This window comes from Protomyctophum parallelum (genome assembly GCF_964188405.1).
Source record: "Protomyctophum parallelum genome assembly, chromosome: 1".
Classification (NCBI taxonomy): domain Eukaryota; kingdom Metazoa; phylum Chordata; class Actinopteri; order Myctophiformes; family Myctophidae; genus Protomyctophum; species Protomyctophum parallelum.
The window spans coordinates 23,214,095-23,286,183 of record NC_139697.1 but is presented as its reverse complement, the minus strand read 5'-3'; the positions used below and the strand labels follow the sequence as shown (position 1 = coordinate 23,286,183).

Below are 72,089 nucleotides of genomic sequence, written 5' to 3'. Positions count from 1 at the left end.
ACCCGTGCAGTTCCCATTAATGGGCCAGCAGATGTCGCTATTTCACCTCCTGCGGGCTCCATAAAGGGGCAGTGATTTAACAGGCCTAATAGTTCATTTTCAATGAGACCTGCGTGTTTGTTCTGTTAGATCTGCTATTTTCAAACATATTTTTATACATTTGAAAACTTGAAATGGGACATTCTGCATAGTGAGTACTTTTTACTCAAGTACATTTAGAAGTCCGGACTTTTACTTGTATAACGAAGTTCTATACATTGCAGTACTGGTACTTTTACTTAAGTAAGAATAATTGAGTACTTTGTGCACCACTGCTGCTCTCTGGTGGGTCAGTGGCTCTTCCTGTGGGAGGCTCAGTGGGCTCAGCGGACGAGGGAGGGCTGAAAGGTCAGAGGGGAACTTAGGTCCGTGGGGGGAAAAAAGACAATCAGCAGGATTTTACCGTTTACATAAAGTCTTTTTGGACTTTATGAATGAGATTCCATTGAATTTAAATGGGATTTTATTGTCATGGGAAACATTTATTTATATGAACTTTTACGTTTATATTACCTGAGCATGGTAAGTGTGAAATGAAAGTGGCAAATGTAATGTGACGATAGAATGAAGGACGTTGCAACGTCGCAATGATAGAAAGCAAAACCTTTACGACACTTTTTTGCTTTTACTGTTTTTCTTTTACTTAATGTTGTGCTCACGCACACGCGCATACACGCACACACACACACACACACACACACACACACACACACACACACACACACACACACACACACACACACACACACACACACACACACACACACACACACACACACACACACACACACACACACACACACACACACACACACACACACACACACACGCGCATACACACACACACACACACACACACACACACACACACACACACACACACACACACACACACACACACACACACACACACACACACACACACACACACACACACACACACACACACACACACACACACACACACCCACCCACCTCGTTCCCTCTTGCCTTGGTGTTAATCTACTCATTTACACTCTTCTGGAGATAACGGCATCATTAGCACACATTAACATGTCTGTGTTATCATTCCCTCCCTGCCTGTGTCTGTGTGTGTGTCTGTGTGTGTGTGTGTGTGTGTGTGTGTGTGTGTGTGTGTGTGTGTGTGTCTGTGTGTGTGTGTCTGTGTGTGTGTGTGTGTGCGCACACGTGCAAAACTGTGAATGAGATGAGGAGTGAATGTGTCTTCTCAACAATACCATAATATTGCTGCATAACGTTATCACCACTGTGACGTGTGTGTGTGTGTGTGTGTGTGTGTGTGTGTGTGTGTGTGTGTGTGTGTGTGTGTGTGTGTGTGTGTGTGTGTGTGTGTGTGTGTGTGTGTGTGTGTGTGTGTGTGTGCGAGCGTGTGCGTGCACGTGTGTGTTTGTTTGGGTGTGGGGCGTAAAATATTTGCTAGGCACTTTCTGTAGGCCTATACATTTTTGTATGGAGCCCAGAGGGTTCAATAATACACCATCAGCTTTAAAAAAAAAAAAAAAAAAAAAAAGGAAAGCATCCATGTCATTTTTAGATGTTAGCCGTGGCTATTCCAAAACAGCAAATATACAAGCTTGCATGTTATTTTGGAAAACCTTTTGGAAAACTTTGAGGACTCGGACCCTGCAGGTTCTGTGCGGGAACCCCTTTTGGGGTTAGCATTATGTTACGCTTTAGCTATTGAAAAATGGGTGGGTGAGGGGAGGACACATTTCACCTAGGCCTACAGCATGTGACTAATAGCATGGGTGAGGGGACATCAAGGAATGTTTAGGAACAACAACACCACATCAACTCCATGTTACAGTTTAGGCATTTATAGCAGACGCTCTTAATCCAGAGCGATTCACAGTGGAGCAGATGTGGCAGCTGTGCATCGTCCTGTCTGCAACAGGAACCACAACCCACCTATGTCAACACACACACGCTCGCACGTGCACACACACGACGACAACGACCCTAAATGACTCACACCTGAAAGAGCCGTCGAGTCAATAAACCCACAGATGAAAGGGTTAAAATGTCAAAGCCATACTTTAAATACTTTCCGGATCAGGAACAGGTGAAGACGTCACACCATCTGCTTGATAGTATAGGCTATATATGCGATGGCCTTTTATTATTTACAGCCATAGATATCTCTAGACACTGATGTAGGAATGTATTTATAGCCATAGATATCTGTAGACACTCGGAAACCCAGACGTTTTTATTTCCAGGGAGGAAAAAAAAGTCTGGGTCTGAGTCCACTTCAATTCGGCATAGAGTAGTGCAAACGTCAATCACTCTCTGCTGATTTCTGATCGTCTGCACCTTTGTTAAATTGACGCATGCACGCACACACGTACACACGTACACACACACACACACACACACACACACACACACACACACACACACACACACTCCTCTCTCTCTCTGTCGCTCTAATTAATTAGTCTCATGTCACGCAGGTGCGTCTAGATTCTCCCGACGGATCCTACGGGGGCTACCTATGCCAGTTAATAATAAATAAATACATAAAAAATAATAATAAAAAGTGCCCTGGCCGAAAAAAGGTTGGGAAACACTGACCTAGCTATGCCATAGAAAGCATAGGTGGACCCCAGGCTATAGACACTGATCTCTGTAGGTATGAAATGCACTGCAGCAGAGAGGTCTGCAATCCTGAACGCCCCAGTGGTGGTGGAAGAGTAACTGTAAGTACATTTACTCACCCCCCGAGTGGCAAACACTTCTGGGAACTCATGATGACTTGAGTACTAACCCCAACCCATTTTAGGGCAGTGCTTTTTAACCCTTTTCATATCAAGGCCCATTATTTATTCTGCATTTGAGCCACGTACGGACCACCATTTGGTGACATTTATAGCCTCCCAAAACTTTGAATATTTTATCGTTGGATAGGGTTTCGTGCCCACAATTCCATGCATGCTGTGTTGATGTTATTAAGAGAGATAACAGGCACATGTTGATCAAATGCTGCTACGTAAAACGTGGGGGGGGGGGGTAATATTCGAGAGTGAGAGTTGAGACTAGAGAGCAACTGCAGTTACTGCATGTACGGTAGGCTATATAGCCAGAATGGTCATTGAGCACCGAAGTCTGACGTCAATATTGGTAGAAGGCGCAAATCCACAGGGGCGACTGTGGCTCAGGAGGTAGAGCAGGTCGTCCAATGATCCATGGGTCGGCGGTTCGAATCCCGGCTCCTCCTGTCTACATGTCGAAGTGTCCTTGGGCAAGACACTGAACCCCAAATTGCTCCCGATGTGCTGGTTGGTACCTTGCATGGCTTCCGCCGCAATCGGTGTATGAATGGGTGAATGTAATGCACAATCTATGTAAAGCGCCTTGGATAAAGGCGCTATATAAATGCACCATTTACCATTTGTGTACTTTTTATTTGCATTGTAATCCCCATAGGGGGATTTTAGATCGCCTCATAAGATAACAAATCATCCAGAACGCTTCACTCATATCATGGATATGAAGAATCAACTGGCTGAGAGAAAACGCTATTGTTACCGCTACATTTTCACTAGAAACAGACCGTATCATATATGAGTGACTGACTGTTGCAAACGATACAGAGACACCTCCCTGACAATAATGCAGAGACATTAAGATCGCCCCATGTTATTCTCCATAGAGGAATTACTTCCGTGAACAAGGGGAATCGAGGGGATGAGCGAGTGACGCCAGGACTTCGGCGCTCTATTGCGTTGCGGCAAGCATGCGACGGCAGCCAATACACAGCGACGATTGCGCAACAAAATGGGTGCTAGAGAGACCACCAGCGCCGGCCGGGAAAAGTATATAAATCAATAGACCAGTCATTCCCCAATAGTGCGGTGAGTCACATTCAGACCCAAATGACCGCCTCTCCTGCGCCTATATGCCCCGGACAAGGGTATTTAGCTGATGGCTTTCACTCTGTTACATTTTAAATAGAAATATTGTACTTTTGACTCCACTACATTTCTAAGAAGGGACCCTTGGGCCAGAAATGTACAAAAAAGGAAAACATCTGACTATTTCTGACTATTTCGTACCATTTCTGAAAATGTATTTCGTAATCGGCACTTTTGAATGCTCGAGTATTTACTTGTGAAGATATACTTTGACCACCACTGCTGAGCGCAGCATTAGCAATATAGAGCCGCATGATTATAGGCCAAAATGATAATCCAGAGTATTTAAGATTAAAATTGTAATCACAATTACGAATCAAGCTTATTGATAGTGAGGCCTTTGGTAAATGGTGTGTAATTTATGCAAAACCTATGTGATATTATTGTGTGTGTGTGTGTGTGTGTGTGTGTGTGTGTGTGTGTGTGTGTGTGTGTGTGTGTGTGTGTGTGTGTGTGTGTGTGTGTGTGTGTGTGTGTGCGTGCGTGTGTGCGCGCACGTCTGGTAGGTGTGGAGATTGATACAATATCCTGGTTATTAACCCGTTGTGTAATGGTGAGGAGACGAGTTGAAGGCCAAGGTGCAACAGCTGAACCAATAACATGTTTTAATTAAATGTCAAGTTTCATGATTTACACGATTGTGGGACATGACATCATGATTTAAATGTTACAATCATTCAATTCATTGTGCAACCTTATTAGCAACATTTCAAAAAGGTTACAGTTGCATTTACGTGTTTCCAGATAATTCATGCCAAAGTAAACAATGGGGGATGTGTTGGGAGGCCTATCAGCTGTACATGTTGCTGTGTTCATAAGGTGTGAGACTTTTCTCCTGGTAAGTGAATGGATGTCTGTTGTAGAAGCTGCTCTCAAGGCGTGTGTGTGTGTGTGTGTGTGTGTGTGTGTGTGTGTGTGTGTGTGTGTGTGTGTGTGTGTGTGACTGTGTGTGTCTCACACTAAGAAGACTTAATTAATTGCCATCTGGAAAGTGGAAATGCAATCTTTGTGGTCTAATATTTGCATTTTATAATATAATTTGCACTTGGAGTGGCATGAAGGTTATAGCTACACTGCCACTATACTTATTTTGCCTCTTGTGTTTGCACTACAGTGGCACTATGAACTTAACACAATTATTCATATTGCACTCAACAATATTATGTTACACCAATTAAAGAGATTCAGAATAGGAGTCATTTTACATAATTTATTATGGTAACTTGTAATATGCAACACATGCATTAATGCAGCCTACATCTCCACCAAGGAGATTCAAGTCAACTTTAAGCAGATGGTTTTGTTTCATAACGACGCATGGGGCACCTGTTTTCAAGGCACAGCTGCACACAATCAGCACACAGCACACAACTAGAGCTACTCCGTTACAAGTAAAAGTACGGAATTGAAAATGTGCTTGAGTAAAAGTATCGGCATCAAAATGTATTTAAGTACTAAAAGTAAAAGTACTCATATTGCAGAATGTCCCATTTCACAAGTTCAAAATGTGTACAAAGTCTATTGAAAATGCCCAAAAAGCCATGCATTGCACCCCATCTTTAATTATTTTTCTGCCAGCTACGTATTATATTCGTATACCCCCCCGTTTGGCTAATGTTTCACCAGTGTATAAAATATATATTTTTTGGGGTTTTTTTTGGGGGGGGGGGGGGTATTTAAAAGGTCACATTGTCATTTCACTGTCATCTGGGACGCCCCCACAATCACGTGGGGCCCCCCTGGGGGTCCCAACCCACAGGTTGAGAACCACTGCTCTACTCCGTCCTTCTCAAGAGCTTCCGCGGTGCCTCACGTTGCTCACTTCAACAACCCTAGAAAGTAAAACATGCACATGCGAGTGGTCTGGTCGCCCACATTTACATAACCTCGTACATATGCAGGCCTAATTTTATTCTCTTCACTTGCATAATGGGGAGACTTTATAGTGACGTCATCTACAATAGTCCATCAGCCACGGTTATCACAACAACGTTCTCTTTGGACTGCTTCACCTACAGTAATCAACAGGTCACACAATGGACCATTGATATGCGCCCAGCCGGGGTCATTCCCATGTTAATTTGCGCCGTTGGCAGCTTTTGTAAGACGTGGAGTATGGTTGTTTTCGATCGATATGCGCACTCCCGCCGGATACGCACGTGCGAGGTATACATATGGCATAGGGTGAAGGAATGTGGAGTTGAACGAAGAGATTCTCAAAACAGCTGTATTCAAATCCCCATCCGTCTAATCCCTATTCCTGTCCATGATCCTTAAACGGTAAAAGAGAAAACCTTGAAGTGAGACTGTCTGGTCTCTGTCCCACTGCTGGGGGGGGGGGGGGTCCTGCCTGGAGCAAGCTGCCTCACCCTGCTTGACCTCGCCCCTCCCTCCCTCAGCAGGCAGGCCTTAATCCTGATCAGGCATGTCTAGACCACTCATTACAACATAATCAAGGCCCAGAAGGATGAGGAGAGGAGAGGAGAGGAGAGGAGAGGAGAGGAGAGGAGAGGAGAGGAGAGGAGAGGAGAGGAGAGGAGAGGAGAGGAGAGGAGAGGAGAGGAGAGGAGAGGAGAGGAGAGGATGTGTGACCCTTCACAATGACCTCCCTCACTCTCATTCCACTGTTTACTCCCTCTGCAAACTTGAGAGCAGAGTCACACACACAGAGAGAGAGAAAGAGAGAGCTGAGAGGAGAGACAGGCGGAAAACGCAGAGAGGGGGATAGAAGGCTGAATAGAGATATAGACACAAAACGAAACCGAAAAAGAGAGAGATAAATGTTTAGAGAGAAAGCAAAGGGGAAATCAGCAGGACAACGGAAGTGAGTGATGGAGACGGATGAAGAAGAAGGCACAGAGAGACATTATAGAAACGGACGAGAGGTTGTTATATATATACAGAAAGGACGTTAACAATGAACGGAGAAGAAGAAAGGGAGTGGGATATTGCCAGTAATGTGTTTGCAGTTCCCATAAATCCACCCACTCACCCACGCACCCGACCCTCCCCCACCTCCCCCTCTCTATCTATCTCCATAAGCTCAGTTCTGTCACGTTCCCAAACATGACCAGCCTCTCTCTCTCTCTCTCTCTCTGTTCCAGTCAGTCCACTGGAGTGTGACTGTGTGAGTTTGACTGGATGGACGCGAGGTGGTGGCGGCTACATCGCCCCAACAATGGGTCAGGAGTGGACCCGTGTTTGGGTCGCTGACCACATTTTATGGGTCACGAAACAAAACCAAAAGTTTTGTGTCGTCCATAAAAAATAGAAAAAAAAACACGTAACTTTTCATCTTCCAACATATAACAATAAGCAATAAAAATGAATCTAATAATTTTAGTTTGGGTCCCGGGGGGGGGGGGGGGGCGAACTTCTAATTCGTCTTTTGGGTCTTGAGCTAAAACGGGTTGGGAAACACTATGCTATATATATATATATACTGTATATACTGTATATATGTGTGATGCTTGGATGGATTGGATTTTTAGCTTGACTCACCAATTCCATCAAAACGGTGCGGGAGAAAATCTCTCTCAGCAGTCGGCCATATTATATAGGCTACATTCCGCAATCGCAGATGGGCAATGGGCATGTTTCAATAAATAACGCATGCTAGCACCCAGGGGGATAGAGACAGAGAAAGAGCTGTGTTGTGTGCGTGTGTGTGTGTGCGTGCGTGCGTGGTGGCATGTGTGTGTGCGTGCGTGTGCGTTGGTATGCGCTGAGGGACTTGGAGGCATCTCACAGACTCACACACGTGGTGCTTCTCTATGACAAGTCTTTCATGTGATCGAGCACAATAAAGTGATCCCATGCAAAATTCACCGCGCAGCACAATTCAATTCTATACACATCTATGCCAGTTAAAGCAAACAGCTCTACACATATACACCACCTGTAGTTAAACCCACCGCACAGCACAATACTACACACTGCAGTTAAACCCATCGCCCCCCCCCCCCCCCCAACTCCACATTGGGGGGGGGGGGGCACACATGCACACACATGTGCACACATACACACACACACGCACAACACATTCTATACTAGGCTATCATACACGATAAAAAAGATGGATTCCGGTACACACACACACACGGTATACCATAGTGTGTCACACTGATTATCTGCTACACGCTACATGCCCTATAAATACATGACGAGCTGTGTGTGCTCCATGTTTCATACTGCGAGCAGTATGAAACATTTATATGGGCCAGTGCTGCCATCTTAGCATGTATCTCACTCACGCGCATTCATCTCTCTCTCTCTCTCTCTCTCTCTCTCTCCCACATGTCAAATGGCCTTAGTCTTACTTTCTTGATCTTCCACCCCCTCGCCTCTCTCTCCCTCTCTCTCTATCTCTCTCTCTCTCTCATCATTGGTAAGTTCTCTCTCTTAAAAAAAAAAGGCCCATTCGCGTCAAATTATCATCTCTCTCTCTTCTCTCTCTCTTCTCTCATCATTGGTAAGTTCTCTCTCATTAAAAAAAAAGGCCCATCTGCGTCAAATTCTCATCTTTCTTTATTCAGTGTATAGCTTCCTGTCTTCTAATTATCTCCCATTGAATTTAAATTCCGACGCTTATTATTATTGGCGTCTTGTGCCAGAAAATCTCCTACAATTCAGTCTCCTCTTTGCATAAAGAGGAGTGTTAAGAGGTAGTCCCCCCCTAATTGGTTGTCTGGACTCTATTCAGGATTCTAATTGGTTGTTGGTATGAATGTGTATAAGTGCTTGAGCCTCGAAGCCCCATGGGAGGGATTCATCTCCTTGGCTGTCAATCATATAGACCAAAGACCACCCACATGGTCCCTGCCAAGGCAAACACTCCAGTGACAAAGGTCCTCCGTCCCAATTGGAATGACAATCCGAAGAACTGAATGGCCAAATACGGATACGGGGTAGATATGGACTTAGCCTTGAGACGAGGTGACCCCAACTTTCCCAACATTCAACAATAACACTACAACAAACAACTACAATTAACTGTTTGTTGCTGTTGGGCAGAAGCAATCATACTACAGTGTCACATGAAAGTATAGAGGTCAAAAGAGCTTGCGGATCTGATAGTTTTGCGTAAAGAATAACAGTTTTCACCTGACAGCAGTGATAATATGAACAGCAGACTTGAGGACAGGACACTGCAGAACATGCATTCAGACAGCAGACTCGAGACCCACAGCTTCAATTTGAGGTTATATTTGGTCAATTATACAGATCCCAAAATAATAATTACGCGGTCGTGACATGTAATGCCATTTACTTTGATGGGATTCTAAGGGTGGTCTGGGGGGGGGGGGGGGGGGGGGGAATGATGATGATGGGGTAATTTGGACAATAAAACCATGAGCGCTTAAATGACCATTTCGACCATTCCGTCCGTCCTCCTCCTCCACAAACAAGCGGAGCGAATCAGCCACTGGCCACAGCCCAACCCTAACTGTGTTCTACAGAGTGCCAGAATTCAAGGAATGTTTATCAGCGTGAATGCCACAACAGCCTCTCTCATTGTGTGCTCAATGCAGTGTGACAATGCGGCCGGACGGACGCTCCACCAGGCAGTCCCTCCTGTTGCCGTTGTGTTTATCTTCAGAGTGAAAATGGGGAAAAAAAGCCAGCCATTATAGCCACGGTGGTTCTGGTTCCCAAACTTCTAAAGCGCAAAGACTCACAGGAGAAATTAGAAGTTTGCCCGGGGGACCCAAACTATAGTTTCTTCATGAAATTATTTCATGAATTATTTTAAATTCATGGAATAAAAATGCTTTTTTTGGGGGGGATAGCTTCTTTGAAAATGTTTTGAAATAACAATAATTTGACAAAATGTAGGAAACAAAATAAAATAAAAGTACCCATAAAAAAAATTGTCCCCCACCCAGTGTTTGGGAACCAGTGCATTAGCATTCTCCTCAGAGCGGCGTGCTTCTCTCACACACACACACACACACACACACACACACACACACACACACACACACACACACACACACACACACACACACACACACACACACACACACACACACACACACACACACACACACACACACACACACACACACACACACACACACACACACACACACACACAGGGGGACGCGGCCGACGTGCTGCATCTCAATGGGCCTCTCATTGAGACAGTCGGGGAGTCAATTAGCTTATCTGGGCCCCGTTTGGTTGATGTCTGCCTTCAGGTCGTCTGCCTACGCAGGTGGGGTCGACCTGCTTCACATGAGCTCAATGGCAGTGGAGAGTCATAATGGGCCTGAAAAAGGCCCATTCACACCTAAGAAAAGGCCTATATTCACACTTCACAGTCCAGTTTTGTGTGAGCGGGGGCCACTGCGGCGTGACGTCATGTTGTAGTTTTTTTGGTGGTGACCCCACTCTCTTCACCAACGAAAACTGGACTATGAACAGGCCTTAAGGGCCAGCCCCGGGCACGAAAAACAGTGGCTATGCCTCACGCACGGGCGCCGCGCATGGATGCACAAGGTCTCTGGTCTCTCTCACGCATGCACGCACGGGAGAGAACGGACACACACGCACGCACGCACACACACACACACACACACACACACACACACACACACACACACACACACACACACACACACACACACACACACACACACACACACACACACACACACACACACACACACACACACACACACACACACACACACACACACACACACACACACACACACACACACACACAGGGCGGGTATGGGGGTACATGCACATACACATCCTCCTGGGCTGTAATTGAAGGCAGGATGTCCCCAGTAGATAAACGGGTCCTATTGATTCATTATAATTTGACTCAGAGGCCACCATAATGACATTATGGTGTGTGTGTGTGTGTGTGTGTGTGTGTGTGGGTGTGTGTGTTTGTGTGTGTGTGTGCGCATGCACATTGCATTTTTATGTGAAGGTACTTTTCCTGCTGTAGTGAATGATGACACATTACACAGTTCGCCTGAGGCACCGGGATTAGAAAGCTATATGAGAGGTGTGTGTGTGTGTGTGTGTGTGTGTGTGTGTGCGTGAGCGTGTGTGCGTAAGTGCGTATGTGTGTGTATATGTGTGTGTGCGTGCATGGATGGTTCATTGATGAGATAGTGGTCGGAAAGCGCTAGTGAACTGTGGCTTGTCTTACGGTGCGTTTTTTCCCCCGCGGGGGCCATTACTATATAAATACAATGTATATCTGTAGAGAGAGACCCCCAGTAGATCAATGAGGCCATCACAGTAATATTTGGCCTGATAATGACAACACAGGGCTGGACGGAGAGGGTGGTGTGGTGTGGTGTGGTGTGGTGTGGTGTGGTGTGGTGTGGTGGGCGGTGGTTGTCAGGAAATTAAAGAAAAGAACGTGAGAGAACAACAGACAAGAGAAAGAAAGACGCAGAGATGAAAAGAGACAGATTGAGGGAGAAAAGAGGCCGTGATAAGAGATGGAGTCTAGAGAGAGATCGCTCAAGCAGGTCGTCTAGGTCCATAAAGTCTCCAGTGAAATTCCAATCACTCCCCAAACACTGCAGAATGTAAACACAGATTTAAGATATGCTAATCGGCCATCTGCTTGACTATCTGGGGATCTGTTTTTGTCTTTTGGTTTTTTTTTTTGGGGGGGTTTTTGGGGGGGGGGGGGGGGGGGTCTGTGGTGCATTTCACAGTTGACAGACAGTCATTTGGAATAAGTGTGCAGTGTGTGTGTGTATGTGCGTGTGTGTGTGTGTGTGTGTGTGTGTGTGTGTGTGTGTGTGTGAGCGTGTGTGATGTCCTTGTGATGCGATAAACTGTCAAGACTTGGGCCTACTTTGGTGCAAGTTGTTCTCTCTCGCGCTCTCCCTCTCTCGCTCTCTCTCTCTCTACAATTCAATTCAATTCAATTCAATTCAAAAGAGCTTTATTGGCCTGAGAAAATGTACGTTTACAAAGCCAATGCAAATGCATATTGACATGAAGACGCATGCGTTGGAAGACTCTCTCTCTGAATGTCTCCGGTGAGAGTTCCATGGCCATGAAGGTGTACTGTACAGTGAAACGTTGCACATCAACATTCGGAGGTCAGGAAAAGTCGCGGTGCTGTCACTGTCACTCTGCGTCACTTTGCTCACTTCCACCTGGCTGAGTGTGACCGAAGCTAAGTGGTGTCACGCGGCATTCTGTCAAGCGGGAGGACAGGTAGCAGTGGTGGAGAGCGGCCGTGTAATTTTACTTGAGCACTAGCCGTACATAAGCAGTGGTGTAAAGTAGCCAAGTAAATTTACTTGGCTACTGTACTTAAGTACAATTTTTAGGTATTTGGACTTTACTTGAGTATTTCCAATACTTTTACTTCTACTCCACTACATCTCAGAGGCAAATATTGTACTCTTACTCTACTCGCTACATTTATTTGAAAACTTTAGTTATTAGTTACTTTGATTATTATTACAAAACATACATTAACCTCTTCAGCCCTATATACGTACATTTCGGCCATTTGAAAAGAACCGATCTACGATCTCACAATGCGTCGCATCGCGATGCATTATGAGATCGTAGATCGGCCATTTTCAAAATATTTGTATACATTTGATAACTTGATACTGCATAATGAGTACTTTCTACTTCTGATACTTTAGGTACATTTTAATGATGATACATTTGTACTTTTATTCAAGTACATTTTTTATTCCAGACTTTTACTTGTAACGAAGTAGTTCTACAATGCAGTATTGACACTTTTACTTTCCACCACTGCCGCTTAGGGCCCGCGGAGGCTTCCGTCATACAGTCTGGAGCAACGGAAGCTCCGAAGCTCTATCATAATTAAAATATAAAGCTGAAAGTGGAACCTCCTCCCGCTTCCGTTTCGTCTTTACAGTCACGCAAATTTACCGGGGGAAAAAAAAAACAACCGCAACTCCAAAAAACTCCGCAAAACCAAACAAGCCAACATTGGCGGGAAACAAGCGGACTTGGCAAACCTGCGTCACAGTTGTTTTGGGAGCCAGGTGGGAATGATGTCACTGGCTGTAGGTGTCGTCGGGTATTAATTAGCATCATAATAGCAGCGACCACTGTCCAGCTTGTGATGATCTTGGCGGAGGTATTGTTGTGGTGTGAAAGGAGTCTGAACTCTCCATACGGGTGTGTGATGTAAATGCACTGACCTGCCTTCCCTGACAGAAATAGCAGATCTACAAGCTAACAACGAGGTGCTCACAGTCACAATATACTGTAAATCTGTCTTTTAAAGTGACAGTATTGTCTGCTAAAACAACTACTACCAAAAATAGGAAGGGAGCAATAAAAAAGGGGGCACGGTGGCACAGTTGGTAGTGCTGTCGCCTCACAGCTAGAAGGTCCTGGGTTCGATTCCCGCTCGGGGCACTGTGGGTGCTGGCGGCGTGTTTCCTCCTCCGCGTCATCAGTGCCCATACCCGAAGGCGGGGTTGGCGAAAGGGCCTTTCTGTGTGGAGTTTGCATGTTCTCCCCGTGTCCCCTAGGGTAGGTACCCTCACAAAAACATGCAGTAATCCTGGTCTCTAAACTGCCTTCCCCTGGCCAGCCGGGACACTGATGGAGGGGAAAGAAACTGGTTGGAATAACGTGTTTCTTCCACGCGCTACGTCCAACCAGGGAAACTCCCCCCTGTCAGGTGTAAAGGAGCAACTTGGACACTCAAGCATGAAGGAAGCATGAGTTAAGTCCGTTGCTCTCCCTAGGTTGGCGGAGGGTGTGTAGAGCCCAGGATCACATCACAGGATGATTGACACAGGGGTGAAAAATGGGTTACAAAATCGTGGGACAAAAAATATTAAAAAAAAGAAAAAAGGAAGGGAGCAATAGTGAGATCGAAAAGGCGCACATGCGCGCGCGCACACACACACACACACACACACACACACACCTCAAGCAGTCTCAGGCATTAAAATATAGCGCTAACAATTCTGCCTACACGAGCAGCCATTTGTGTGGAATTAGGTCACACACCATCTCTCTCGGCTCCTGCATATTAGTCTGGGGGTCGAAGCTGATATTAAGACATTTTGCTAACACTTCTGGGTAGAAGCAAACAACCAGTATTAATCTTTAACCATAACAGGCACAAATCTGGAATTAGGCATTTATTCCAAAATCTTACAAGATGTTTTTGTGCCACAAACTGGCCAATAAAGGTCCCTGCACACTGCGTTTTTCAGACTTTTAACAGCGTTTCTCCATCGGTTTTCCGGAAGAAAAAAAACGTGTCCAGTGTGTAACCACCTTAAGTACATGAATCTTGCCTCCTCCAAACAGTAAAACACTGACTGCTACTTTGCAACTTGCCCACAACTTTTGTCCACAACAAACTATTACTAGTAGCCTACTAACTAATCAATATCACGATATTGGGAGGATGATACGATTACGTTCAGGAATACCAGTTGGTAAAAGGGCAACTTCATTGGTACCACTACAGAACACTGCCCCAGATGGTACATAACAAGTCTACAAAGGCAAAGCTGATGTCCACATGTTCCTCCACACCCAGCAGAACAGAAAGGCCATTGACACTTCAAAGCATCTCCAGTGGTCTAATTTAATTGTCAATTAAGACATTTAGAGACTTAATTAGGCCACCTGTTTAATACACATTTCTGCTAAATGCTACTTTCAGGGGCACTGCCTGTGTGACTGTGACCAGTGTTGCCATATCAGCTTTTTGTCCTCACAAGTATGTCCTCACTGTATATTACAATTTGAGAAATAGACATTGTGAGGACAATTTCCCTGGTCCACAACAAGTCCAATACAATGGTCGTTTTGTGGTTAAAACATTTTTGGGAAGTTACAATTGCTTATAGCTCGGCTATTTTTGGCTTCTAGGGTTACGGTAATCAATGGCAATATCTCTATGAAAATGGCATAAAAAAGTCTGGCATTGCATTGTGAATAGTTGATGTCCCTAAAAGTGTGTGTGTGTGTGTGTGTGTGTGTGTGTGTGTGTGTGTGTGTGTGTGTGTGTGTGTGTGTGTGTGTGTGTGTGTGTGTGTGTGTGTGTGTGTGTGAGGGTGTGTGTGTGTGTGTGTGTGTGTGTGTGTGTGTGAGAGAGACAGGAACAGAGAAATGAGTGCGGATGTGAAACAAACAGTACAAGTCCTCTAGACTTGTACTGTTCAGAGACCTCAGAGAGCTCAAAACCATGAACAGCATGCAGCCTCTGCATTTTAAACCACACAGCCAACCCTATACTGGACATATGTTATCTAAAACCATGAACAGCATGCAGCCTCTGCATTTTAAACCACACAGCCAACCCTATACTGGACATATGTTATCTAAGAGCCGAGAAGAATGTTTGGCAAAAATAAAAGTGAACACGTGTGTCGTGAGTTTGTAGATCGGCTATTTTAGCCAAAGTGATTTTGCGTAGAGGGAGAAAAGGGGGGACGTGGTTTTCAACCTTTTTAGTTCGAGACTCAAAAGAGAAATTTGATGTCTCTCCCGGGGCTCAAACTAGTGAAAATAGCGGGAGAAAAAGCACACTTCTTAATTTAACTATGATATTTGTTTGAAAAAATGTTTTAATTATAGTTTTCACTTTTGTTTGTTACAAACTATTTTGAAATAATGAAAACTAAGGAAAAATTTAGCCTACTCATAACCCATAAAAATAGGTCCGCGACCCACAAATGGGTCCCGACCCAGTGTTTGGGAGATATGGTGTTTAGGGTTTATGTGGTGTATACTGTAAAGGAAATGACAAAAGAGCATGGATGAGTAAATAGCCTTAACTTCTGTGTGTGTTTATGTTTAGCATACATTTTAAAATGGAAAGGAGAGGTTGCACAACTCGTAGTCCCGATGCCAAAACACGTTTTATTTACTAACGTTTCGACAAACGAGTTGCCTTCTTCAGGGTATAACAGGGGAGGTAGAGAAGCTCACATTTATAGAGGTTGGGACAAAGGTCCAATAATTAGGGAGTGTTGTTGTATGTTTAGCATACACACACTACTCCTGTGTTTGTTCTCATGTTGATTAGGTGATGTAATGGTGATGTAAAACAAACGGTGTGTGTGTGTGTGTGTGTGTGTGTGTGTGTGTGTGTGTGTGTGTGTGTGTGTGTGTGTGTGTGTGTGTGTGTGTGTGTGTGTGTGTGTGTGTGTAAGAGATGTATAAGAGACGAGTCTCCTACCTGACAGCGTCTTGTAGATTGTCTATTTTCAAAATGTTTGCCCCTGTCTTTTATTAGATGACAATTTGGTCAATGTTTGACTAGTTTTTATTATTTTATATAATATAGCCTATAATTTGTTGATTACTTTTGATGCAGTAATGGTCTTTTTATTTCTGTTAAGGTATTAAAGGTCTTAAATTAAATGTCACTGCACTGTCATCTGGACACACCCCCCAAAATCAGGTGGGGACCCCCGTGGGGGTACCGACCCACAGGTTGAGAACCACTGCTATAGATGGTCAGCCTACTACAGAGCCATGCTGTAAAAACGCCAATAACAGCCACAACACAAAAGGCACCATCACCTCAAATCAGCCAAAAACATTCATTATTCATAGTCATTGAAATGATTCATTGCCAATCTCCAGCCTTTGGACCCCAATACAGGAGAGCAACATCCTGAATTAGCCTGCAGCAGTGCACAGCATAAAGCCACATTTATGTGCTAGTCGTACAACGGTGTCATGTGCCCAAAATAGCATATTAATAATAATAACTATGTCACAGCGCGTCCATCAACACGTCCGTCATGACTCATGGGACGAAGTATAGACCAGGCTTAACAAAGACAGGCAGCAACAGACATAAACAAGGTGCTAACCTTTGTGTAGCGAGTCCGTCTCTTGACCTCTGCAGAAAAGTCAGTGGTCAGGTCAGTATAACACATTGGACATATCCACAGTCAGAGGACTTCAGATTAAAAACTATGCATGTCTGGTGATATTAATTTATACAGTAGGGAAAATTACACATGCTTCCTTGCAATTTTTCCTGTCAAGGACCATCCAATTGATATTTGTTTGGCCACTGCTGACCCTCGTTTGAAAGGACTTTGTGCCAGGGAGTGGACACAAAAGATTTTCAAAAAATGTAACGGCCAGTACAAAGTAGGATTAAAGTGATTTCGATGCAACATTAACTCATTTGGCTGGGTGCCCTGGAACTTCCCCCTGAATTAAGAGAAGCTAACCCGCCCCGCCATGGAAACAAGATTCTCAGATATTGGACGCATTAACCACATGTACACTAGTATCTATATTGATTAACTTTAATTAATTAGATTAATTCCTAATGTAGCCAAACCGAACACTGTCAGATTGAATCCAATTACCTCGATTCAATTATCCTCAATTTCTATTGACCTGTGTTTGATTTCATTTTGCTGCCTGCAACCCTGTCTGCAGTAATCACTGGACAGTTAGCAAAAGACACTGCATACAAGATGGGCCTCAGATTATATGCCGGTAATATTTGTCTCCACCAGGCTGAAGGCATGGGGAGAGAGTATGTTTTGCACTCTGTCTGTCTGTCTGTCTGTCCGTCCGTCCGTCCGTCCGTCCGTCTGTCCGTCCGTCCGTCCGTCTGTCTGTCTGTGTACAGCTAATCTCCGGCACCGTTAACCCGGTCGATACCAAACTTTGCACACACACTCCCTGGATGCCAACGATGAACCTCTGTCCCAGAATTTCCACCAGGAGGCCGACTTTTGTAAAACATTTTTTTTGATATTTCTCCTCCATATTTTGTCCAAAAATCCCGCTAATCGTTACACAGTATCTCTATAGTCATGTGCTCAAGACAGGTCTGTCCATTATTCATATTTCATCCTGATTGGCTAACATTGGCGTTCAAAGTTTGCAGGATTGGCCCGGTTTCAAATCATGAACGCAGCGTGCAATTTCCGTGAAATCTTTCACAGACGTTCCTACTAGGCTGAGGAATACCCACCCTTTTCACATTGGCCTGTTATAGCGCCACCAACAGGTGGATCTTTGCAATACACACTCTTGGAACAAAATGCCTCAAATCATTTTATATTGGGTAGGCCCAGACATCACAATGCCCATGATCACGGGGAATTTTGGCTAGACTTCCGGTTTGTGGTTCCCTGCCCAATGACTGCAAATCAGTGACTATACAATATGACGTTAGTTACCATACCGGATCATGAACCCGAAAAGGAATGCTTCCCATGAGGCTACACTCCATCAATATTATTGTTTCCAATATTCCATTTCCCACTCCCTCTATATAACCTGTATATGACCTCACTGTCACACTGCTGCATGCCAGCTACATGCCATTGCAATTCACTACACCTCGTTGCAAGAATGCTACGGATTCTCCACATTCTTAACAGTGACGTGACCTGCCTGTCGGTGGTCTGCATGCCACCCCCCCCAGGGCAAAGGGTTAATGACTAAGAGTTTACATAGCAGTGAGGTCGGAAAATGAAAGCTGTCCCTTTAATAGCGCGTAGATCCCTCAACAAAGCCTTATCTTAAGTAAGCAGTGTTGAAGGTTGCCAACCATATGGCCAACAGAGACTCTTTGTCACTTTTTATTCGTCCATTTTCACTGACTTTGATAGTGACTGCGAGGGGTTTATAGTGGAGAGTGTGGAGCTGACGCGCCACCAGGGCACATACCCACCCTTCACAGAATTCTCGCAACTGACCGACTAACACACTTGACTGTACACAAGGCAGGAGTTGTGTTTTACTTGTAGAGGTAGTCTGTATTGTTATTTAAAATAGTTGAAACTACTCACCACTCTGTCCACTCACAATTACCATTTAAAGCGCCCATGACACAGCTACATTCCAAATGCATGGTACAACAGGTACAACAGGGTTTAAAAAAATAAAGTAATTGAAACTTGTGTCACCTTGTGTAAGGAATATCAGTGAGGATCATGAGGTTTCAGCACTATCCCTATTCACTTGAATTAACACAACTGCTGCCAGTGGTATATGCACAAGACATTTGGTACTGATCGGTCCGGCGGTTTGTGAGATTATTTCCGGAAACACACAGACAAATAGACAGACGGATTTGTACCCGTCTTGCCGCCAACAGAGCCACACCTGGTGTGACAGTGTAATTAAGCAACAAACACTGTACCTTGCACCTGCAAACGGCCATCTGCCGAGTTCATGTTTAATGTCTAACCACCTTACCTTACCAGAAGACTGTGATAGGGTAAGCGGGGGAAGAAAACATCTACAGATCCGACCGACATGATATGATTATACGACATGATACTATGATTATGATACGCTATATGATAGGAAGTTTACTACCGTACTACTGTGCTGACATTTAAATCAGTTTACACTTCATCATTCGCCAAAAACTAACAATTCGTTTTTCACCCAAAAGATCAATCTTTTTGGTTGAAAATCTTTGGTTTTCGGCGAGCGACATGGGTATACCATACGACAAAGTCTAAAATTGGGCTAAAAGTGACAGACCTCACAGTGACTCACATTGACTGGTGTCTATAAATACGCCTGCCAGCTTTAGAAGCTCAGCAGTGTGCAGGTTGTGCAATGTGGCGCTTGTTTCCTGTGGATGAAATGCACTGCTTCCTGCCTTTTAGTTGTGACCTTAAATGCCAGCCAGCTGGTCAAAGTGGCTGAGGTAAAGACATCCACTAGAGGAGACATACAGCGTGTGTGTGTGTGTGTGTGTGTGTGTGTGTGTGTGTGTGTGTGTGCACTGTGCACGCGCGTGCGTGATAGTATAGTGTCCTTGTATACATTTCCTTTTGTGCGGACATAAATTGTTAAAATGTTCACTTCAGAAGGGCAGGAGCAGCCAGTGGCGTTGCAGCAACATTAGTAGGTCAGTGTGCCATCAAGTCATTCATCAGCACTTCTCTCTCCCTCTGTCTCTCTCTCTTCCACCTCCTCTGTGAGTCACCATCCATCCATCCACCCACACACACACCACAACACCACCACCACCCACACACCACCCCTCTCCACCTTCTCCGTCCCTCCATCTAACCCTCCTCAACCAATCATCCGTCTCGCTGAAAGCCTGGGGTTTCCTGAGTTCATGCCATTCATCTTGCGTGCGCTCAACGTAATAGAGATGAAACAGAATGCACGTTGCGAATATTTACACACTTCCATTCTTTCACCTTCGCCCCTCCCCCAAAGCCTTGCTTTTCCCCATCTCTCCTTCTGCTGCCTTCGCCGGCGTTTGGATAGACCAGCAGTGATTCCCAAGCTTTTCAGCTCGAGACACACACACACACACACACACACATACACACTTGACCAAGCTTACGGAAATGCTTCAAGAAATTAGTGAAAATAAACGATCTACAAGCTCACAACGCATTGCTATGCATTGTGAGCTTGTAGATCGTTTATTTTCACTAATTTCTGAAATTCCTTTGAAGAATGATATTTTTTTTTAAAAGTCTTATAGTCTAAATATATAGGGAATAGTTAACCGCCAAAAATGGATCCGTAGACGTTTGTAAACTACTGGGATATAGTATAGAGTAGAGGAGGAGGAGGACAGATAGAGGATGTGTGGGTGGGGGGGTTCGGTTGTGCTGAATCTGCTCACATGTATGAAAGCAGAAACGTTTATTTTGAGAGTCTCGTGTCGTGTGGGTGAACACAGATTTGAAACTCACACAGGAATGCACACGCAAACACACAGGAAGCGAGAGCACTATAAGCCCACGGTTAGGGCTGACCTACCTTTGAATCAATCTGTGTTTGAGAGCTGCTGCTGAAAGGACGCTTTCCTCCAGGACCCCGAATAATATACCTGTGCTGGCAAAATGGAACACACACACACACACACACACACACACACACACACACACACACACACACACACATACACACACACAGAGAGAGAGAGAAATCAGGACAAATAAAAGAAACATTTGCGGGAAAGCCTCCTGAAGCGAGAGTAAAGTGAAGGAGGCAGAAGAACAGAGAGTGAACAGTCAGTGAGTTGCTTGGTCCTCGCTCAATAGCCGCACACGTTGTTGAGTCATATATTGTGTCAGCGTTGCCATAACCTTATTATCCCGTTGAAATCTGTTGTCATGGTAATAAGGTCACTCACATGCTCATATGTCACAAGGGATTTATACTGGGCTGACACCATTTCCAGCACTCGCATGTGCCAGCCTGTGTGTGTGTGTGTGTGTGTGTGTGTGTGTGTGTGTGTGTGTGTGACACACAAAGGCAGGTTGATTAATGGCCAGGATAAGTCCCACTATTATTAATGAGCGGCTAAGTATTTCCAAAATACTTTTAAATCAAAGAGCTTAAGCGGTCAAATCTAACCCCCATGGGCACTGACAGACAGACAGACAGTCTGAAACCCATTCAATTGCTAAATATCTCTTACTTATATCACTTACCCAACATTTTATCTCTAGTATCGTCACTGTCGGGTGGAAACCCCTGTATGTCCAAAACAATTACTTTTCAGGAAATGCAGAAAAAAAGAGCCCGTGTTCCAATGGATCCAATATAGCTCTAGTTTCGCTGCCTTAATTTGCCACCCGGCTACATTTGCATGACACACACTGTTGCATTTTCGGACCCGGATATCGGAGCAAATTTCTGAGCAGCCGTTTTTTTTCCCCACCACTTTTCCCGAAAAACACGCCAGTCTGCAAGGACCTATCTGAAGAACACGACTCTTTTACAGTATGTATGACAAAGTAGGAATGAACATAAAGAGGTTTAAATGTGGATGAAACCGTTATAGTTTTGGGGAAATTAATTATGTACCAACATGAACACGCGGCTGATGAAAAGCCCTTCAGTGAATTCCAGCAGGCATGGATTCCACTCTTTGTCCATAAATGAGTGAGTAATGCAGTAAGTGAAAGTGACAGTACAGGGTAACTATGAGAGGCCATTGGTGGAAGAGCCATAAAGTCATTGGTAGGAAAGTACCCTGCACTCTGCCTAAAAACATTTTCATTCTAATCACTTCTTTACAGTGACATGATAGCAGCAGTCAGCAACCTCTGGAAATTCCCAAAACATTACACTGGATGGCAATCCTTTCTGCAAACAACAACCCCATTTACTGTTCTTACAGTGTGTAGTTTAGACATGTACTGTACGTCCCGGTCCGGTGTATGGAATAGGTCTACTCTTCACACTATAGCAAGACCTCACATACTAACTGAAATACATCTTTCACACTTGTTACACAGTGTTGTTTTATCCATTTGCAACTCAGAGCAATAGTCTCAGTGTTGCTTTTGCCTTTCCCCCCCCCCAATATAATGGTGGTCACTGCTGATGTTTCTTTTCCCCCTTTTCTCCTGTACATAGTTCTGTATTTGTTGATGACGATTTGATGAAGTATTAATGTTTTATGCTACGGTATATTGATTCATTGAATTACATATAGGACCACAATGGAAAACAAGACCCCTTTTTTGTGTCACTCTTTAGCCTTAACGGCGGAATGTACCTCATGCCGTTTACATTTCTGACTAATATAATATTAATATTCAGTCAATAAAAATAAAAAACACAGACACAGAGCGAGTAGACAGAAACTGTACCATCTCGGGTACCACAACTAACCAGTTATATTAAAGATAAGGTTGAAAATGCGTTCCTTTGGATTAAAGTCGGAGTGCTTCTCTTTGCCGCTCTAGACAAGATGTCCATGTGACCTATTTAGTGGAGACTGTCCTCCCCATCCAGCCACTGCATGCTGTTTGCACCCAACTCTGACCTTTACCCCTTGGCTGCCTCGACTGCTCAAAGCTAAAGTCATGATTATTTTTCCGTGCTCTCTCTATTTGTCTCGGGTCGGACATCTGTCAGCTCAGGCAGCAGGCCATATGCTACCTATTGTCTCTCCGCGAATAAAACCACTGCCAAACGCCTGACCGAGCAACTTGCAGGAAATACCGTCCACGGTCTCTGGCTTTTGATTAAGATGTCCGATTTATAATCCTGAGCAAATGCTGTATTACAGCTTAGTCTGTACATGACATGTGACTATTATTTACTGATAATGCAGGTCTAGAAATGTCCAACTTGACCCTATATTGGTCTGCAACTCTGTACAAATGGAACCAAATTCGGATCCAAGTGTACACTCTCAGAGTAATGGTCTGCGTCCTTGAAATTATAAAGTTAGGTATTCTATTAATATTATTCTATAGTCCTGTTACTCTCCGTCTCCTGCCACCCAGTTCTACTGCACCTCCAGTCGGACTTGTGATACTCATCCATAGGGTGATAAGGCAAAGGACAATGGGCCCTTTAGAGAGGACCAAACTCTCCTTCTGTATGCAGGCCTAAAAACAACCAAGAAATACATACACAAAGACTCATTGACTTCAAACGGGAGAGTGAGAGAGAGGAGGTGGCGGAAGAACCAAGAAATCTGTCGACGGGCAAGAAAACCAGCCGTGACCTCCGCAGATTCAAGGAAAAACAATTAATAATCAGAGACACTCTCTGTATTCTTATCACAGGCTGAACGGGGGGGGGGGGGGGGCATATGACGAGCCTCAGGAGTTGACCCTCGGGTCATGTGATCAAAGGTTGTATGAGGTGGGGTCACAGGGCAGGGGCACTCCTCCGGAACTCCCCTGAGGGATTGTGGTCCGTCGACGTGACTGTAAACACATTACAGAGAGAAGTTGTGAAAGGAATTTCGAGAGCACAAAAGGGTTACAAACGGAGAAATCAGATGGCGATATGCTTAACCACTTACAGTCTCACACCCTATACTTGTTCCCCGAGGGGTCTAAACATGGCCCGGTCCTTTTTCCAACCTTTCGTTGCCAAAATAGCTCTACAAGCTCAGAACGTAGCGCGCCGTGACGCATTGTGAGTGTTAGCCCAGAATAGGGACACTATAGGGTTGCAATGCTTACCAGTTATTTTTTGGGAGGAAAAACTGTTGCACTACATGAAGAGTATGTGGGATTACTGGGATACTGCAATGGCCTAAAAGGTTGTGCCTATCAACTATGGTCTAATCGTCTCAAATGCATAGCGGTCTTAAAAGAAAAGGTTTAGTCTTCTTCGACTCACCCTGCTCTTTTTCTTCCACAATTTTTGCCTCTCCCTCACTCTCACCTCATACCAAGAAAGAACTCCTCTAAAGCCTCATGTTTTAACACTGCCATCTCCCGCTCCATGTCTAAATCACTACAAACCCTCCAAAAAAAGAAAATAAGGTACTTCTATGATCACATTGACTTCACGCCCCATTCTCACTCCACCTTGCAAACCAAAGAATGCATCCCTCCTGGGGAGGGGGCCGTTTGATACCATGCACCCCTCCCCCGACCAGCCACACCTCACCTATCAGCGGCATGTCACTCCTTCTCTATTCGCACAAGGAATGCAAGACCTAAATGTTTCTAAATGACACACACACACTTTTCAGTCTTAAGGCCCTTGTTCCTTTTATCATACAGATCAGAAAACTCCCCCCCCTCCTCCTCCCTGCATTCCACCCCCCGTCCTCAGTCCCTACACATCTATGATGAAGTCTGTCACAGCTGATGCCTTCTTTGCCCCCTCTGTATGCATCTGTGTGTGTGTGTGTGTGTGTATGCATGTGTGTGTGTGTGTGTGTGTGTGTGTGTGTGTGTGTGTGACTGTGTGAAGGATTGCTTTTCTGTGCCTTTCACCCCCTGACGCTCACTGGCCCCATGACAATGCTTCTCTTTTATGAACATACTATCACACACTATCACACATGCACACGCACGCACGCACGCACTCACACACACAGTTTTGAGCGTAGTGATGAGGTGGGTCCAAGTGTGTGTGTCGTCATCATACTCGACTCCCTCGTCATGACCCGCCGCACGCACGCCCGCCGACGGTTTCAAGGAAACGGAACAAAGGCACAGCTGATTTTGAATCCATCTGTGAAAGCTCCTCTCATGATGCCATTCCTTAAGCCTTCACCGAATGCCCCCCTCCTCCCCGGGGGGGCCCGGTTACCTCAGGCCCGGGCCGAAGAAGAAGCCCCCCATTCAGCGGAGGAAGACGGCTTCAGGAGCCGGGAAGAACCGGGAGAGGGGCCGACGTGCCAGGCATTCCACAGTACACAGTGGACACATTATTATGACATTTACAAGGCCAGTCAGATAGATAGAGCGTGATACAGTGTGTATGTGTGTGTGTGTGCATATGTGTGGGTGTGTGTGTGAAAAGGTTGTGCTATCTGCGATTCCAGTAAGCCAACACTGTAGCAGTTCAAACTTGTTCATGCCATGAAGATCCAAATCCAAGATCCAAATTGATAGGCATTGGGCCACGGACCCCGCCCCGGACCCCTTCCGTAGATAACATAGGACAACTGTGAAACGTCTATTGAGCCAACTTCTAGCCTAGTGAAAATAATAATAGTGACGCAGAATCCAGATTTCTCTTCATTTCGCTGGGGACCAGCTGGAAGCCTATCAAAGCACAGCACTTTGAGAACGACTGACCTGGAGTAACCTGAACACATTGTAATACATTCACGTTTACATTAGAGGGGCGCTGCTGCATAGGAGCAGAGTAATGGAACTTCTAAGCCTAAGTCTCCAAGTCTCTGACGAGTCTGACAACTCTAACATCAATTAAAGAGCAGAAACATGCATTCCAGCATAAATTAAAGAACAGAGACATGCATTCCAACATATACTTCAACTCTTTCACAATCAATTAAGGGTTGATTGGTCGCAGAAAAGATCAATTTGCGACGCAGCACATTGAAGTGCATTCCTCCCATATTCCACAGTTGTATATTTAACAACCAACTGCAGTGGGGTGATTTTTGAGTTGAGGACGGTCAGATGGAATGCTGTGCGTGATTATCACATTGGCATTTTTCTATCTTGTGCCTGGTGCGGTATGTTGTTGACAGGCGGAAGTGAGCAACAGGCTGTGTCACACACATGTGAACAGACTTGCAGTTATTCTCAGATGTAAAAAAAAAAAAGGAAAAAAAGTGCCCCTGTTTGCCCCAAGAACGCCACAAAACACAATGCTGAATAAATAAGTGATTAAACTCTCATTCTCCATTGTGTGAGTAAACTTGGTCCATTTTGCTGCTAGTGATTCAGTCAGCTGGCCCCAGGCCTGCTGGGGGTCTTCTGGAGGGCGGAGCTAAATCAGACCTTTGGACGCGATTGGACAGAACTAGGTAGACCACGCCTACGGGACTTGGTCTATCTTCAAGCGTTCAACCAGTGTTGCATTTAGTGGATCTCTGTCTACCAACGGCGGCAGGTTGAACAACGGGAGCGCACTGGGAATTAGAAGCACGAAGAAAAGCAATCTTTTTTTTTCTATTCGTTCCACCGCTGGATGCATAATTCGACCTGGAAGTTGGATTAACCATAAACCACCTTTTTTAGTTTTTCTTTTTAATTTACTTTAGGGAAAAGAAGATAAAAAAAACACCTCTAAAACAATGGGTTCTCATGCATCCAAGGGAGGAGTAGAAGTCGCCGGAGCTGATGCTGCAGCTGTCAAAACCAACGGACAGGTATGATCAATTGCTCACTATATCTCTTCTTGTTCCGAGGCGCGCGCACTCCGCGCAGAGACGGCCAAAAGATTGCATTTTGTTTTACACAAATCTTGATGTAGACACGTTTTTGTTTTTTTATTCTGACTGCTGGCAACATTTTCAGCTCGCATGGTGATTGTTTGGCACAGGAGCACACTTTTTTGTGTCTGTTAAAGATCAAAAGCATAATATTGGATTTAAAAAACGGTATTAAATAAATGAAACGTTGTTTTTCCCTTTCTTATTATCGCCGAGGTTCATCCTTGTAGCTAGGGTAGGTTCATCTGCCCAAAGCCCCCCATTCAACGTGTTCCATGTAGGGGGAGGGGGCGGTTTGGGGACAACAGGCTGCACGTATAGGCTACACACACACACACACACACACATAGTAGGCGAACTCCTCCCAAAATAGTCACAAGATAATATCGTTTGTTTTATTGTGTTAATGTATTTTCGAAATGGATGTATGTAGCAGCCTACATTTAGTGACAGAAAGTGTGGGTAGTCTAGTCTGCTGCGATTGTCGCCGCACCCCAAAATCTTGGCAACTCCAGACAGACCCGGCTTTCAACTGATGAACCTTTTAAGTGAAGATTTCCCATTATTTAACGACGAAAGGTCATTTACACTTTTCAAGTTTCAAAAGAAAAAAAATGTTTATTTTCGTGAAATTCCGTGGCTGTGGGTTTTGCCTTCTCCATTTAATCGATGAGATTCAGCCTCTCTTTGTTGAGGGATGATCTGTCTGTCTGGTTGTCTCTGATGTATGTGGTCGGTGTGGTACGGTCGCCGCCTATCGTCTGATTGCGGCATTACAAGGCGTCGCCTGTAAGCTTCACCAGGCGACACGGTGCCTAATTAATGAGCAAGACGATGCTTTCAGCGGATTAAACATGTTTTATTTTGAATTTGATGACGGTTCGGAATGATTTCGAACCAACAAAGTATTTTCTATTCACTTCTTTCCCAAACTGCATGTTTTAAAAAATAAACAAGTAAATAAATAATTAGGCTAAAAGACTAATTTTGTGACGTTTTATGTTCAACATTTTCTAGGAAAATGGTCATGTGAAGACCAACGGGGACGTGTCTGCTAAGGATGGGGACACAGCTGCAACCAACGGCTCTGCAGAGGCAGCCAAGGAGCCCGAGGCGGGTGCGGGCGGCGACGCCATCGTGCCAGCGCCTGCTGCTGACGGCGAGGCGTCCAAACCCGAGGGCGAAGCCGCGGCCAAGGAGACCCCAAAGAAGAAGAAGAAGAAGTTCTCCCTCAAGAAGTCCTTCAACTTCAAGCTGAACCTCAAAAAGACCAAGAAGACCGGCGAAGCCGTTAAGGAGGAGACCGCCGCCGCCACCGAGGAGAAACCGGCTGAGAACGGAGCCGCCGCCGCAGCAGCCCCCGCGGAGGAGAAGGTGGAAGAGGAGAAGGAGGAGGTGAAGGAGGAGGCTGCCGCGGTCGAGGCCCCAAAGGCGGAGGAGGCGCCGGCTAAGGAGGAAGCTCCCAAGGAGGAGGCCCCTGCTCCGGCCGCCGAGGCCACGAAACCCACGGAGGAGAGCAGCTCGACTGTCGCTCCCTCTGAAAAGAAGGAGTGATATACCTTCCTCACAACGAACTGTGTGAACTGTTTTTCAAGAGAGAGAAAATCTAAGAGTATATATATATATTTATATATATGTGTATATGTATACATATGTATGGATATATGTATATGTATATATACACATGTATGTGAAAGACTCCTTCGACGTGCCACTTTCGTCATGGTTAACAAGACGACAGACTATTCACTAGATCACTTCCCTGGTTTACTGGTCGATATCAGGACCCCGACTTGAGAATTAGGCTGTGTGTTGGTCGCTATACGTGGAGAAATGGATTTAAATGGCCGGGCTGCGAGCAAATGACACCGTGAAGGATGGATGTATGGATGAATGAATGGATGGTTGAATGGAATCAAAGCATCTTCTCCCCAAAACATCTACTGCTCATGATGTCTCCTTGTGAAGGAATGAAGCGAGATTAGGGCACTACACAGTTGGACACCACCACCACTTGAAAGGACTGTTAAACAAACGACACAAAACGGAAGAAAAGCTAAATAAATCAGAAATTAAGAGACTTGCCAACTTTTTACATTCCTATATTTTAACCCAAATTTGAAGTATTTTGTGGTGTATTATAGAGAACCATGTTAAAAGATTCAGAGAAGCTATGTCTTGTTTGTTTAAAGAAAAGAAAAAAATTGACGACTATGATTTTTATCTTACTATTAAAAAAGAAAATACAAGAAAAAGAACACTTGAGCTTGCTATGTTCACTGTTGCGGTTTGAAAATGAAGCAGAGTTGTTTATCTGTCGTGTGTGAGTCTGAATCCGCTTTGTCTCTGTAAATACATTGGATTGATTTCTGTTCTTTATTTTGCTAATGTTGACCAATGTTACTGGTTTTATTGTAAAGTTGATAATGGTAAATAAATGTTGGTTACCTGCCCTTTCATGCGTCAATGGTTATTTGAATTTCACATACTTTAATATGTGGGACTACTTCCGTGGGGTGAGCCTATAGGGCATATTAGGGCTGCAAAATCAATTATATTCTTAGAAACGATTATCTAAGTGCATTGTTTATCATAAAAACCATACATTGTATGTATATATATATATATATATATATATTTTTTTTTTTATTGACTAAATCCATTAGTCTGATTAACCACCTAAGCCCTATTATATGCTTTGTCCTTCAATGGTGTCGCACAAAAATAGCCACTTACAAGACTGCGATGTGCACTGTTGCACCCCTGCAGCAAATATACAGTCAAAGTTTCAGAATGAGATTCTGTGAGTTTGGTGCATTACTCTGAACAGGATAGAACATTTTAAATCATTATTTACAACTTTCTTTAGTACATTAGTCAACTTGGTCACTGGAAACTTATGGTGGTAAGTCAAACACAGAAGGGGTTTCTAAAGTCACACAAATACTTGAGTCTTGGCCTTACTATGTTTGACATTGCATGCATAATAGCATGCATATTACAGTTAACCACTTTAACCCTGGCATCCCAATTTTGGGCATGTCATTACAGGCAAGGAATGTGAAAGATTTTGGAAATAATTTAGAACATTTTGGTGGTTATGTTTAATGGCAAATTGGCAATATTACTGGATAGTAGCTCAAATCTTCTCCTTTATTCTGCTCTGTCAGTATGGGCTTATAAGACCTCAAAGCCTGAGGGATTAGAACAGTTATATTGATTTGAAATGCCACTGTTGAAGACATATAGTCATCGATTTAGTCATCATATAGTCATCAACAATCAATAATTAATTTGGTCCTGTAATCTGCCGTCATTGGGGTGACATTAACTCCAGCATTGAACAAAGATCGGAATCTTCAGCACAAATGATCACAAAAAGACTAAAGAAAAAAAACTACTGTGTTGATTACAAAACATTGATTTAGTTGAAAATGTGATTACAAAGGGCATAAACAGCTAGTCACACATCACACTCTTGTAAAAACATCATGACTCTAATCAGATGATCCCTGGTAGGAGGATACACACCACCATGTGACATCCAATGACCTATGGTTCTTTAACCACATGAACCCAGGCAAGTCCCTCCCTATTCTGGGGGGGGGAGGGAACAATATTTGGCAAAAATGGCAGATTTACAAGATCACAACAGGTTGTGACGTGTTGTGGGCTTGTAGATCTGCTATTTCCGACTAAAAGTTTGAATTGGTGATGGAGCAGATCTGGAATAGAGCTCTTTAGGGACCCCAGTATATGGTTTAAGTTGTTAATAGGTGCTCCGTTAGCCTCATGGCACTGATGTCATCTCAGGGTGGTATGTCCATATACCTTCAGGATAGTCTAACCACATTGCATCCATTTTAAGCCAAGAGGCACCTCTGCCCGGCTCAGTGAGTGCCAACCGATAACCATACTACCATAGCAGTATAGTGCAGTCCTGATCTGGTTGAAATGACCTAGTTCACATGGTGATATGATGAGTTGAGATGGGGGCTATATATAGACATAGGCTTCAAAAAACAATAATGAATTATTTAAAACAAAGCTGTAGCCCCCGTGTTGATATGCATCGTTTGCTTCCTTGCAGCAGGGGCAGTTTTGAAACCTGAAAAATGCATGTATTGCAGTAATAGGCTTTAACTGGAGGAAATGTGTTATTTAAAAATCTAAATGGCAAACGCCATACCCGTCTCACTTTGTGCAGTTGAACTATGGATGGACTGTAATGTAGTGCCTATCTACTCTTCTTTTAACAGTCAGCTGATTCAATGTATTATTATTATTTGAATGCAAAATTCTTGATTCTATGACAAACACATGCAATTTGTTGTCTTTTCTTGACTGTTTTTCTACTTCTGATAGTCCATCTTTCCTTTGGCCACAACAGGGTCTGTAAACGGAAATGAGCATCTACTGCCGCCTGGTGGTCTTTTGATGTAAAGCACCATTTATCCTTCATAGTATGACATGTCGCTTATCAAAAAGAACTGATCTACAAGATGGGACACCATGTCAGCTTGATGGAATTTAAAAAATAATAACAGGACCATCAATTTCAACATGGTTATGACATCCACAATGAATGTCAAGTCTCATCTTTCATTTTAAGGAACTTTAAGCAAAAAGTGATTTGAAATATGCCAAATGCTATTGACAAGGAGGTAATTTACAATTTAGGCATTTAGCAGATGCTCTTGGGCTGCAGTTTTATCTCCCATAAATATGAGTGAAGCTATGAGAGATGTGAGCTTTGAATACAATAAGCACAACCTCCCTATTCCTCTGAAGCTTGTCAACAACAAGCTTCAGAGGAAGGAGGCCTTCCTGTTGAATCATCTCATCAGTTGCATCTTTTCATATTTGTTTGTAAAGTATATCCTCCAAAAACTCTACACGTTGGATAATATGCAGGAATATCGTTTAAAATGAGCTTAAGCCAGAAAGGTTTGCAACGGTGGTTATCACCCAGAAATGTAATGAACTGTATATTACTTAGTAAACATTGAAATGGTCCCACAGACCCAAACATCATGTAATCCATATTTTGAAACATACCGGGCAAGGACTTTGTGGACATCCTGACCTTCAGGAAAGTTGCAGCACCTGTTGGAAAGAGTCCATAACAAAACATAAGTTCACCGACATACCCCAGAAGAATACAGTACACGCACACGCACACGCACACACACACACACACACACACACACACACACACACACACACAGTCGCCCCTTTTCCATCTCGCCCCACTACTCTACTCTACTGTAAATAACAAACATAATTCATGTTGGTGATTATATAAAAAGGTATTACCGGTATCATATTAATTTATCATTGTTAAGTTCACTCTGTATATCCACGGGCATTATAGCATGATGATGCCATTACAAAACATGGAAGTAGTCGAGTATAGAGATCGACTACTATGCAACCAAATAAATCTGTATACAAGATAATTTCAGATTTCAGAGAGGGAGGGAAATACTAAATTAACTGTTAATCAACTACATTAACACATTTTGCGGGGGCGAGTTGGTAATGGGGCGAGTCATCTGGTATTCTACACACAGGCTGCACTGGAGCAACCAATGCATTTACCAATCAACAGACATCAATTCAAAAAAGCTTTATTGGCGTGAGAAGACAATGGGTGAGCATGATGAGTGCACTGTATTACAGTATACTGTGTTTAGTCATGCTAATCATTACTTCCAGACTCTCTTGGGAATCCTACCAGGTTATCAAAAGGTTGACTGTCATTGAGGTGTTAATCGTCTCTCACAAAGTCAGTCCTCCATGCGGTCTCCAACGCCTCAACATGGGTGGCTGAAAGGGCAGGATCCCTATTGCTTGTTTGAAGACAGGAAATTAGATGATGAGGAGAGGTGACAAGGACGGCAGATAACAAGAAATTAGGTTATAAATCCTAGCATTAAGAATGTCTCCTAATCAGCTTGCCCAATGTATCCTTTTCAATTTAGTTTAGCTTCATTTTTTTACTTCTTTACTTGACTTCTACTGCTGCTATGCCACCAAAATGTGGAATGCCCTACCAACAGCCATCAAAAGGCGTTCGGCCATAAAAGAGCTCCTGCCCAGAGATCCACCAGGACAGTTGACCATGCGGACGACAAGGCAGCATTTCCAAAACACTGAAATTACTAACTTCCATGATGTGTGTGCCTATTGAAGAAATCATGACCATGTTTAAAAATAGCTACAAAACCTGTGGTAATCCAGTCAAGTTGACGGGTAAATTTTGGTCTGATAATGATGCACCATGCATGTTCAAATCTTGCTAGTTTAATACAAGCAGATTGGACATTTCTATTTGGATCAATGGGCTGTCAATGGAGGGTATTGCAACTCTTAACTCTAGATTCAACCCATTATTAAAAAAAATCACACCCGTATGAAGTGAGGGCGCTCTTATCGTACATCATCTCATTCTCAACCAATGGCACATCTCCCACCCAACAATGTTTGTGTTTACACACTTTTGTCTTCAATGTTTGTGTTTACACAGATCAAAGCTAGACATAGCATGGTAAAGTTGAAGCAAAGTGCTTGTAATACATTTGAAGCTTATGTTGTGTAAAAATGTGTATGGTTGATGTAAAGCTTTATGCTGTTTGTTTTGTCTCAGCCTGTTTGATACATTACATGCATGATTATGCCTACCCCAAATGACCCCTAGCCTACTTTAGGTACATTTGCATCTCCCCCACAGTCTTCTATGCTAATACTTACTTTCAAGATGCATAGAGGTACAAGCAGAGCCCCGCCAGAGAGACTGTGCTTCTTGGTCTTCTTCTTCTTTGTTCTGTACTCTGTACTAGACAGTAGACTGTGCTACCAATAAAAATGTAAATAAACCGGCCACCCGTGTGAAGTGAGAGGCGCTCTTATCGTCATACATCATCTCATTCCGGCCAGTCACAATTTGCGTCCTCACCTTCCTCTTCAAAATCAATCAAAATCAATCAATCAATCATGAACGAAGCCTCAGGATTGTATACCTGTGGGTAGACTGGTTTCAATTTACCACACTCAGATCCGGCCTAGAGCCCGCCTACTACTGCATTAAGTATCCGCTCCAGGACGGATCTGCAACTGGCAAAGAGAGTTTGATCCCAGACATCCCGATTGGTCGATAGCAGCTCCGAGGACACATCTGATTGGTCGTTCAGGGCTGAGCACGAGTTCCGTTCCCTTGTGGCCGTAGAGAAACGAGAGAATAGAAACCATAGAGTAATAAGAGAGAAACCGGCGAACACGGAACAGTGTAATCATTGGCGTAAAATGGCGCTGTCTCAAGGAACAAAGAAGAAAGTTTGCTATTATTATGATGGTAAATATATACAATTTATTTATATTTATTAAGCCACTGTGGTCTTTGTTGCAGCCTTCGCGCGTGGAGAAATTGACCGAACATTGCATAGGTTTCGTTTTCAAAGTGGTGCCTAGTAACGTCTAGTTTAGCAACCGTAGTTAGCATGCTAGCTGACTCGTTCACTAACGTTAGCTTGTGCTCCCGATTAGCATTAGCATTGAGTTTGCTGTACAGTAAGCTAACTGTTAGCAATGTGTACTGTACCATCATCTAGCAGCTAATATTGGGTTTGTAAATGGTTAAATATATTCGATCGGATTGTGGAATCTGCCCAGAGCTAGTTCACTAATCTGAATCCGAAGAAGATGAGGCTCTAAATTCACCACATTGTTTTGTAAAATAGACAGAAGGCCAGTTTACGAAGACTCCAGTCTTATGTGCATCAGAACATGTGTTTTATTTATCAATTATTTACCTGACTTTAGCCTTGGATCAAGGCTATTATATATGTATTTTATCGAGTCTGACGATGCGAAAGCAAAAGTCAGACTCGATTAAAAATGAATAATAATCACACCCGTGTGCAATGAAGGGCGCTTTTATCATCGTACACCATCTCATTCCGGCCAATCAGAATTTATGTCCTCACCATCGTCTTGTTGTTTGTGTCACTCAAAATTGTCCATTCATTCTCTATGGGATTTAATGTTTGTGTAAATCGGACAACGTTTGTGTTAGCACATACACTAAAAGCTGGACATAGGAGGGGATAACCCTCCTCAAAAATACATCTCGATGATAGTCTTGAATGGTCCAAAAGACTAACCCTATTTTTTGGGCTATTTATGAATTGTTTTTATGTTCAGAACTTCACTTGAGGCTATTGATTGAATAGACATTTTTTCTGAGCACTATTTAAAGCAGACACTGAAATCTTCTTCGCTTGAGATGCTTCATGTGACCTCAGCGTTGTCTTGTAACGTTAGAAGTCAAGAGAGATCTGGTAGTGGTAACGCGAACAAATATAAAAGCAGAGGCTACTGGGAACGTTGAGTGATTCTCAAAGTGGGGTCCCCAGGTAAATTGATGTTAGTCTGCCTCAAACGTTACTCTTTTACCTGCTTTTTACTAACACTAACATTACAAAGATGCCCAGAACATCGAGATGAACCTGTATAGTTTATGGCTGCTCCAACAGTAGTGGCAACATTCCGTTTTTGGAATGTTGCCACTACTGTTGTACATTATACCCCATACTAAGATCAGTCACTGGTTTAAACCGCAGATAATTTGTCGTCTCCTCCTACAGGAAATACGTTGCCATGATACCCGTTTCTGAATCAGTCTATAGCCACAATCATCTAGCCTGGGTTCCAGCCTGAATCACTGCGTTCCGTGAATCTGTTTTGTCACTCTACTCAGTCTGGCCAGCAGGCAGCAGACATTGCATAACGTCAACTGACGTTGTTGCTGATACGTCATCAGCCAGTGCCCCTCTATCCATGCTTCTCACTGTTGAAAAAAATAGCGCCAGTTCAACACATAGGAGTAAAACCTACGGTAAAATAAACGATTCAGTGGTCCACTGTCAGATTCCGTAGTACAAAAAAACTGACGGCTGTGTGGGGTGAGTTTAGTGAATGATAAGGGCAACATTGCAGGGCAACAGCAGTAGCTGCGCACTGCGCATTGATACGACACCAAACAAGTGTTCTTTGCCCCACCCGCACCACAGACCAATCGGAAGCCACAGGCCAATTTCCACCACAGGCATGTCCCGCCTACCTTGGAGATAGGACCCTTTCCAGACTGAGTAGCGAGTGACAATTCCGATTCACGGAACGCAGCGATGGAAACCCATGCTAACAATGATTGACACAGAAAGCATACTGCTGTCCTCGACTGTCCGTGACTGTGTGTTATTCCGCTGATGTTTTTTTTTTCAATTTTTTTTTCTCATCAAGGTGATGTGGGGAACTATTACTATGGACAGGGCCATCCCATGAAACCTCATAGGATCCGCATGACCCACAACCTGCTGCTCAACTATGGACTTTACAGGAAGATGGAAATCTATGTAAGTTGTACATCCTTGGAATCTCTCACGTCGCATTGATATCCATTGCAGTCTAGGGTGACTTTTGGCCAGACATTAGTCAATGAAAAGAAAGCATGATGTAGCTTGAAATGTCACGCAGCCAGGCACTTGTGGATGAAATAAAGACCACGTTTCAACTAGAGCCCAGTTCTGTGCGTGAAGTTGGGTTTTCCTCAGTGTTCCGAGTCCTCATCAGTTAATCACTGTCTTTTCGCATTCAAGGGCCGTGCATTAGGTGCAATGGGATTTTTGCGGACCGATGCAACTCAATTGACCCAATTATACAGCTATGCTCGATTACATAATTTAAGGAGGGAATGTTACCCTCACACTCCGTTATTCATTGTAGCGGAATCGGGAGCAGTACTATTTGGCACCTCACCTGGGGGGGTTCTTCTGAGTTGAAATGGAAAACATGGCACATGCTGAGTGACTATTGCAATTGTTCACACCGGCCTAAAAAAAATACTTTACGGAAAAAAGTTAAACATCTGTAGTTGTCTGGGACTTTTTGGGTACGATCTATGTAAAACGCTTTGGATAAATGCACTATTTTCCATTTGACTATTTACCGGGATAGCTCCTTGTGTAACCTCTTCTCGGAGCTAATAGCAGAGGGTGAGGTTCCAAATGGGGCTAAGGGAATGTAAACACGAACTAACAATAAAAGCATTAGTGGAAAAAATCCCAATAATGATAATGTAACAAATTATTGACAGCGGCATGGTCCTTTAACCTCCATGTTATTTGTGTGTGCAGCGACCACACAAGGCCAACGGTGAGGAGATGACCAAGTACCACAGTGATGACTACATCAAGTTCCTTCGGTCCATCCGACCTGACAACATGTCAGAGTACAGCAAACAGATGCAGAGATGTGAGTAAATAACCACACAAACAGCCACCGTCGGACTAATTATGAATTTCTTATTCATATTTTAGACGGTAAATCATACATCACACTTGTTTTATCAATATCACAAATCATACATGTTAACACAATTTATATCCTAAACTTGCAGGATGGATTTTCATTTAATTTACCATAATTATTATGCTATAATTGGTAAAAAAGGAATCTTAGTTATTGAATGAATATGTATGCAATATTGATTTCATACTGTCGTCAGTTCTTCAGAGTTTTCTCTCATGTGGCTGCTTTCTGTCCATACACTACTACAGTCTGTCACAGTCAGTTACAGTCTACAAGAGGGACAGACTAGGCACCTAAGTGACTATTTTATAATTTATCTCTGGAAAAATGGCCTCGGTCAACTTAACGGCTATGTGCTTTCCATCCACAGTCAACGTAGGAGAGGACTGTCCTGTGTTTGATGGCTTGTTTGAGTTCTGTCAGCTCTCGACGGGTGGCTCAGTCGGTAGGTCTCTCCAACTACTCTTCCCACAATTCTTCTGTACCTCTTCTTCTCTGACCATATTCCTCTTCAAACATTCCCGTTGCTCAGTTGATCAAACGCACTCGACATCACGACTTAATTGTTTGTGTATCTTTCCAACGTCCACTAAAGTGTCACATAAATGTCAGATATATTGGACTACTTTACATATTTTTCTATTATAGTATAGCTGACACACACGTTTCTAAACTGTAAAACAGGAGACATGCACATCCATTACTCTGAAGTTGTGCTGTTTCCTCATCTTTTTATTTTTATTTTATTTTTTAAATTATAACATTGGTTAAACTGAAATCGATGGAAGCATGAATTTGTCATTTGTCTCTTGACTGAACGTTACACTCTGTGCTATTCTGTAGCTGGGGCGGTGAAGCTGAACAAACAGCAGACAGATATCGCCATCAACTGGGCTGGTGGTCTCCACCACGCCAAGAAATCCGAGGCCTCTGGTTTCTGCTACGTAAACGATATTGTCCTCGCAATTCTGGAGCTGCTCAAGTAAGTAACTGATCTGTCTGTTTTTTTCCACTTTAAATTCCTTGATGCATTTACCGTGTACTCATACTCGTATGTTGTAATCTTCTCCCTAGGTACCACCAGAGGGTGTTGTACATAGACATAGACATTCACCATGGAGATGGTGTGGAGGAGGCCTTCTACACCACAGACAGAGTCATGACTGTCTCATTCCACAAGTATGGAGAGTACTTCCCAGGCACTGGAGACCTACGGGTTAGTTGTGTACACAAGTGTCCATTTGTGCGCGTGTGTGTGACTTAACTACATAAACAGTAGCTTACCTATTCTTGGCAGTGGTCACTGACACTACTGGTTGCCGACGGCCAGGTGGAAGTTCTTACGTGTGCCAGTACAAACTGATCTCCAAAACATGTCCGTTGAGTTTAACTTTGCTTTATTTTCTGCAGTCTTTTTCCTATACAACATACAGATAAAATAATAAGAAAAACTGTAACAGACACAGGCGACCAGCCCTCCTGAACACAGTAGAAAACTGTTAGCTTCTGCCGTCTGCCACTGGCAACACCTGTGCCTGATTAGCAGCCTGGTAAAATACCTGGGCTGGCCCCGACACTGACCAAGCTGCAGTGACACTGTCAATCAGCAAAACATAATGGCTCTTACAGTAGGTGAACATTCTGTGAAAATCAGTGAACACGAATTCAGAAAAACTAGCACAACTACAGCCTTTAAATCTTTGTCTTGTATGCTTGAAGATACGTTGTTTCTGGTGAAGAAGAGATTTGGTTGAGTGGGGGGGAAAGAGCATACCAAGTACCCTGTTCCCTGCTGGGAGACCCCGGTCTGAAATTCTGAATTACTTTATTAGTCAGACATTAAGGCTAGAAAGATAACACGGAAAGGTCCTGGGCATGTACATGGCACAAAAACATGTACACTGAAATACATGTCTTCATCAACAAATACAAACACTGTATGTCAAGCATATAGGGCCTAAGTGGTTAATGGCCTTCTCTTATGCATGCAGGACATCGGGGCAGGAAAGGGCAAGTACTACGCAGTGAACTACCCTCTGAGGGACGGCATTGATGACGAGTCCTATGAGGCCATCTTCAAACCTGTAAGTCTGCTTCAATCACTACGATTATAAAAACCAATGTGAAAATAAAATGATGTCTGTTTCTCAAACGTGTATTTTATTTTTAGATCATGGCTAAAGTGATGGAGATGTACCAACCCAGTGCAGTGGTTCTCCAGTGTGGAGCCGACTCTCTCTCCGGGGACAGATTGGGTTGCTTCAACCTCACCATAAAGGGTATAGAATAATACACAACTCACCGATACACTAATGCTCGTTTGTAAATGAGTGTTTCATTCCAAAATTAACATAACATCCTGTGGAAGTATTCAATGCCCTAGTGTCGCTATTCTGGGGTTTAACATTTGGTGAAAATGGCCGTTCTATAAGCTCATCAAACATTACAAGCTTGTAGATTGGCTATAGAGCGTCGCAGTCCCACCCCCTTTCAGAACGACGAGTAGTCCAGGAAATAGTTTCCAATGCATTTTTCCCATAGACATTTCAAAACGTATTTATTTAAAGACCTTATGAGCGTCGTACGAAGCCAACTCTTGTCGTGACAAATCATGACAACAAACACAATATTTTGGACCAAACAAATAATTACAAAGAAGAAAAACAAAAAAAAGGTGTTGTAAGTTGCCGTTTTCTTCTTTCTAATTATTTGTTCAGCCCGAAAAGTTGTGTTTGTTGTCATGATTTGTCACGACAAGAGTTGGCTTTGTCCGCGGCGTAAACATCTTTAAATAAATACTTTCTGAAAAGTCTATGAGGAAAATGAACGGGGATTTCTTTTCCGGGTCTCTCGAGGGGGCGGGACTGCGACGCTCTATATCCCAGATATTTAATGTGGAGTGGAAAAAGAGGGGTCCACGGGAATCCGAATCGAAGCCAAATGACCCTAACACATGTGGGGTCGTTTCTTTTCGTTTCGTTCCAGGCCACGCCAAGTGCGTGGAGTACATGAAGAGCTTCAACCTGCCCCTGTTGATGCTGGGCGGCGGCGGCTACACCATCCGCAACGTGGCGCGCTGCTGGACCTACGAGACGGCCGTGGCCCTGGACTGCTCCATCCCCAACGAGCTGCCGTACAACGACTACTTTGAGTACTTTGGGCCCGACTTCAAGCTGCACATCAGCCCGTCCAACATGACCAACCAGAACACCAACGAGTACCTGGAGAAGATCAAGCAGCGGCTGTTCGAGAACCTGCGCATGCTTCCCCACGCCCCCGGAGTCCAGATGCAGGCCATCCCGGAGGACGCGCCGCACCCGGACAGCGCCGACGAGGAGGAGGAGGACCCCGACAAGCGCGTCTCCAGTAAGACCCGGTGTTCATTAAGTTGTAGTCGTCGTTATGGAATTGTCGCTATTTATGTATTTAAACGATACGGGAGAGAAATGGATGGATCTATTCATGTTGGGAAAACATACAGATTTATTATTTCCGTTCGGTGTTTTGAGTTGTCCAGCGTGCTGAATATAATATAAAAATCACACCTGTGTGAGCTGAGTGGTGCAACTCTCCTTCCCCTCTCCCCCTGCCTCTCTCTCTCTCTCTAGGCAACAGTGCAACACTATCTCTCTCTCTCTGGCACAACAGCGCCCCTACTGGTACTCATAGTCGCCGACATTGCTGTTCCTTGGAGTGGTTGCACCACTCAAAAGAATGCATGTAGAAAATATTGCTATTGACAATATATCCTTCATTAGAGATGAATCTGTTGAGTCAGTCAGTGAAATATTACATTTTGTTTGAGCATGTCGTTAACCCATTTTGGGCGGGCACCCATTTTGGTGTTAGCATCATGTCGTGCTTTAGCTATTGAAAAATAGCAGATCTACAGCGCGCCACGAGCTACTGACATTTTTAGAATCTGATCTCAGGTCAGAATGGGTTAATCAGACCAGTGTGTGTCCAGTGGAAACCTCGTATGAATCTGATCTCAGGTCAGAATGGGTTAACATGGCAACGACCAGCACATACCGACCCCACAGTAGAAGACGGTAGAACACAGCAGCAACACGCAGCGCTGGTGGTGAAGACCTGACTGTGTGTGTGTGTGTGTGTGTGTGTGTGTGTTTTGTTTCAGTCCGTGCTCATGACAAGAGGATAGCGTGTGAGGAGGAGTTCTCAGACTCTGAGGACGAGGCTGAAGGCGGAGGAGGAGGCCGCAGGAACGCAGCCAATCACAAGAAGGCCAAACGAGTTAAAAAGGAGGAAGAGAAGGAAGGAGAGGAAAAGAAAGGTAAGAACTTAAGGGGCCATAACCGTTTCTGTTATGTTAATAGCTGCAATGAGCAATTATTTTTGTCAATAATTTTCTCGGTTACTTGTTTGGTTGCTTTATAAAATATCAGAAAACTGAAACATTCCAAAAATATTGTACTGGTAAAAAAAAAAGAAATCACATTTAATAAGATGCTTTTTGGGTAATTTTGTCTTTTTCAAGTTATCCAAATAATAGGTGATTAATTTAAGTCGACAACTAATCGATTAATCGTTGCAGCTGTTTTCATATGATCATGCACTGTGTAATAACCCTTCCCGTTTAATCTTCCAGAAGTTAAAGAAGAGGAGAAAGAGGAGGAGAAGATGGACACATCAGGGTAAGAAACGTTCACTATATCAAAAATGATGAACCAGCTGAAGCCATCAAGACTATTAAGCATCCTGCACACACCACCATGAAGTCAGGCATCCATCAACTGTTTCTAAAATCTGATTTTGTGTTCCAGACCAAAAGAAGAGGTGAAGACGACTTGAAGAGGACGGCATCGTCCAGAAGACCCCACCTTCCCCTTCCTTTCTTCTTGTACTGCAATGATGTAAAGGACTGACTTATTTTCTACTGGACTTTTACTGTGTCGTTACCCCCCCAAAACCTGCCACGTATAGTGTTTGTTTGAAGATTGCAAGTGCCAGGTGGATTGATTGGGCACTCAGTGTCAGAAAGTTGAGACCATCGAAGTGAAGTATTAAAATTAAACGTAGCATACTTTACCGATCGAGAGCTTACCTGGCAATATTTTATCAGAATCTATCAAATGAGGTAAACTCATTCATTTGGTGCTCAAAGCAGTTAAAAAAAATGAAATTTTAACACTATTCAAGCCAGGCAAAAATATCCTGAGTTACTATCATGTTTATGATACATGACAATATACAAAAATGTGAGACTCAAATCAGAGTTCACCCTCAAAATCTGCAGTCTAAGTTAAGCCTAGAGCCGACATGCAAAAAGGCTTTTTCTTAGTTTATAACATGATACTGTTAGAATAACCAGCATTTGATGAACAGCTGTTTGTTGTTGCGTTAGTTTAATCAGTGAATGCATGTTAAAAATGTCTGCCTTCTGCATGTGTATATATCACGCTCCCTTTGTGCAGGTTCATTTCAGAAGCAGCCAGACACTTTCCAGGCAATCCCTTAACTTGTCTTTTAGTTAAGTTATTTTAAATAATGAAAAAAAAAAAACGTTTTAGCCTGTCTTCCTATGAATATCTGCTCAGTGTTCCCGCCCCCCACCAACCAGTTTCTTGAGTTTTGTATGTTAGGTATGAATGGGTGTGCACCTCTTCAGAGGAGGATGTTGGGCAGCGAGTGGCCTGTGTTCTAGATATTTTGTACCGTTATGCATTAACAGGTGGAGACAGTTCAGCTGGAAATTTGCCCTCCACATGTGGTTGTTTGCGTTCTTTTGTTAAATGTATTATCATAATTGACTTTGTTAAAAAAATAAAGAAAACTTCAAGGTTATTTCATCTGTCATTTTATTTGCATAATCAAATTAAATACACTCTGGTATTGTGGTTTAAGTCCAGTCTGACATGCGTACAAAACAGCCATCAATGTACTGTATGGTGTTAAATGATAGCCCATTGAAGCAGTGGAACATTCTCATTCTACACAGTCCACCCTGACCACCTCTTCTGACCACCTTTTCTCCATTTGCACTGATCTAAAAGAGTCACACGGGCCAAATTAAGTCCCGGACTGTTCTCCACAATGATCAGAAACGTCAGATCAGTTCCCATGAAGGGAAGGAGATGAGGAGAGGTGGTCAGGGTAGACTATGTAAACGCACCGTCTACTTTGTTGGAGGTGTGGGCTGTTTAACTATGGGGAGGGTAGAGTTGATTACAGACGATGCTATGAGGATGAAGTTCCTGTGTGTTTTATGCCTCCAGCTCAAAGTCAAAGTACTGTGGGTCAAAGTAGTGAATCCTTGTGTATCCGTCCTCTCCTCCGCTGGCATAACTGTAAAACATACCGATAGGGGAAAAGAATCAGTACAGAGAAACAATCACAATACTACATGGACTTGCCATAGACGACTTATTTGTACGGGGGTTGCGATTGTCTTACCTCTTGCTGTCAGGGTGGAATGCCACACAGTTGATTGGGCCGAAATGACCTTTGACCCTGCCAAATTCCTCTTCGTAGGCTGCATGGAAGAACCTGAGGGTAAAACAACATGCGGTTATAAACACTGTTCAACAGTACAGTGGTACCACTACTACCTCATACCTATAGCGACACCTAGTGTCAGCGACTTATGGTGAGGTGATATTGCAATCTGTGTTAACACAGATATGTTTTTGGTTTTTGTAATCGCACTTGTGAAGTGAGCGGTGCTCATACACATACGCACATAGCTGTGCATAGGAGCAGCTGCACCGCTCAAAAATAAAAGGTTTATTGTCCGAGTCAGGCAACTGTCTCACACCCTGATAGTTTACAGCTCAGATCACTACTTATTTGTGAGCCGATGCCTGATCTGTTCTGGTGACGACATGAATGTCAGTATCTTGCCAGCTATGCTTATTAAGTCTTTCTTGATTAGACAAATACCACACCTATCAACATCACAAGTGGAGCTCTAGTTGAACAAGCAATTGAAGCTGATCAGCTTGGAAATGGACAGTCTTACACCACAACAAGATCCCAGCTTCACTCATAAATATAACAACTTGGGAGTCATGGACAATGGGTCTCATTTTGAGTTTAGCCCATTCTGGACGGGAACCCGTTTTGGTGTTTTAACTAAGCATTATGTTATACTTTAGCTATTGAAAAATAGCAGATCTACAAGCTCATAGCGCGCCACCGAGTGGCGCGCTACGAGCTTGTAGGTCTGCTATTTTTGAAAAATCGTGAAAATGTGGCACAAATCTTTGAATATAATTATATTCTTTCCGAAGACTTTTTATTTATTTCGACGTCAGGCCTAAATGGGTTGGAGCCCTGAAATGACCTTCATGTTTGGCCCAGGGTGGGAAGATGGCCATCAACATGCCCTTACCTGGCCTCAAACTTTCCGATTCTTGTGGAGGTAGTGGTCACCTCCATGGCCTCTTGTCCACCACCCATCACCACCTGAAAGAGACATACACACCCAAAGTCTTAATGGTCAGTGGCGAGAGTCTTAGAGCAGATCAATACATCAGTCTGGCAGATTGACCATTATGCAACTTTTTTTGTTGACGACATCTGTATTGACAATTATGCAGCCGATGTTTCCCGGTTTTAACCACTTTTAACCTGACATTTTGGGTGTGGCATTACAGGTGAATTCTAAAATTCTTTAAAATAGCAGAACACCTAACATTGTGACGTGTTGTGAGCTTGCAGATAAGCCATTTTGTAATATTCTACAAACAAACAAAGAAAATCCCACAATGTTTAGAATTGATTCTGCACTTTGACAAAATGTTGTTCAAGACATCGTTAATCAGGGATCTAGGACGCTCACTGGTTCGCTGGACTGTCGGCACCAAATTCTAGATTATATGAACTTCTTATTTGTCATGATAAGACTCTTAAAACATGGCAACATGGTAAATGTGTTCAATCTGTGAGCTTTGTTCTTACATGGTCCATGGTGGGTGAGATGGCAGCGGAATTGATAGGCCTCTCCGTCTTGAAGGTCTTGATGTGGTCCAGAGATGTTGCGTCAAACAACTGGGAGGGAAACAAACCATGGGAAACCCATTAAACGCTCTGCCCTATAGCTGCAGTTCTCATCCCTGGCGTTTCAGGTCTGAACTGTCCCCTTATTAGCCCATTCTGACCTGAGATCAGATTAAAAAAATGTCTTCTACACCCTGACAGTTTTCTGAAAAAACGATGTCATTTTACAAAAATAGCAGACCTACAAGCTCGTAGCGCGCCACTCGGTGGCACGCTATGAGCTTGTAGATCTGCTATTTTTCATGTTCATTTCAAGTTCATTTTCCATGACGTCACATTACTGTGTGGATACATAAGAGAAGGCTATGTTGGTTAGGTACCTTGGCGGTGTTGTCCTTGGATGCACTGATGACCATAGTTAGGTCCACGGAAGGCTGCATGTCGTTGATCTGTTTGGTGTGTTCCTTAACAGTCTTCACGATCTCTCCAGTCTTAAAAGGTACACAAACAGTAGAGTCAGGGACTTCATGTGACAATGCGATAGCTGTATATTTACATGTACAGTATATAATTATATTGATAACTTAATTCATGAATAGTTAGACATTACTCCAACCCAGTCAGTCCAAGTACAGATGGAAATGTCAAACTTGTTCTCTCTCTCTAATCTAACCTGTATCAGTCCATCAGTGTCGACTTATTCCATGCCTACTGCGGTGCTGCTATGACACCCCGAATTTCAGCTTTTTAAACACTGGAAATTCATGATAAATAAGGATCATTTTATCCATTTATATAGTAGGCTCAACGGATAAAACATCATCCACATTTGGCGAACAGATTGTGCGCATACTTTGGCGCTGAACTGGTTGATCTCTCCGTTCTCGTGTCCGGCGATGACAAACTCTCCCATAGGTCCCCACACGGCACTGGTGATCTTGGAGTCATTTTGGGGGACCGTCAGGTAGGGCTGGTTGTCCTCTACAGAGACATATAGAGAGACACACAAACACGCCCTTAACAAAGCTCACAAACTTGCATAATTCTGAAATGACATCAGGCAGCGCTACGTATTAAGGGGTGGAGTGTAATGTCGTACCGATCTGCTGTGGGTCCCTCAAGTCGAAGTAGTTGAGGAAACACTGGTAACCCATCTGTTTGTCTGTAGAGAACATGATGATATTGCCGCTGAAGTCGAAACCGCACGTCCTGACTGCCGAGCTGGTCTTGAGCAGCGCTAGTTGTTTGCCTGAGGACAGATGAGGTGGTGAGCCATACATACAAAAAAATCATTGATTTCAAAATTGCTTATTGTACCAATATGTGCATCAGTAGGCCTAATGAATCAGGTAATAAGAATGCACTCTTTGTTATAAGCCTGTATCTGCATCCATAATCATCACCTGCCTGAAACATTGTTTTGTAACATTATTATGCATTAGAAAGTCAATTAAGAATGAAATTAATAAAGGCAAGCATGCAATTAAAACAAAGGCAGTTATAAACTAAACTATATGCAGATGCATACCTATACATAAAAAAAACATATACATAATATTAGTACACACACGCAAAATCTTTAGCTCATTTCAACGTACCAGTCTCACAGTCCCATAGTCGACAACTGTTGTCAGCCGACCCCGTCAACACGTTTTTAGTGTCCCCTGTGTAAGCGTCATGTTAGGGAATGAAACGTCTTCTCAAACACACACACACAACCAGAAAAGCAGTGTTCCAGACAACAGTGAACAACGTGAGTTTGACGTGAATAGGATACAGTCGCAGTCGACGCACCACACTGCGCCAGTGTGTCCGTTGTAGGTGCCGAGTCGCTCTCCGTTGACAGAGTACCACACGTTGACTACCTACAATTCAACAGACATACCGGTCAGATAGAAGGCAAGCATTAACCCATTCTGACCTGAGATCAGATTCTAAAAATGTCTTCTACATCCTGACAGTTTTCTGAAAAAGCTATGTTTCTATGTCAGTGGTTCTTCGATTTTTCAAAAATAGCAGACCTACAAGCTCGTAGATCTGCTATTTTTCAATAGCTAAAGCATAACATGGGGCTCCCGCCCAAAATGGGTTAACTAGGGATACACAACATTGATTTTTTAAACAGATACCAATATCAATAACTTCCTGCTTCTCAAGACCAGGAACCAAACGAGTCAACACCGTGCAGTGGAAAAGTGCTGAGAAGTAATGTCAAAAAGCGACTAAAAAGGTGTTGTTGGTCTTTCCATGCAAGTACGGTACTGTTGACTCACTGTGTCTTTAGCGACGGAGAACAGCAGGTCCCCTTCTCTGTTGTATTTGATTTGCGTTATGGACCTTTCATGGCCCTGGAGCAGAATGGGTTTCTGTGGGAGACGAATCATAAGAGCAGACAAATGGTTCTTAGTAACTCACAGTCATGTCATGTCAACAGTATGTGTTAGAGCAGTGTTTTTCAAATGGCAGCACTAGGGGTGCCACTTAGCAATTTACAATTTAAGCATTTAGCAGATGCTCTTAATCCAGAGCGATTTACAGTAAGCAAGAACAAAACATGGTAATACATTGTATACATAAAAATAGTCATGAATCATATATAAGCTGAGAACCTAACAGTGGAATATCTATAATATAATGAAACTATGTATATATAGTATATATACTATATAGTAGAGCTATATCTACATACATTGCTATCTAAATTAGATTAGTTGAGCCTTTGCATACTCCTGTAATGTCATTGGGACTAGGGCAAGTGCTACGGGATAAAATGAGTCTGAAGAGGTGGGTTCAGACTACGGCGGCCACAGAAGATTGGGAGTAAGTTCACACTGCAGTTCTGATTGCAATGGGAAGTGCATTCCATAGTTTGAGCCAGAAGGGAGAAGAGTTTGGGATGTGTGGAGCGTTGCCCCGGTGTTTTTAGTGAAGGTATTTCCAGCTTCCCTGCGTTGGCTGATCTGAACCTAGCCTAGGGTACTCAAAATGTTCTGTTCTTGGTCTAATATTGGTTATGAACATTTTATTTAAAAAAAATCTGTGACTGGCATATACAAGATTTGGGTGTATGTATGGTCGTTTTTGATGGGTGGCGTATATTGTGAGATTATCACAATACATGTCAAGCAAAGAAAATCAAGTTGCCAGCTACCTGTACCGAACTGAGTTTCAAAACACATACAATAAGTCAGCATCACTCAGGAAGAATATTTTGTGATGGTTTATGGGGATGCTCAAATGATCAAATAATAATAGTAAAGACAGTTCGAATATGAATGAATTGATGAATTTGTTGAATTGAATACACAGGACCACAAAACAAGCCCTTATGGCGTTTGTGTTACCCTTTTAGGAGAATAAAATAAAGGCATGCAATATAGCCAATTAAAATAAAGAAAAACAAACAATGTGAAATAGTAGCCTTGGATCAAATTCAAGACCATCATAGATGTATTTTATCGAGTCTGACTTTTGCTTGATACGAAAGCAAAAGTTAGACTCGATAAAAATGCATCTATGACGGTCTGGATCGAAGGGTAGTAAAATAGCAAGGTAGCATTACAGATCCAGATGGATGTGCCTGTGCCAGTAATGGTCATTGTTTATTCCTTGTACAAATGTATATCATATACATGTGTTTATGAACACAGGTGACAACATTAAATACACTGTGCATAATTGCAACAACCAACGGCAGCTATTAATTTTAAACTAACTAAGGTAAAATTAAGCAACCACGACGTAGGTAAGGTAGCTTGTAACATCTGTCAGCAATGCATCTCGTCAACGTCTAGTTAGCTCACATGCTAGGCTAACGGTAGCTCTGGTCCAATGCGTTATGGACCAGAGCTAGGCTAACGGTAGCCGGGGCCGGGGTGGATAAACCGGGGCCGACTATCTCCATAGATTCATAAAACACCTTCCTGGTAAACATATTATTCGCCGGGACATTTTCCAATGTGCTCACCATCGCTGTAACCGGAGTGTTTCCACTCAATCCTTTATGGTTGTTATTTCTCCTCAATAAAGAGAAAAGACCATCATAGAAAAACAACTCGTGTTTCAGGCGGCGAAGATGCGGAGGAAAAGGAACGTGATCACTTCCGGGTACGAGTCCAACAGCGATGATTTGTTCGCGCGCCACCTGGTGTCAGGCCAGGAGCACTGCGGGTGCCTGGCCGTGTGTATGAAGAAAGGAAGGAGATCACCTGGTCGCCATGGCAACACAGATACACAAGACTAGTGTTGAATGTCGCGTTCAGAAAGCATTAGCTGTGGACATGTCGCGTCGCCATGACAACAGTGTTTACATCGTGTGATGTCAGACGGCGTCAGCCAATAAGCAACGGGCAACCAACAGAATAAAGCCTGGCTGTACAGTGTACACGGCTGTTACACATCACTTCTTTTGGAGAGACAGTACACTAACCTTAGCAAGATAAGACCTATCATTTATGATGGCGCTGACACGAAGTTATTACTCTGGTAGTTTCCATGCTGTGGTCGACCACTCAGACCTGGCGGAGACGGAGGAGTGCAGGGAGGAGAGGTGGAGGATCAAGGAGGATGAGTGGCAGGCGCTTGTGGAAGAGTTTGAGGAGAGGATGGAGGAAGAATGGGAGTCTCGGGTGGATGACTTCTTTTCTCTCCGTAAGGTGGAGAAGGCGACTCTGTCAGAGTGCAGTGAGGAGGAGCAGTTGAGGATCAATGCGGATGAATGGCAGGCCCTTCTGGAGGAGAAGGAGGAGATCATGGAGGAACGGGAGTCTGCTGTGGCAAACTACTTTTCCCTCATGTCACTGTGAGAGCTCAAGATCCTGTACCCCCCCCCCCCCCCCCGGCCCTTTTAAGGGCCACTTCCTCTCCTTTTGCTGTGACCTTGCCGTGGTGGAGAGGCTTAAGTGATTCAGTGACCCTGGGTCCTATACTGGTGGTGGTTGACCATGACAGGTTTAACCACACCGGTTTGGTCACAGGTGAGAGTCCAAACTAACAACAGCAATATCTAGTCTGATCACACCCTCTCTATATGCCTGCACATACAGTACAGTACAGTAGCCTACACCTGGTGGCCCAGCTCAGTCTCCAAGTCTCGAGCTTTTCAAATCCATAGAATTAATGTAGAGGGGCATATGATAGACCTGGGCTCCCTGGACTTCCAGTCCCCTTCAAACCTTTTCAAGTCAATCATTTTAAGTGGGTTCACACACTTATTTTATATTATATATATTTTATAAGTGTAGCAACAATGAAAACTAAGCATTCTTCAAAAACACACAAGATATACACGATATATCGCAATATATTGTGATATATCGATGTATCACGAGTCACGACACAGTTGCCTTTTTTTGCGATACTGATATTGCACATGTTCATACCTCGAAAACGATATATTGTGCAGCCTTATAGACATCAACAGTTTCTAGGACAATAAGACCTTTAAATATAGAACCATCGATGTATTTATATCAATATCAATCCAACATTACGTTTGTGGAGGTATCTCCACCTTCATTAAGCTCAGCCTCCCTCTTACAGAACATAACCATTTTTAGGATAGTTTGGTCATTTAAAAAAACGGGTGCACTATTTGAGGCCAAGAGGATATAAAAAAAAAGAGAACAGGCAAAATCACATTCACAGTTGTATCATTTATTAATCAAGAAACATAATATACAAGGCCAGATAAAAGTAGACAAAGGGAAACAATCTTTGGTTCTTGTCAATCATGGAGTCAGACATGGCGAGTCTGTAGTGTGTGTAACAGACCATGGAAGAAATGTTTGCATTACCATTATGGTAACAAGTTAATAAATCATTAGTGGCATAAATGACCAGACCAATGACATATATTAAGTAACCCAAGCAAGTCTGCGGAGTGTTATGGAATGAAAATTACATGAACTACATGTCTCTCACTGATTTACACACAACCATCATGCCATCTTAATCCTAATTTGAGCAAAAGCATTCATTTCAATCACTATGTATTCCTAGATTTGTTTGTACATCCATAAGCTTGATCTATAGTTCTGAGTGCCGGTCACATACCAAAAGTAGCAGACCTGCAACGAGTCACACCCAGCGTTTGTAGATCAGCTCTTTGGCACGCAGCGACGACAGCCAAAATAGGATAAATCAAGCTATAAACTGAATGCACGTAGGATTTGATTTCTAATGAATATACATTCTCAGCTAAGTGCTTGTCGTGTCAGAATGCCACAGAACAAAACCAAGAGACAAGGGTTGCATAGAGATCCTTTAACATTCTCATGTATTATACCAGTTACTACTGCAATGACCCGAGGTGGGAGTCCAATAGCTTAAGTAATTTGCAAAAAGAATACAGACTGATTTACAAAAGATGGACTTAACTGGCCTAACTGTAATTGGTCAAGTGACACGTCGTGACTGCAAGAACAGCCAATAAAATCAACCGATAGAAAGCGAGCAAAGGAGAGACAATAATTAGGAATGGAAAATTGTTCCAAATACAATACCTTCATAAATGATCTCAAGTATGAAAAATAGACTGATTTATTTTTTATAGTGGTGTTTTTCCAAGATACACACTTTAAAATTGTAAACAATAAATACAATCCACAAGATGAGAAGCAACTAAACAAGATGCAACAAAACAAATCAGAATAAAGAAAAAGGTAGTAACCCTAAAATGGTCTACGAAGTGAAACTGAAACTTCAGGATAACAGAACAAACTGAACTTATACTGCCTGAAAAAGAATAAGCTAACTTAGACCATAATGAAAATTTCAATTTCTATATTTCCCCATATTTTGTGATTCAAATTAACAGTATTGTACTGACTAAAGACATTATATAATTGACACCTGCATTAAGACAGTAAAAGCCAAGGTTGTGCTACTAGAAGTGGCCTTTACAATACTGCAAACTCTACAAACAATATCCGACACGCATGAACACATACAGGTGGAACTCATGAACACAAATTACGTGTCTCCAATTACATAGGAATGGACTAATTTCGGTGACTTTTGCCACCCTGAGCAGCATTGAATCTCTTACCTTGCACAAATATCTCTCTACTTTGCACATCACGCGTGGAATGTGAAGCAAAAATAATAAAAAAAGAGAACAGGACAGAAACAAGAGATGCAGGATAAGAGCTATCCCTTCAGAAGGCACAATCTCCCCTTCGTTACCGCGAACCCCAGACAAAACCCGGAAGGACACGAGTAAACCCTACCACCATCGCTGTCAAAACATTTACCAGATAAAAGCAACAACTGCTACTGCAACGGCACTTAGTAGCAGAGGTTTGCACGCTAACGTGTGTGTTTGTGTGTGCGCGTGTGTGTGTGAGGGCTGCACGCCTCAGTCTTCGGCGGTGAGAGACTGGGGGCATGCCTCTCCCATTAAACCCTCTGTGTCCAGCTCTGGGCCACAGTGACAAGAGTGGGAGCACGGCGTTGTGTCTGCGGCGGGGGGAATGCTGGCGACCAGGCTGGGCACCTGAGGTATGTCCGTTGGGGGCGGAGAGGGGGAGTCGGCCCTGGGGTCCTCCTGGGCTCCGCTGAGGCTCTGGACCTTCTTGCTGAGCTCGTTGCGTTCGACCTTCAGCGCCCGCCTCAGCTTCTCCAGCCGCTGGACTTTTCCCTGCAGGGCGTCGAACTCACGGTCCCGCATGGTTTTCTGTGCAGAGAAAACATCGTCAGTGAAAAAGTTAAAATAAACATAGCATCAACATGCTGTGCTATTCTTGGAGACATTAACGCCAGGCATCTGGAGTGGCTTACCTCCTCTGCCATCTCCAGGAGAGCCTTGTTGCTGCTCTCCCATCTGGAGCGATACATTGTAGTCTCCTTCTCCAACTTCTTGATCTTTTTAGTCATCTGCAGATACACAATTACACATAAAAAAGGTGAACTCTTGAAAGGAAATGTCTTTCTTTCAAACATAGGCACCCACCAACACCCCTTACCTTCTCCATCTCCTGTTTGAAAGTGGTGAAGACCTCGTTGCTCTTGGATAAAGTGGTTTGAAACTCCTCAAACTTCTCTGTGTATAGCGACAGCTAGGAGGGGAGGAGGAAACTATAAGGGTACAATCACATCTGAACATTTAAAGCTCCCTCCCAATGTTCTCAACAAACCAACTACAACGTGGTTGTGGTTCAGAATCATGTCACGCCACTATGGAAACCAGAGCAGAACAGAGTCCGCTACATATGGAATCTGATCAAATCTAACATGGATATATAGCTCTACAAGTTGGCACTGGAAAACATCAAACAGCTCAAACAATACTGGAGGGGGAATTAACCTAGCCAAACCAGACTAGATCAGAGCATATAAGATCTTCAGGACAACCATGTATTTGCCATCTTATCGTAGGCCTGTAAAAAAACTAAATCTGTATATTTGCTTCAATAACTTTACAGACTGGCTGTTATATTAGTAGTTATATTAACATTGTCACAGTCTACTTTATTATTACTACTACTACTACTACACTAGTGCTACAAAGAATCCAGTCAAACCTGTTGCTTGAGGTGGACTTCCTGTTGTTTCATCAGCTCACACATCCTTTGAGACTCCACAGCTTCTTTCAGCAGCTGAGAACAGAGAAACCAGTCATGGAATTGGGGGACAAAAGAAAAACATGTTTATGTTACAGTAATAACAGTATGTAGTACGTTTGATTGATTGAAAATGTTATTCACAGTATATAGAATGGGTACATTTCAAACGAAAGCACAAGTCAATTACTGCTACAAGGATACAATCATAAAAATAACTAAGACTTGTTTACACCAGGGTCCATTTTCTATTCATCAGAACATTTAAATACAAATATATAAATATACACTTCCATAAAAAAAAAGTAGAGGAAATCATCGTATATACAGTTTAAGAAAAATTTAAAAAGGGCAAAAACCGTGTACAGTTTGGAAAGGTAGGGGGGGTGGCGGACTTACAGGGGCCAGTAGGTGGTCTTTGAGAGCGGTTTTGAAGGAGTCTAGGGATATTTCTTAATGGACGTTGGTAGGGCATTACACATTTTAGTGGCATAGGAGTAAAATTAATTTAACCTCTTAATCGCTCGAGCGAATCTGGGTTGCACATGGTTTGTTGAAATTTAAATGGGCAGGGGTGGGGTGAGGTGGGTTCTGGGAATAAGGCCAAGTAAGTATAGTAGCCTGACCAGTTTGTTTTGGGATGCCTGGAGCCTTGTTTTTAGGGCCTTTGAGGTACTGTGGTACCATGAGGTGTAAGAAACATTGTATGAGGGCCTGGTAGGTCTTCAAGGTATTTTTGTTGACCAGTGAGGAGATCCTGTACAGGAATCTTGTTATTTGATTTAGTGTTTCGATTACATTGGTGGCCATTTTATCAAGGGAAAGATTTGTCCAGGATGGAACCTAGGTAGGTAATTTAGTTTATTTTCCTGTAATATTATTGTCACCCACTTTAACTCCAACGAGAATAGATTCAGTTATTTGCCAGGTGTAATGATACGTTTGTTATCAGCGAGCCAGGTGCAGTTTCCACCGAGTTCAGAGCTGAGGTCTATCTCAACCAGCTGTATGGCATGATGTGGGTGATTGACGTACAAACTCTTTCTCTCTATCGTGGCGCTCCTCAGACTCCTTGAGCAGCTCCTGGGCCTGATGCAGCTTAGCGTCCACCAGCTGCTGCTGCAGATCCTTGTGCTTCACCAACTTGTCTATGTGCTAGAGAGAGACACAGACACAGACACAGACACAGACACAGACACAGACACAGACACAGACACAGACACAGACACACACACACACACACACACGTTAAACTCCTCCTACTACCACCAATAACAATACATCAAACTAAAGAGTGCTGTCCTAATTTAAACTCTCAAAGCACTCTTAAATGGGAGACATCAACTCCCAAAATCTCCCTGAACGGTAAGTTAAAATGGCTGTGTACTGTAAAGTAATCCCACGATCGTTATTTAATTCACCCAAAACATAAATTGTGTAACGGTGATCATCAACGCTTTAGTTACGGGTCGTGAATAAAGACGTTAACGGGATTTTGCCATATAAATAAATCGATCATTTCAGTAGCAAGAGCTCCAAAATGTCTTCTAAATCTAGTCAACCAGGCCTGCAGTAGGCTATGCACTGGACAAATATGTCATCATTTAAATAACCTAGAAATACGAGGAAATGACAGAGGGAGAAACAGTATCCAACATCAACGTTAACGACCGTCCGACTACGGTCATTAGTATTATTGCAATCACCTGGGTGGGTCAGTCAGTCGTGTAACTTTTCCCGTTAAGCTGCGTGTGTTCAACAACCCAACAACAAGCAAAATAGCATTGACAGCTATGACGAAAGCTTGCCTTGCATAGCAACGGTTGCTAAACTATTTGGATAGGCATTGGACAATCGCTTTTTGCGGTGGGGTTTAGCGAAGGGCTAATTGCAGAGGTAGCAAAGGAGACATTTACTTGCCCAAGTTATTTTCGGCACAACTTGCACCTTCAAGACTTTCTAACTTGCCCATCGAATACACCAATATGAATGGAGAGAGATGGGACTCAGTTTGTCCACAGAACATTGTCAGAAACGGCAAATCTCCAAGACAAATTATGTGAAAGCACACGGGACCGGAGGGTGATGCAACAGTGGAGCTCTAGGTGTGGAAATTACTGTAGCAGCATCGAGTATGTATATAGTTCTTTGAAAGTATGCTGCAAGTTTCAGTCTTACTTACTGTATATAGCATCTTCTTCATCATACAAAAAAAGCCCCCAAAACAGAACAGAAATGTTAAGAACTTGAAGACAATAATTCTGCTAACTCCCTCGTTAAACAGAAAGAAGTACCTCCTCTCGCAGCTTGTACTGTTCTATGAGCTTCTTGAGCTTCTCGGCCAGCTCCGTGTTCTCCTGCCTGAGACTGGCGTTCCTCTCGTTGTGCTGCTCCATCTGCGCCTGGATGTCGTTCAGGGTCACCTGGAAATGGGACGTCACCTCCTTCCGCTTCTCCTCCTCGAGCCGTGCCCTCTGCACACCTTCGTCCTGGGGGAAAGAAGAGGGGACTGCGTGAAGATGGTTTCCACATTGGGGCAGGGGTACACCGGTAACAGACTGTAAAACTGGTTTGATCCATAGACTGTAAAAAAAGATGGACAAAGCGTTCTCCGGGTCTGATATGGACGTAAGATGAAGCCCGTCAGTAAATCGCCATCTTTCTAGATCTGTTTGGGCCCAGCTGGCCATTGGCTGGCCCAGACAACAAGGCGGGACTACCCCCCTTCTTCTTCGTTTGTTTTAATTTTTTCCCGATCATAGACTGCAACGGTACCATAATTTTCCAAAAAGAATATTATGACATGAGAAATGAGACTTTAAACTAGTGACTGGAAGCATAAAGTATTCATGACCATGTTTATTAAGGTATTACAGTCTAGGTGAAGTTGGGCCCAAATACATGGACCTCTATGGAGCTATGGGGTTTTCTGGGCCCAATGACAGCGCCACAACAAGCCATTTGTCAGGAAGTCAGGATTTCCTACTGGCTTCAGACACTATTGGCTTCACTGCCCCCTTGGTTTGATCACAGATACTGGGTTTGAGTGTCGTCACTGTCGGGTGGAAACCTTGTACACGTACGTCCAAAATTGCCTTTCAGGAAATGGAAAAAGAACCTGCGTTCCAATGTAGTTATTTAATCACAAGCTTGTGTTAATTAATACTTTTCATTGGTTCAATATTTGTAAAACGCACAGCCACACTTAACCCCTTTCACTTTTAAAAATCACGATGAAACATGTTATTTCTGCAATTTTTTACTAAGTAGGACATTAATTTACAGGGGGAAAAAAAAAAAAATGGAGATACAAGGTTTCTGCCCGACAGCAACAATAATGTCCTTACCGTTCTCTGCCCTCAGTGTCCTGTCTCTCAATTATCCTATCCTATTATTATCCTAAAAAGAAAAATGTTCCAATGCAAGGACACAGTGGCACTATGCAGACCCAAAGCAGTGACCTCTACTTTATTTTTAAATGCTTTTATTAAACTTTTGTTTAAGAGCAGCAGCTGCAGCTCATCAGTGTTTTTTTTATCTTCTACCAACTTGAACGTGTTGCTTAGCTTAAAAATGTTTGTTATTGATGTGCCTGCCTTGAAATAGATAGTTATTAATATGATGCACATCCTTTCACCGTTTGCTCACAGCTCACTGATATGAAGTTAGAAACAAGTGGCTTTATTTAGTTCAGAATAATGCCTACAACTGTATGACATTAAAATAAAAGCTGTGTGCCGACTATACATTCCCCCAAAGACTTTTGCTGAATTCTAAATCTGTTAGTTATAATCACTTAGGCCCAAATTCTGCTTGTAGCCAGGTCTGCTATTTTCTAAATATTTTAATGAATTCCCATGTCCCATTTGCTAGCTAATGTCCCCCTTGCTAACTCTATGCCAGTTCATATGTCAAACTGACTTAATTTGCGTACAGACGGTGAAGGAGGCAATAGGTCTGCGGCAGTAGGATGTTAAAAGCTCTAAAGTAGTGATGTCAAAGCACTGGCAGCCAGACTTGCGTGTCCCCCCCCCCCCCCCCCCCCCCCCTGTCCTGCAGATGTCTGCCTCTCCCTGCTGGCTATGTGCCACTTACTTGGGCTCTGGAATCAATCCAGCAATACAGGTTTTACTGGATATCTTTAATTTGGATTAATTTCACAAATTCTTTCATAATTGCAAAATGTAGCAGTTATCACAACAAACGCTAGACAGCTTGTGTACAATTGTGGGTTTTGATAACAGGTTTGCCTGTTCCTCTGTGTATTCCATACTTTCTCCAGACCCTGCACTGTGTGTGTGTGTGTGTGGTGTGTGGACTACCTTGAGCGTTCGGTTGTGTCTCTGCAGCTCTCTGCAGAGGCTCTCAAGTTTGCTGCGGGCCAGGATGGCTTTGCTGTGCTCGCTCCGCAGGTTGTCCTTCTCCTGCACCAGCTGCGTCTGCTTCTTCTGCAGCACTCGCATCTGCTTCTGAGAGTTACGCTGCTCTTCCAGCTGACACAGACACACACACACACACACACACACAATAGTATTACTATAGTTGTGAAGACATCAACATTTTACGGCGGTAAATTGCTAACTGCTAACTCTAAAAATCAGTTTGAACCGTAAAACAAAACAGTTTATCTTGTGAGGACCAGGGACATGTCTATGTCTAAAATTCTGCTATTACTTGTGGGGGAATTTGGTATGGCAAAGTTGCATGTTGAAATCTATCATTTTATGAAACCTGAGAAAATTCCAACTGCAAGTATTAGGAAGGTGTCCAAAAGGGAAATCATCAATAGTCACAAAGATAAAGATTCCACGGCACTAAAAGAAAACAAAAAAAAACAGGCTAGTTCACCATTGAACAGATGTAGCCTTATTATTAAAGTCACACACAAACACACACTTTCTAGGATAGAGGACGTATACTAGGACAGAGGTCTGCATTGCACCACTGTGTGTGTGTGTGTGTGTGTGTGTGTGTGTGTGTGTGTGTGTGTGTGTGTGTGTGTGTGTTTGTGTGCATGCGTGCGTGCGTGCGTGTGCACCAGCTATAAATCAGTACCTCATTTCAAGACTCTCTCTCAGCTGTCCAGGCTGAGAGATCAAAGTTTAAATAAAATCTATCAAATGACGCCCTGATCTTTTCCTTCAAGCAGAACTCGATAACCCTAATTATTTACTACCTTTGAGACGATCGGATACTTTAGAAACATATCATGTCGCTGTCGGGAAGAAAACTCTTGTCTCCATACTTTGTTGTTTTTGTAAAGAGTAGAGATGAAAAGATATATGGGGCAACATGCTGTACACCATCAGCGTGTTGTGAAATGTCTACATAAAGGCAAAAAAGTGGCAGCGGCGGTCATGTCGGGTCGTTCAGTGTGACAGGATCAAGAAGAGCTGATGCACTAGAGGTTCAGACTGAGGTCTGTAGTGTCTGACATAGTGGTGGGGGAAAAAATCGATTAGTCAATTAATCGCGATGCCATCATGGGCGATAATTCATCGATGCACAAATGTCAAACATCGATTATATAATGTATTTTTTTTTACCGGAGCAAAAGGGCGGAACTAATCTGCGACTGCGCTGCGTCGTCGTACCGGACCGTTTAGAGTGACGCACACAGCGCTCGCACACGCTTTAGCTTTCTACAACCAAAACAGAACGATCGAGTTACCAACGCGGAGGGGAAGAGAAAAAAGAAAAACAGAAAGGGAACATTTTGGATTGTATGAGGTTGAGGGGACACGAGAACTCAATAAAACTCACACCATCGACCGCCTGTGAAATGTGGCCGAGATGGGACGATGTAGTGTGGCTCCAAAGTGCTAACATGGCCCGGAATCCATCGCTCCCCACGACCGAATGTGAACGTAAATCCTTTGCAATAAAAGTGCTGATGGACTTCGTAATTCTAGTCGCCTTTTCTGAGTGCATGGGCAGCTGTCCGTGTGTTCAGAATCGGGATGGTTGTCTTGACTGCATCTCTGGATGTCAGTGGGCAATATGGTCTTGTACACGTTGTGAGTTGTATCGAGTTCCCGTGTCCCCTCAACATCATAGGATCCAAAATGTTGCCATATACTTGTAAAATACTTTTAAATCAAATGCGTTTGTGTGCAAACAAACAGAAAGCTGCAACATAATAGTCTCAATCAGAGCCGAAGAGTTTGATCAATCCTCATGGGGGCCCGCCCCCCCCCCCCCGCAGCCCCGCCTCCCCGCACCCCCCCCCCCCCCCCCCCCCCGCCGCAGCGCGGAAAAAAAGAAGTTGTTTTCGCTGGTACTTTTAAAGCAGCTTCTATAGGCCAATGTCCAAGCCAAGGTGAGGACTTTCAGGACTATTATTATTATTATTATGAGAGAGACAGAGAGAGAGAGAGAGGGAGAGGGAGAGGGAGAGGGAGAGAGAGGGAGATATAGAGTGATACGGAGGGAGAGAGAGAGAGATCATAGGCGGCGGGTGTGTTTTACCTTTGGGTATAGGCTACAGAATTGCGTTGGGGGGGACTGTCGCGGCCGAGCGAAGCGAGGCCGCCGCCGCGGATTTATTTATTTATTTATTTCCCAAATGGTCTAAAAATGAGTTCTTTAGCATACTTTTACCAATGAATTAGCAGACAGCGACTGATCAGCCTATTTTGGACGATATGGGTCTTTTCTCGAGTCAGTGTGTAGTCTCACTAGTCTGTGGTTAGGTCTCTTTGGTGAATTCTTGATCAGTGTCAGGGCGCGTTCGGAAATAGCGCACTGAGCCCACTGTGCAATGCAAACTAATAGGCGAGTGTGCTCCGGTGTGGTATTTCCGAACGCGCCCTTTATGTCACGCCTCAAGAACAACTACAAAAGAAACCCGATTAGCACTTTTTAACACCTCTTGGACGGCCGGTGTCTCTCAAGACAGACTGTTGCCTGAGGAACAACAGGGGAGGCGCTGTTTTCCCGAATATTTGACGATGGGATTCTCAGATTGCCGGCGGAGAGGTCCAAAATGTTCGGAATTCCCAGAAAATATGTAATGTAAATGTAAAATGTCCACGAAAATCTTCATGGGGGCCGAAAGGGGCCCTAGGATTCTTCATGGGGGCCATGGCCCTGTGGCCCCCACATACTCTACGTCGCTGGTCTCAATAACTACCCCAAAGCTTCCTTAATGACACTTCAGTAACTGAAAATTTAATCCCTGAATAAGGAAACAAAGAAAAGCACCTTTTTTGTCCTAACAAAGAATAAAGGCAATAAAGTGCTGCTGACCTCAACCGAAATCCTGCCCATGTATTTCTATGACATGACATCTTATGTCATTATTAATATATATTTATTGTATGCTTGTACAAACTCATTCTTTTTTTTTTAAAGAAAGCTGCTTATTGCTGTTCTGTATTTGGCCACGGACACCCATCTGAAAATATTTTCTTCTATGGACCCCCCCCAGAAACAAAGATTTGAGTTAAAAACGTGCACTGTGAAAGAATATATATATTCATAATCATTAGAAAGCACTTTGTTTATTACTTTGTTCACTGAGTGATTATCAGTGAGTGATTAATCATGATTAATCGGGATTAATCGAATCGTAACATAGCTCAATTAATCAGGATTAATCGGGATTAATCTAATCGTGACCCTCGGAAACGATGTGTAATCGCATCGCCAGGTACCTGGCGATAACCGCCTCTAGTCTGACATTTTGGGCCATGTTCGTGCAGCGGCTACCAACTGAAAGGACAAACCACTAGATCAGCTCATTTGGGAGCGCCATTTTCCCCCCATTGTTGAACATCACGCCATGAAGATATAAAGGTACGTTCACACGAGCGGATGCAAAGATACGGTCTACCGTTCATTTTCAATGGAAGCCAGTGGCATGAAGGTTACAATGCAAATCTAATGTTTGTTGTAGCTGCTGCAAAAGATACAAAGCCACAAATTGTTGAGCTAGGTTCAACTTCCAGATTCAAAGTTACAAATCTACGACTGTAGCTGCCAATGTGACGCAGCGAAGCGCGAAACGATTTGACACACTGTCTTACACCGTCTGGATTACCAGCCTAGGTGCCCGGACCGCATGATTATGAATCCCACCAACATTCTAGGGTAGACCCACCTCACCATGTGTCTGATTGGCTCCCGGGAAGGCATCGTTTTACTGAGGTTAGGCCGTTCGGGTTAAGTTTAGGGGGGTGCATACTTAGTTTAGACTAGTCATTGTTAGACATGGGTTAAGGTTAGGTTTAGGTGTGCTGCCCCGTGGGAGGTTAGGTTTAGGGTGAGGGTTTGAGATAGGTATGTACTATGTAGTTGTAGGACTAATGACTGGTCGCAAAAACGAGAACTGTCAAACACAACGACTACTGGCCAATCAGTGATGTAACTAGGGTGCGTTTTGCGTCCAAAAACGCACTTTATAGTTTTGGGACGCAATAGACCATCAACCCGTGCGTCCATGGGATGCACTACTGTACTCCCACTGAAAAGAAATCGCGGGGGTGAAAAAATGCGGTAAAACAATAATCTACGGAAACGATCATTTTGTATGCCCACATCCGACCTCATCCTATGTTATAAAAAATAAAATCCATGTAGAAATCGTTGTAGAACCACTAATTTGTTGTAACTACATTGTCAACACAGCGCGCCGCCATGTTGCTCAGGCGAGCTCTGACCGGGGAGCGGAGCGCTCCGAGCGCAGCCTCTAGAGTAGACTAGAGCCGTTTAGAGAGAGCGTGACGACAATTGAGTGATCAGTGACGCTTGCAGCCCGTTGCAGCCCCACGAATAAGCAGTGAACGGAGATGTCGCAACTCTCTCAACTAAACCGCGCTGCCTCCGACAGAAATATTTAGGGGAACATGTTTTAGCGTGACAAGCAGACCCTATTCACAAACAGACAATGAGTCACTTTAAATGAGCTGTGCTGCAGTGCATTAAATGCACCATACTTAAGCTCACTGATTGCACCACATTATTATTATTATTTATATATTTTACATTATTTTGGTGCCATTATATTATTTACTGTTCTGCATACGTTGCACTGTTGTGTTGTTCTGTTTGCATACTTTGCAGTGTTGTTGCAAACATCTCTGCAAATATTAAAGTTTTCAGATTTGGAATTGTATTCACTTCTTTCATACATTTCTACATGAATATAACCACATTATAACAATCAAAAAATGAAATGATAGTTTAATGCTGCAATTTGTAAAAATGACAAAATGTGACTGACAAAACGTCGCTGAAGTGGGACTCATCAAGTGTCCCTGGGACTCATCTACAAGACCATCCCTGCATCCTGGGACTCATTACATTGGAAACCTAATTACATCACTGCCAATCACAGCAGGGCTTTCCTAGAACTGCGGTGGGATACATAATAACGCACCCGGACCGGGCAGACATGGTTTTTTTAAGGGTAACTGTTGTGCAATCGCAATATTGCACTCGAGCGTGTGCTTTACCATGATTATTGGCACTTCAGTGACACAGGAACCTGGCTTCCTCCGCCATGGCTTGATGACATCACAACGACCGTGTGAGCAGCACCAGATACAAAGCCACGCAGGATCAGGAAGTGTGATGTCATGTCACGACAAGCCTCTCCAGCAATGACACAAAGGCAGACCTTTAAGCAGAAGCACTCACCAGCTCAGCGTACTTCTTACACAGTCCGGCTAGTTTCTCATCGGGGGTGCTCAGTGTGTTCAGAGTCTGCATCAGGAGAGTGATCTCTTTACCTATAACACACAGAAAGCATGACGTCACAACACCATCGCTCCATGGGACTATTTTAGACATCAGAATATGTTTTTCTGGGTATTACAGCATAAGTAAAAACTGGGTTTCATTCAAATCCACCGTAGACATGTAAGGTCTGAATATCGTCAATTGGCTGTTGATGGTGACGTAACTAAGGTACGCTTGAAGGTAGGTATAAGGTCTAAAGGATTTAGAACAGCAGTTGTAATAGACATTAGTTAGTAGCAGTACTTCCTCGCTCTGCTTGCGCACAAATGCCCCTCGACAGAGACATTTCTAGTTTTGTGTTCTGTGTCGGTCCATCGACATGTTATGTCATGATAAGAACATAACATGTCGATTTGCTCAGACACATATGACGTACATTCTTCATTCATTGTCAATGGAAATGTAATCTTTGTGTAGGACAAAAATAGCCGATTTGCTTGTCCACATATGACGTAAATACACCATTGTCAATGGGAATTTAGTTTGTGTAAGGCGAAAATCTACACCAATAGCTGAATATAGGAGGGGGTAGCGGCCAGTGTAAAATTCACACCCGTGTGAAGTGTGGGGCACTCTTATCATTGTACAATATTAGCCTCAAAACTAGTTTACTTTACTGCATCAAAAGTAAATCAACAAACTAGTTACTAGACTATAAACACTGATCAAATCAGTATTAAGAAAGAGACAATAATTGTGAAAATAGGCGATAGGTAGGCGAGGTAGATAGCCTATTTTCTGTGGAATCGATTCAAACTAAATGTAATCCTTCAACTGCTGAACCAGGGTTGTTCAAATATGATTATTTCGTTTGGGGGGGGGGGGGGTCCCCAGTTCAAATATGATTATTTTTGGGGGGGCCTGAAAAGGTTGAGAATCACCGTTCTACAGGAGGAATTCAATGGAAGCTTCCCCTTACCAAGTCCCTTCACTTTCCTCTTTTCCTTTTCCATCTTCCTGGGCTCCTTCTCGCCTCCCCCTCGTCCTCCTCTGCCGCCGTTGACTTTGTCCTCCACAGGCCTGTCGCCCTCCCTCTCGCCGGCCAGCAGCAGGCCGTTGAGCTCGGTGCCGTGGGACTGGCCGTTGGGCAGGGCGGCCGAGTCGTCGGCCATGACCCCCAGGCAGTAGGTGCTGAGGATGTCCTCCAGCTGTCTGCTCAGCTCGTCCGCCATGTCTTTCTGGGACATCACCGCCTCCGGCACTGGATTAAATGGATTAAAGCAAAAATAAAATATCACATATCTTTGTTTGTTTTCTTAGGAAATGTGTGAAAGATTATGAAAAGCAGGTGCAGTACTTAGTTTAGACAGTTTTTGGTTTAGACTAGTCATTGGTTAGACCAGTCATTAGTCAACTTAGTACAACTACAACCTATCTCAAACCCTCACCCTAAACCTAACCTCCCACGGGGCAGCACACCTAAACCTAACGTTAACCCATGTCTAACCAATGACTAGTCTGAACTAAGTATGCACCCCACACAAGACGTGCGGAGGTAGGAAGTGTTATTCTGTGTGCATAGAGAATATTGGTTCCTCTCCCACACACATTTGTGTTGTCACTGCTGTATCCTACTGAGGATGGTGCGAGGAGTAGGACGAAGGCTCTTCTACGTCCTCCGAGGCTGGAGAAGAGGCCTACTCCTACTCCCGCCCAACACATGCAGCGACAATTTCCGCCCGGCTTCCCTCCCCGGGCCAATTGTGTTCATGTAGACAGTCGACAAAGACCGGATGCACCACGGTGGGTGGATTAGAACTTTACCACTGCGTGACCAGAGCGCCTACGATCCAAGCCCTGCTGACCAATTATACCAAAGTTATGTTGGTGTACTGGCAGTGTGCAGAATAAATATCATCATAGAGGTAAAAATGGAAAATAACATATTCAGTGAGGGGAAAAAGGGTGGGTGGGGGATTCAGATTTTATGGGGCCAGTTTTGAATTACAGCCGTCCGTAGGTGCCCTTTGAGAGCGGTTTTGAAGGAGTCAAGGGATTTGGGCGTTCCACTGTTCCACATTTTGGTGGCATAGGAGCGAAATTTATTTAGTCCCTTGTTTGTTGCCAAATCTGGGTTGCACATGGTTTGTTGAACTCCCTCTGGTGTTGTGGGTGTGGACTTTGTTGACCTTAAAGAAGTATTTATACAGGTAGGCCTACTGTACATGGGTATCTTGGTGGTGTAGCGAATCTTGTGGACCAGACCCATTGCAAGATGCTGTACTGTCGTCAACCCTAAGCCATTCCAGCCTGTCAAAATGGGCAGGGGTGAGGTGGGTTTGGCAAGTGAGGCCTAGTAGTAACCTGACAAGTTTGTTTTGGGAAGTCTGGAGCCTTGTTTTAAGGGCCTTTGAGGTGCTGTGGTACCAAGAGGTGCATGCATAGTCGAAGAAACCTTGTACTAGGGCTCCTGTTAGGGTCTTCAAGGTGTTTTTGTTGACCAGTGAGGAGATCCTGTATAGGAATCTTGTTCTTTGGTTGGAATGTTTTATTAAGTTGGTGGCCATTTTATCACTGGAAAGATTTGCCTCCAGGATGCAACTTGGGTAGGTCATTTCATCTTTTCGTGTGATAATATTGTCACCCACTCTAACTAACAGCCTTGTTGAGATTACTATTTGATGAGAATGGATTCAGTTTTTCCCCAGGTGTAAAGATAGTTTGTTATCACCGAGCCAGTTGCAGATTCTACCGAGCTCAGAGTTGAGGGCCTTTTCAACCTGCAGTTTGTTCCTGTCCGAGAACAGTCATCTGCGAACAGGAACAAGCTGATGACATGTCGTTTATTAGGAACAGTAAAGACCCTAGTATGCTTCCTTGTGGAACACCACACGTACATCTTGCCTGGCTCAGTAAAACCCACTAAAGCAGCTTTACCTTCAGACTCGGCCCCATCGCCTTGTGGAGGTGTGTTTGTCTGCGGTGTCTCTGCCTCAGACTCTTTAGGACTGCTGCTGTCATCAGGAACTTCGGGAGCATCTTTTGCAGTAGTTGTTATTAACTCCACCTCTCCTGTTGCAGGTGGTGTGTCCTGGGTAACGGACTCTTCCGCATCTTGCTCCTTCATCTTTCTTTTCCTACAGTATCTAAAGTGATGTCAGGACATTATTTCGGTTATAAAATGTTATATTGTTAAATTTGTTCAACACATTTCCCCTCATAACCATGATCTAACATTAGGTTATCTCAGCTTGAATGCACTGTAGAGTTGCTTGCCTGCTTATCTTTTGAACTTGTCCAAAACTCTCTCAACCTCAGATAAAATGCAAATGTTGTGCCCCCAATAAAATCTGAGGCTGAGAAAAAAAAGCCTTGCTTTTGTTGGACAATGGCCTTGGAATGCTACCTATCACCAGACTCAAACTGGCTTCTGTGATTCCCTTAGTGAGCTTTAAAAGGATTGCCATGGGCAGTGGGCACACTTCCTAAACTGTGTAAATGTGTCTTACAGCAAGTTCTCCAGAATTACAATAAATAAAAGACAAGGTGGACATTCAGATAATGACACATTATGGAGGTTTAGAGAAAATGAGACAACAATAGCTTACCAACAGAAAATATAGTGAGGATTTCAACTGATAACACCACTTGGCACACCTTCAATAATAGATTGAGTTGCTGTTTTTTTTTTAAATCAATGACCTGTCCTGTCAAAGCCAGTAAAAACCTGCTAGTAAAGTAGCCAGTGTTAGCTGGCTATGGCTATGAGTTAGCTTATGTCAGCAAACAAGCTAAGGAAAACACCAGTGAAGTGCACTCCAAACGTCATTCAACGTTCCATAGACATAGTAGTTGCCTGTTGAAAGAGCAGGGCGTATTGCATTACCTTGAACTATGTCTCCGTAAGTTGTTATGTGATAAGTATGATGATGTGCAGTGCAGCTTCAAGCTTTCCTCAGCAGCGTGAGCTGTACGAACCAGCAGCACCGTTCCGTCAACTTCAATAATCTCCCCCTGTACGCGGCTCGTCAAGTCTTACTAGTAAGCATTTACCTTCCGGTCAGCGGACAGGAAAATAAGAGTATGATTAGCTCTGATTCCATAGCTCTAATCATGCGTTGCATTAACGCATTAGAGCTATGGATCAGATTCAGAGCTAGAGTATGATGGACTCTAGCTATATAATAATAATAATAATAATAATAATAATAATAATTATTATTATTATTATTATTATTTCATGAATAACATTTAAAGTGGAAAAGGCACTATATGTTGTAAATGATAATAGAATGATCATAAAGTGGTGGATTTTATATTGACAAAACAAAGGGTGCGTTCGGGTATAGACACTGACCATACCATAGGCACACTGCATGGGAGCACTGCCAATACAAACTAAGAAACTAATAGGCGAGTGCGCTCCCGGACAGTACCAATGACAATTTCGGAACGCACCCAAACACGGCAGCGTCTAGTGGGCTAGGGCGCGTTCGGAAATAGCGCACTGAGCCCACTGTGCAATGCAAACTAATAGGCGAGTGTGCTCCGGTGTGGTATTTCCGAACGCGCCCCTAATCTAGTGAGCTAATTTAAGACTTCCGGTGGACGATCTCTTCAAAATAAGAGTACCCTCTAGAGTATTGAAAAAAAGTTTAATTTGCACATTAAAACTACAAATTAAGCATTTAAATGATGCTATATGATGCTATAAGACACACATTATGTTTCTGTGTAAGAATAAGTAATTAAATCCTTATAATAATAATAATAAAGTTATCTAAATGGATAAATGCTATTCACTGGAGTGCATGGACTTTATAAAGTGGACACTGGACAAAAGACGGCTCCGCAAGGCAACTATCTGGACATACCCACGCGTTCGGGGAGATGTCCTATACCACACCCCACTCTCCGCTAAGCGGGAGAGGTGTAAAATTCACAGTAGCAGACCTTCTACTGGGGTCAAGGCTGACAAAAAGTACCGTTTCCGGACCCAGAATGGACACTGGACAAAAGACGGCTCCGCGAGGCAACTATCTGGACATACCCACGCGTTCGGGGAGATGTCCTGTACCACACCCCACTCTCCGCTAAGCGGGAGAGGTGTAAAATTCACAGCAGCAGACCTACTGTGGTCAACGCTGAAAAAAGTACCGTTTCCGGACCCAGAATGGACACTGGACAAAGAGGCCTCCGCGAGGCAACTATCTGGACATACCCACACGTTCGGGGAGATGTCCTCTACCACACCACACTCTCCGCTAAGCGGGAGAGGTGTAAAATTCACAGCAGCAGACCTTCTACTGGGGTCAATGCTGACAAAAAGTACCGTTTCCGGACCCAGAATGGACACTGGACAAAGAGGCCTCCGCGAGGCAACTATCTGGACATACCCACACGTTCGGGGAGATGTCCTCTACCACACCACACTCTCCGCTAAGCGGGAGAGGTGTAAAATTCACAGCAGCAGACCTTCTACTGGGGTCAAGGCTGACAAAAAGTACCGTTTCCGGACCCAGAATGGACACTGGACAAAAGACGGCTCCGCGAGGCAACTATCTGGACATACCCACGCGTTCGGGGAGATGTCCTGTACCACACCCCACTCTCCGCTAAGCGGGAGAGGTGTAAAATTCACAGCAGCAGACCTTCTACTGGGGTCAATGCTGACAAAAAGTACCGTTTCCGGACCCAGAATGTACACTGGACAAAGAGGCCTCCGCGAGGCAACTATCTGGACATACCCACACGTTCGGGGAGATGTCCTCTACCACACCACACTCTCCGCTAAGCGGGAGAGGTGTAAAATTCACAGCAGCAGACCTTCTACTGGGGTCAAGGCTGACAAAAAGTACCGTTTCCGGACCCAGAATGGACACTGGACAAAAGACGGCTCCGCGAGGCAACTATCTGGACATACCCACGCGTTCGGGGAGATGTCCTGTACCACACCCCACTCTCCGCTAAGCGGGAGAGGTGTAAAATTCACAGCAGCAGACCTTCTACTGTGGTCAACGCTGAAAAAAGTACCGTTTCCGGACCCAGAATGGACACTGGACAAAGAGGCCTCCGCGAGGCAACTATCTGGACATACCCACGCGTTCGGGGAGATGTCCTCTACCACACCACACTCTCCGCTAAGCGGGAGAGGTGTAAAATTCACAGCAGCAGACCTTCTACTGGGGTCAATGCTGACAAAAAGTACCGTTTCCGGACCCAGAATGGACACTGGACAAAGAGGCCTCCGCGAGGCAACTATCTGGACATACCCACGTGTTCGGGGAGATGTCCTCTACCACACCCCACTCTCCGCTAAGCGAGAGAGGTGTAAAATTCACAGCAGCAGACCTTCTACTGGGGTCAACGCTCAAAAAAGTGCTGTGCCTTGGGGCATTGACATGAAATCACTTTCTCTACGCAAGCTAAGTCAGGTCAAGGAGTTACCTCTAGCTTTGGAATGGGTGTCACTTGTGTGCGTTGATTGCATCTGTCTGTGCATTTATGCATTTGTTTGTCCTGACGAAACTTGATTATTTCTCGACTGTTTATTTTCTCGTATGACACGACATAGAAACTACTTGTGACTACTGTCTTTGTGTGCTGTCGAGCGGATGTTCTTTGCATCAGCTCAAAGGTATAGCCTGCTGTGTCATTCGATTCATTTGTCCAGATATGCCATTTATGATCTTTAAGGATGTACAATGACGCATATGGTGGCCTGTCGAAAAATACACACATACTGGTCAAAGCATACTCATTTTGGTGGTACAGACAGGATAAATTGAACGTTTTTGGAATTTTTGTGCCAGCTCTTAACAGGAGAAGTAAGGTCTGTGGGCTGTTAATTACTTCATATGTTGATAAGCTCTTTTCCTGCTGACATGTTTCACATTGTTCAGATTGAGCAGGTAATATTTGTGCAATAGTGTCTAAGATGCCTTTTTGTGACACGTCAAGTGGCTGCACTATGAATTGTGACATGTTCTTTGTAGATGGTAAGGCCTTGTCACCACATTGAGTACAACTATACAGACTAAGACTTTTCAGGCAAAGCAGGTCATCTCCAAGGAAAGGAGACCGAAGTGTGTATTCTACAAATCTATTTAATATGGTGCATACTTCTGTCCTAGAACATTTCTGAGACACTAATGACACTGATGTGTTGGCTAGATTGAATTTCTCAAGTTTCCGTCTAAATGTTGAGTCCTGCGCTGCTGCTTCTTCAAGCCGTGTGTGACATTTTTTGATAGCAGATGTCTGTTGTAGAAATGTTAGAATTGGTAATGGTATAGCTTCACACATATTGTCATTTAGACTTTCATTGCATAAAACCACATCATCATCATCTTCTTCCAAATTGTCCTCCGTTATTGTTCTGTTAATTGCTTTCAACTGTCCAGGCACAGAATGTACAGATGTCTGTATGTTTTGCTTGAACAACTGTGTGGACACCACACATACTCAACCAAACTACTAGTTTGTGTATAAAATCTAATGGGTCATTGTGCATTCCTAAGGCCAAGTAAGATGCTATTCACTAGTTGTTGAGTGACACCACAGATTGTTTTGCAATCAAATGTGTGACCTGGATTTTGAAAAAACGCTTGAATGAGAGCTGCTAAATTCCCCGGCATAGATGACAACTGAACCATCGAAGTAGGTGTCAATGGTTTCAATTTATCTTGTACTACTTGTAGATGCAGTATACCCACGCGTTCGGGGAGATGTCCTGTACCACACCCCACTCTCCGCTAAGTGGGAGAGGTGTAAAATTCACGGCAGCAGACCTTCTACTGAGGTCAACGCTCAAAAAAGTGCTGTGCCTTGGGGCATTGACAATTATTTAATTAACGAATTAAATAACCTTATTTTATTCTGAAGGCAACCGGATGTCTTAAATTAGCTAGCTCTCAGACAGGAAGTTCTAATTTAGCTCATAAGACGGAGCCAAATATCTGTCTGAGAGTGGAGCCTGCCTGGCAAATGACATGGGGGGTCCTTTTTGTGGGCTTGGCCGAAAGTGGGCGTTACCAAAAGGTGGGCGTGGCCATGGCCGCCAGAAGTCTGTCAGATTTTGACAGCTTCAAATTAGTGTTAAACATAATATAACCCAATTGACTCCAGTCCTCTCTGTTTAATATATCTATAATGAAACTATATAAACTATGCATATACCATGAAGTGCTATGACTACTAGCTCTGGTCCATAGCTCTAATGCGTTTCATTTAGAGCTATGTTACTCTAAACTTCCCCGCTCGCATGAATGCAGACCAGCCTCTACTCTTTGGCGTAAATAAAAAGAACGTTTTTGCTACACATAAAAACAAAGGCGAGTTGTGTCATTAGAAAGCCTACTTTGGTAATTGGTTCTAGTTCTAGTGAACAGAAATAATAAATAAATAGACTTGGTAACCTAACTGTAGGGAGTGCAAACACATTAAAGAACCTGGGGGTTATCATCTATGAAAAGGCAACACAATGAGCAGAAAATAAAAATGAACCATGTAAATACAACAAATTGAGCAGAGCACTGCAGGGAGTTGAACCCCATTCCGGTAAACCAGAAGTACCACAACCAGTGCCTTGGTTTTTGTTTTGTTTTACGAGGTCCATTCGTTGAAATGTAAATTTTGCATTGCAACAGTAAAGTAATTTCACAATTGACATTGTAGGCAATAATTAATAACGGTATGGCACCAGGCCAAAGCCATGGGGATAGAGTATGTTTTGCACTCTGAGTGAGTGTGTGTGTGTGTGTGTGTCCGTCAGTTTGTTAACAGCTAATCTCCAGCACCATTAACCCGGTCGATGCCAAATTTTGCACACACACTCCCTGGATGCCAACGATGAACCTCTGTCCCAAATTTTCCAGAACGGCCTGTATAGCACCACACATTTTTGTATGCCCTCCGAGACTATGGACTATAGCCTTTCGCTTTTCCGCGATTTAACCT

At 43.6% G+C, this 72,089-nt stretch overlaps 4 protein-coding genes across 4 annotated transcripts; 2 read left to right on the top strand and 2 right to left on the bottom strand.

Annotated features, from left to right (window-relative positions):
* The first annotated feature begins 26,224 nt into the window (after nucleotides 1-26,224).
* marcksl1b (MARCKS-like 1b) lies at nucleotides 26,225-29,009 on the top strand. Its single transcript, XM_083769784.1, has 2 exons — nucleotides 26,225-26,499; nucleotides 27,580-29,009. Exons 1-2 carry the CDS (start codon nucleotides 26,425-26,427, stop codon nucleotides 28,114-28,116), a joined length of 612 nt encoding a protein of 203 aa, XP_083625910.1. The 5' UTR covers nucleotides 26,225-26,424; the 3' UTR covers nucleotides 28,117-29,009.
* Nucleotides 29,010-33,810: 4,801 nt separating this feature from the next.
* On the top strand, nucleotides 33,811-42,735 carry hdac1 (histone deacetylase 1). Its single transcript, XM_083764262.1, has 12 exons — nucleotides 33,811-33,916; nucleotides 35,863-35,975; nucleotides 36,756-36,873; nucleotides 37,301-37,375; nucleotides 37,774-37,912; nucleotides 38,005-38,146; nucleotides 38,922-39,014; nucleotides 39,101-39,209; nucleotides 39,916-40,296; nucleotides 41,069-41,224; nucleotides 41,540-41,585; nucleotides 41,715-42,735. The coding sequence occupies exons 1-12, from the start codon at nucleotides 33,868-33,870 to the stop codon at nucleotides 41,740-41,742; spliced, it is 1,449 nt and encodes a 482-aa protein (XP_083620388.1). The 5' UTR covers nucleotides 33,811-33,867; the 3' UTR covers nucleotides 41,743-42,735.
* Nucleotides 42,736-42,760: 25 nt separating this feature from the next.
* Nucleotides 42,761-48,963, bottom strand: eif3i (eukaryotic translation initiation factor 3, subunit I). Its single transcript, XM_083764276.1, has 11 exons — nucleotides 48,857-48,963; nucleotides 47,163-47,255; nucleotides 46,667-46,754; nucleotides 46,488-46,553; nucleotides 45,989-46,138; nucleotides 45,743-45,870; nucleotides 45,270-45,380; nucleotides 44,851-44,940; nucleotides 44,282-44,355; nucleotides 43,345-43,437; nucleotides 42,761-43,236 (listed from the first exon to the last, which is right to left on the bottom strand). The coding sequence occupies exons 1-11, from the start codon at nucleotides 48,857-48,859 to the stop codon at nucleotides 43,155-43,157; spliced, it is 978 nt and encodes a 325-aa protein (XP_083620402.1). The 5' UTR covers nucleotides 48,860-48,963; the 3' UTR covers nucleotides 42,761-43,154.
* A 1,560-nt stretch (nucleotides 48,964-50,523) lies between these two features.
* Nucleotides 50,524-67,150, bottom strand: txlna (taxilin alpha). The gene is made up of 11 exons (XM_083766964.1): nucleotides 67,018-67,150; nucleotides 66,069-66,277; nucleotides 64,111-64,392; nucleotides 63,090-63,181; nucleotides 57,773-57,943; nucleotides 55,745-55,939; nucleotides 54,486-54,605; nucleotides 53,412-53,486; nucleotides 52,854-52,946; nucleotides 52,669-52,764; nucleotides 50,524-52,564 (listed from the first exon to the last, which is right to left on the bottom strand). Exons 2-11 carry the CDS (start codon nucleotides 66,256-66,258, stop codon nucleotides 52,247-52,249), a joined length of 1,632 nt encoding a protein of 543 aa, XP_083623090.1. The 5' UTR covers nucleotides 66,259-66,277; nucleotides 67,018-67,150; the 3' UTR covers nucleotides 50,524-52,246.
* Between the last annotated feature and the right edge of the window lie 4,939 nt (nucleotides 67,151-72,089).

Bases quoted from the DNA above. Each gene is read 5' to 3' on its own strand.
- hdac1 (XM_083764262.1), top strand. From the start codon at position 33,868: ATGGCGCTGTCTCAAGGAACAAAGAAGAAAGTTTGCTATTATTATGAT. The intron at 35,976-36,755 runs GTAAGTTGTACA...TTGTGTGTGCAG, and splicing joins ACAGGAAGATGGAAATCTAT to CGACCACACAAGGCCAACGG. The intron at 39,210-39,915 runs GTATAGAATAAT...GTTTCGTTCCAG, and splicing joins CTTCAACCTCACCATAAAGG to GCCACGCCAAGTGCGTGGAG.
- eif3i (XM_083764276.1), bottom strand. The intron at 45,871-45,988 runs GTACGACATTAC...ATGTCTCTGTAG, and splicing joins GAGGGACCCACAGCAGATCG to AGGACAACCAGCCCTACCTG. The intron at 43,438-44,281 runs GTAAGGGCATGT...TTTTACCCTCAG, and splicing joins ATCGGAAAGTTTGAGGCCAG to GTTCTTCCATGCAGCCTACG.
- txlna (XM_083766964.1), bottom strand. From the start codon at position 66,258: ATGAAGGAGCAAGATGCGGAAGAGTCCGTTACCCAGGACACACCACCT. The intron at 53,487-54,485 runs GTACGTCAATCA...CTCTGTTCTCAG, and splicing joins ACGATAGAGAGAAAGAGTTT to CTGCTGAAAGAAGCTGTGGA. The intron at 52,765-52,853 runs GTAAGGGGTGTT...GTGTATCTGCAG, and splicing joins TCAAACAGGAGATGGAGAAG to ATGACTAAAAAGATCAAGAA.
- marcksl1b (XM_083769784.1), top strand. From the start codon at position 26,425: ATGGGTTCTCATGCATCCAAGGGAGGAGTAGAAGTCGCCGGAGCTGAT. The intron at 26,500-27,579 runs GTATGATCAATT...AACATTTTCTAG, and splicing joins CTGTCAAAACCAACGGACAG to GAAAATGGTCATGTGAAGAC.